Source organism: Symsagittifera roscoffensis, chromosome 7 (assembly GCF_963678635.1).
Source record: "Symsagittifera roscoffensis chromosome 7, txSymRosc1.1, whole genome shotgun sequence".
In the NCBI taxonomy this organism is placed as follows: domain Eukaryota; kingdom Metazoa; phylum Xenacoelomorpha; order Acoela; family Convolutidae; genus Symsagittifera; species Symsagittifera roscoffensis.
The window spans coordinates 31,025,015-31,097,103 of record NC_087068.1 but is presented as its reverse complement, the minus strand read 5'-3'; the positions used below and the strand labels follow the sequence as shown (position 1 = coordinate 31,097,103).

At 36.1% G+C, this 72,089-nt stretch overlaps 3 protein-coding genes across 4 annotated transcripts; 2 read left to right on the top strand and 1 right to left on the bottom strand.

Annotated features, from left to right (window-relative positions):
* The first annotated feature begins 30,679 nt into the window (after positions 1 to 30,679).
* On the top strand, positions 30,680 to 31,096 carry LOC134851989 (mediator of RNA polymerase II transcription subunit 10-like). The gene has a single exon (XM_063868265.1). The coding sequence runs from the start codon at positions 30,680 to 30,682 to the stop codon at positions 31,094 to 31,096; it is 417 nt and encodes a 138-aa protein (XP_063724335.1).
* Positions 31,097 to 31,498: 402 nt separating this feature from the next.
* On the bottom strand, positions 31,499 to 39,376 carry LOC134851672 (zinc finger homeobox protein 4-like). Of its 2 annotated transcripts, none has more exons than XM_063867854.1 (4): positions 38,568 to 39,376; positions 32,182 to 32,392; positions 31,898 to 32,054; positions 31,499 to 31,818 (listed from the first exon to the last, which is right to left on the bottom strand). In XM_063867854.1, exons 1-4 carry the CDS (start codon positions 38,962 to 38,964, stop codon positions 31,657 to 31,659), a joined length of 927 nt encoding a protein of 308 aa, XP_063723924.1. In that variant the 5' UTR covers positions 38,965 to 39,376; the 3' UTR covers positions 31,499 to 31,656. The 2 variants fall into 2 exon arrangements, with proteins under 2 accessions (XP_063723924.1, XP_063723926.1); XM_063867856.1 differs by having other exon boundaries at positions 32,182 to 32,386.
* Positions 39,377 to 46,809: 7,433 nt separating this feature from the next.
* Positions 46,810 to 48,296, top strand: LOC134851416 (dicarboxylate carrier SLC25A8-like). The gene has a single exon (XM_063867492.1). It carries the CDS (start codon positions 47,223 to 47,225, stop codon positions 48,141 to 48,143), a length of 921 nt encoding a protein of 306 aa, XP_063723562.1. The 5' UTR covers positions 46,810 to 47,222; the 3' UTR covers positions 48,144 to 48,296.
* Positions 48,297 to 72,089: the final 23,793 nt, after the last annotated feature.

Below are 72,089 nucleotides of genomic sequence, written 5' to 3'. Positions count from 1 at the left end.
TGTTCGTAACCACCAAATCTTGCAATTTCTAATTCCATGTGGTTCACCACAGCAAACTTTTGCAAAAAAAACCAAAGAATTGTTTTTCTTGTTGTGATGTTGTTAATGTGGCGTCTGTTTTAGCAAGTGCTGGTATTGATTCAGCCAAAATTGTTTTTAGTCGAACAGATTACCAGAACCTCTAAGGGTTCTTCCCAAGATGAGGGTTCTTCCCAGGGTTCTTCTCTGATATATATTTGACCTTCACAAAATATTTGGCGCTGATGTCTGCGGTCCCTTTATTTTTTTCTGTTTTCAAGTGATTAGGTCAAAACACGATTATTTCCTCGAAATATACTCCATATTTTTTTCTGATTAATTTAAACAGGCTTAATCTCTCTGGAGTTGACCTTATATGTCTTTGGACGAATTTAGTTTTAGAATACACTGTTTTGAAAAATTGTTCGGTCACGCTTTTGAAACAGGTCCAAGCTTCCACGACACTATACATTTGCAGATTTTTAATCAAGTTTATCTTGGTTAACTCATTTCTGATTCCGTCCTAGTCTTTTTTCCTGAAAGTCAAAAGCCATTCGGGTTCCGTCGAAGTCTTTGTCAATAGGATCTCCAATTCAATGAATGAGTGGCACTTTTCCCTACGGGAGAAGAAGTTTTTGTTGTTAGATCTGCAATCCCAACATTAGAAATAACGATATCGAGCAGAGAAGGCTAACGTTTCTGTCTTACACTTGTTGGCTATATAATGTGCTGCACTAGGAACATTTCCCAAACTGTTTCTAGAAAATTATATTTATTGCCTTCCTCCTCGCCTTTAGGGGTTCTTTTATCATCCCTTTTTTTAGAAGTTTGCATCCCGACAATTAAGGTAAAGTTCCGCGAGCTGGATCTACATAGTCCTTTAAGACGCATTCCATTTTTCGACTTTTGCGACTTTAAGACGCATTCCAGTTTCAGGAAGAAATTGAAGACTCATTTATATAATGAGTCGTTTCCTCCGACTTAAATTATACTGCATTTTTGTGCACTCTGTGTAAAAGGTGCTTATACACTTTTTTTTTAAAATTTATTTCAAATAGCAAAGCAACAACTGAAGCATGTAACCAAGATAGCACCGGGAGTGAAAGAGAGCACCATATGGGAAATCTATCAGATAAAAAAACCGGATGTTGGCAATGGCAAGATAAGAAATTCGCAGAAAGTGAGGTACAAGGTGACAGAGAATTAGAGGATCATAAAAACTTCATCGAAAGAAGCTTGAGGGCATAGAGTTCCGATGACACATGCTGCGTTAGACATCTGTATGCAAACTGATATTCTTTGTCTAAGGAAGGCAGAAGCACGGGCTTCGTTGGTGGAATCTTGAATCAGCTTGGCGAGCTTAGAAAGAAAACGTTTGGTTTCTGGTCCTGCGCCTCCTTTTATTTCGAATGCCACAGGCTGAAACAAGTAGCCTCTGTTAATGATTTCAGTGTTTTTCATTCTTTTCGTCTCTTCTGCTGTAGTAGCTGCTTTCAGGGGCTCGAATGAGTCAATTTTACTACTGCACAAAGCGTCCACGACCGTGGCATCCCATACCATTGGTTGGCCTCCGGACCAAGGTGTAGACGTGAGCCCAGAATTTACTGTTTTAAAAAATTGTTCGGTCACGCTTTTGAAACAGGTCCAAGCTTCCACGACAATATACATTAGCAGATTTTTAATCAAGTTTATCTTGGTTAACTCATTTCTGATTCCGTCCTAGTCTCTTTTTCTGAAACTCAAAAGCCATTCGGGTTCCGTCAAAGTTTTTGTCAATAGGATCTCCAATTCAATGAATGAGTGGCACTTTTCCCTACGGGAGTGAAAGCTTTAGCTGTTAGATCTGCAATCTCAACATTAGAAATAACGATATCGAGCAGAGAAGGCTAACGTTTCTGTCTTACGCTTGTTGGCTATATAATGTGCTGCACTAGGAACATTTCCCAAACTGTTTCAAGAAAATTATATTCATTGCCTTCCTCCTCGCCTTGAGGGGTTCTTTTATCGTCCCTTTTTATTTTTAGAATTTTGCATCCCCGACAATTAAGTTAGAGTTCCGCGAGCTGGATCTACATAGGTCCTTTAAGACGCATTCCATTTTTCGACTTTTGCAACTTTAAGACGCATTCCAGTTTCAGGAAGAAATTGAAGACTCATTTATATAATGAGTCGTTTCCTCCGACTTAAATTATACTGCATTTTTGTGCACTCTGTGTAAAAGGTGCTTAAACACTTTTTTTTAAAAGTTTATTTCAAAGAGCAAAACAACAACTGAAGCATGTAACCAAGATAGCACCGGGAGTGAAAGAGAGCACCATATGGGAAATCTATCAGATAAAAAGGCCGGATGTTGGCAATGGCAAGATAAGAATTTCACAGAAAGTGAGATACAAGGTGACAGAGAATTAGAGGATCATAACAACTTCATCGAAAGAAGCTTGAGGGCATAGAGTTCCGATGACACATGCTGCATTAGACATCTGTATGCAAACTGATTTTCTTTTTCTAAGGAAGGCAGAAGCATGGGCTTTGTTGGTGGAATCTTGAATCAGCTTGCCGAGCTTAGAAAGAAAACGTTTGGTTTCTGGTCCTGCGCCTCCTTTTATTTCGAATGCCACAGGCTGAAACAAGTAGCCTCTGTTAATGATTTCAGTGTTTTTCATTCTTTTCGTCTCTTCTGCTGTAGTAGCTGCTTTCAGGGGCTCGAATGAGTCAACTTTACTACTGCACAATGCGTCCACGACCGTGGCATCCCATACCATTGGTTGGCCTCTGGACCAAGGTGTAGACGTGAGCCCAGAATTTACTGTTTTAAAAAATTGTTCGGTCACGCTTTTGAAACAGGTCCAAGCTTCCACGACACTATACATTAGCAGATTTTTAATCAAGTTTATCTTGGTTAACTCATTTCTGATTCCGTCCTAGTCTCTTTTTCTGAAACTCAAAAGCCATTCGGGTTCCGTCGAAGTCTTTGTCAATAGGATCTCCAATTCAATGAATGAGTGGCACTTTTCCCTACGGGAGGTGAAGCTTTAGTTGTTAGATCTGCAATCCCAACATTAGAAATAACGATATCGAGCAGAGAAGGCTAACATTTCTGTCTTACAATTGTTGGCTATATAATAAGCTGCACTAGGAACATTTCCCAAACTGTTTCAAGAAAATTATATTCATTGCCTTCCTCCTCGCCTTGAGGGGTTCTTTTATCGTCCCTTTTTATTTTTAGAAGTTTGCATCCCCGACAATTAAGGTAGAGTTCCGCGAGCTGGATCTACATAGGTTCTTTAAGACGCATTCCATTTTTCGACTTTTGCAACTTTAAGACGCATTCCAGTTTCAGGAAGAACTTAAAAACTCAATTATTTAATGAATCGTTTCCTCCGACCTAAATTATACTGCATTTTTGTGCACTCTGTGTAAAAGGTGCTTAAACACTTTTTTTTAAAAGTTTATTTCAAAGAGCAAAACAACAACTGAAGCATGTAACCAAGATAGCACCGGGAGTGAAAGAGAGCACCATATGGGAAATCTATCAGATAAAAAGACCGGATGTTGGCAATGGCATGATAAGAATTCGCAGAAAGTGAGATACAAGGTGACAGAGAATTAGAGGATCATAAAAACTTCATCGAGAGATGCTTGAGGGCATAGAATTCCGATGACACATGATGCGTTAGACATCTGTATGCAAACTGATATTCTTTGTCTAAGGAAGGCAGAAGCACGGGCTTCGTTGGTGGAATCTTGAATCAGCTTGCCGAGCTTAGAAAGAAAACGTTTGGTGTCTGGTCCTGCGCCTCCTTTTATTTCAAATGCGACAGGCTGAAACAAGTAGCCTCTGTTGATGATTTCAGTGTATTTCATTCTTTCCGTCTCTTCTGCTGTAGTCGCTGCTTTCACGGGCTCGAATGAGTCAATTCTACTACTGCACAATGCGTCCACGACCGTGGCATCCCATACCATTGGTTGGCCTCTGGACCAATGTGTAGACGTGAGCCCATCCGGCCTTTTCCGATCTGCGCGGCAAACTCCAGGGGGTTCTTATACCGAGTGTATGTTGGCGCTGGCAAGACTCCTCTTCACTATGTCATTCAACAACGAGTGGCGATTACGACGGCCGGCGCTCATTTTGCAAGCCAAACCATGGTGGCCATCTTCAGAGACTTCTTTACCGCATCGGCATTGGTGGGGTTCGCACACTTTGCCGCCCAAACGCAGTGCCACACTGATGCGGAGTTGGATATCTGTGAGTTTCAAGCTCAAGTTGGATGATGGCAGAGCCTGCAGCCAGCTTCCCGCCATCTTTCCAGAGTAAGCTTCTTTTCTATTGTGGTCTGTCAATGAACAGTTTTCAAGCATCGAGGTTTTTAGGTTCTCGAATACTGGCCAAGTACAATTTTTTGGGTGCTTCTATTAGTTGGTGGAAGTGCTTGTGCAGTATCACCCCAAAATTCCAGAGCAGTTTCTTTGTCGCCTGTTGGTCCGGTACAAGTGGCGATTTGGTCTGACAAAGCAGCGCAAGAGCTCGCGGAGGATAGAAAACAGGAAGTCGCAAGCAATGACGCAGATGGCAGACCCAGGCCAACCATTTTAACAGGCAGACAGGCTTGGATGCGAGAAGAATCTGTAAGTTGAACATTGGTTATTTTTTCCAGTGTTGAGGTCAGAATGGAATCACAGTTGGAGAGTATGTCGGGGTGCATGAAGCACGGTGACGTGCGGAGCAGAAATGTCAGTTTCGGTATACTAAACGAGTTTTTCAAAATAAAAAGCGCCGAGTGTGCCTCGATTTCGACTAGGCGTTCGCTCAGTAGCTCAAAATCTTTAGAACGTTTAGTCAATTTGTCAAGGACAAAGTCAGCACCCATGCCTGCACCAAGGATGCATAAGTCGTCCAATGGAGTCTCTTGTATAGCAGGGCAGATCGTGTTGAATAGTTGCAGTATTTCGAGTTTGAGCTCTTCACTCGGTGAACCTAGGAAAGTTAGCTCACATTTCGAAGGCTTAACTTTCAGGCCAAGCATACGAGCGCGCTCTATCACCAGTTTCAAGTCCTCGAAAACTACCCGGAACTTATCAGCAAGATTCCCATCGTCCAGATACCAGAAATTAAGAGCAAAAGTCAGCGAATGAATCATGTCGTTAATCGTGTTACAGAACATGGGCGGCCCCTCCGGGTCTCCTTGTTGAGCTCCTTCATCTGAGTTCAGAATATGAGATCCAAAGAACAGATAAGAGGGTTGACTATAGGCTGAGAACGCAAAATTTTTCAGGCGAGGGTACTTTTTGCTAATGTTCTCCAGCGTGTGTTGCCTTGAGATTGAGTTGAAATCAATTTTGACTAGAACGTGTTCATCGCTGATGCCTGGAGAAGATAGGAATTTGCGGGTGGCATGGACTGCCGCCTCACATCCATTTTTGGTGCCGAAGCCCGGTTGAGTAGATCCATATGAACATTTTCTTTGTTCTAATAGTTCGTGATCTTTGCCGGCACATTTCGCTGCCAATCTGCAAAGTATGTTGCCGACTGCTATAGGCCGAACGCCGGAAGAAGGTTTTTTGAGTGCGAACAAGTTTGCCCCGAAAAAGAAAGGTCTGATATCAATCAGTACACCACCGCTCAAGATGATATTTGTGAGCCCGGTCAGGTCTGCAATCAGTTTGTTTGATGTTTCGTTTTACATTCCAATCATGTCTTTAATAATTTGAGGCCTCAATTTATCAGGACCAGCGGCTGAGCCGTTCGGGAAAAAATTTATACAAGAGTGAACCGTAGAACCCACAGTAGTGATACATTCTTGTTCTTTGTTTCTCTGCACAGCATAGGCGAACTTGTGTCGGGGGTGTTTTTCTTCCGTCTCATTTACAAATTCGGGTCTAATTTCAGGCATCGTGTCATTGCGCGAAGCTATCCGTATGGCACCTCGGATATTGCCATCACCAATTTTCTCTTGGACTCTTCTCCTGAGACTCTGTTTCCTTTTTCAGCTTCGCCTTTTTTTCGGCTGCTCCGGAATCTCAGCTGTGCCGGAAAAAGATCTTATAGCCGAGTTGACTGAACTGGCGAGGTTTGTTCGATGTTTTTTCCCTCCTCTGTCAGTTGCCTTGAGACAATGGGCGGGGATACTCATAAGCTTCAGCCAATTGGAAACTTCGTCAGGATGTTTGGAGATATCGATGATAATTTCGCTATAGAGACAGGCTAAGTTGACTCTTGCTCCTTTCGGGTCACGTTTGAGTATGGGGACTCTAGCGGAGCTAGGTGGAAGCCTCGGAATCGGGAGGAACGTTCTCTATTCTGAGATCTCCTATTAGTTGAGAAAGGCCACTAGACTGGTGCTCGAGCGCGCTACCAGTATGAGTCAAGTCCTGTGGAGGGATATCATCAGCCAAGACAACTGAATCCGGTAGGCAACGGTTGCAGATCAAGCCTGGCTTCCAGTGTTTAGAACTCGGTAGAGGAGTGTGCTTCAGGTGAACGAAGCCGCATATGCTACACCAGACTCCTCCGCCCCGTAGATGCTTTGAACACACGCAGCAGTGAGTCTGATCTACTTCATCTTCAGTGACCGTTGGTTGCTGTTGCTGCCTTTCGCGTAAGTGTCACATTCACATATATGAAACTATTTAATAAGTTTATCACAACAATTAGGCTAATAGAAATAATTATTATTAGACGCATTTTAGTTTTTGAATGTTTTCTTCTGATGAATGACGGCTTTTGTATGCAACTGCAAGACATAGAGTTTTACGTGCTAAATTGGTGTCACAGATTAAGCTTTCATCAAAAACTGGGTGTTTCTCGCTTAATCAATTGTTCTGTGAGGTTTAAATTGATTTTGATCAGTCTTTTTGTCCTTGAAATTTACTTGAAGTGACCATGCGATTAGGTCTCGCTTCTCTCGCCTTTCCTTCTTACCTTGACTAACTAATTATGGTGCACTTCAAGCTTTTTTAATAAGGTTTTACTAACTTTGAAAATACCTCGATTATAATCATATTCTTCTATGCAGCTCTATCATCTAAATCTGGGTGATTATTTTGATGAGTTGCGCCATTTACAAGGTTGTAGAATTTGTTCAAATTTGTCCAAGTGAAATCGTTCATTTGGTTCAGGTTAATCATCGTGGTATCCAAGTCTCTCGGGTCTCTGCAGTATAAGATTCGGTTTCTGGTCTCTTTCTTTCATCGCTTACAAGGTTTTTCACTCGATGGGAAAAATCAAGGAAGCACCAGAGACCGTTTGAATGGCAAATGTAATTATATGCTTATGCTGGCCTGTTCAGACAAGTTATGAAGCAATTATCCCTACAACTGTCAAACTTCATTGCCACGTCAGAATGGTTTCTGAACATTTCATTACATTTTGAAATGTAATGAAACGCTCCCGTTCGTTATCTGTAAAACTTATTGGGATGGAATTGCTAGTATTCTTAGTAAAATTTGAATGCTAATACACTTTTGTCGCCTTAATATTTTGTCACCTTAATGTCCTGTCGCCAGTGCAAGGGATTTTAGCAGACCGGTTTTTTAGCAGACCAATCTTTTTGGAGACTCAGAGCAAAAACAAAGTCAGAAAGCTAACTCAAACGCAGCCTTGGAGATTAGCGACCGCGTGCTCTGCTGCGCTTCAGTTCAACCCGAGTGTTATTGCGCGCGGAAATCTTTGCTTTGCCGCTAATTTAGACTGTTGTATTTTTGAGGTTGATAATTTTGTTGACAAATTGTGAGATAACTGACTTAATTGCGGAAGCTTGGCGCCAGACTGAGCGTTTTTTTTTTGGGTTTGTCAATCAATCATCCATCACTTTATTACGTTGGTTTGCTAAAAGACCAATCTTTATGCATAAAAAGTAAAAATTGAGTCTAGCACACTAGTGTAATAAGGAGATACATGATTAATTGGCAGACTCAAAATGACGCTCAGTCTGGCACCAAGCTTCCCCAATTAAGTCAGTTATCTCACAATTTGTCAACAAAAGTATCAACCTCAAAAACACAACAGTCCAAATTAGCGGCAAAATGAAGATTTACGCGCACAAAAACACTCGTGTTGAATTGAAGCGCAGCAAGCGGTCGCTATTCGCCAATGCCGCGTTTGATCTCAGCTATCACACTTCATAATTTTTCTAAATCTGGTAAAGAACCAGTCTGCTAAAATCCCTAGACCCACGTTTGTAAATAAAAAACCAAAAAATTTTGGACTAAAATGACGTTAGCGAGACATTTTCTCAGAAGTTTAATTTTCAGGAAACTGCTATTGATAGAGCGGTGACTTCCCATATGTCCTAATATTCATAGCACCCAAAATAAAAATCAGTCGCATAATCCCAAAATTTGACTTCTAGAATTCTGATTGGTTGAATTTGAGCCAACGAGTTCATGGATTGATTGTTTACTGTTTAAGCAGCATAAACTCAAGCTGCAGAATAGTGACCGCCGCAGCCGCGCCAACGTATTGCGAGCTTGCCACCAAAGGGTGGGACTCTATACGAAATTTACAGCCGGTTATCGCCGCAAAGCGGCGACTCGCGCGTAGCACCCCCACCGGCGACCTTAAACTGAGACTTGGCTAATCTAGTCTTTTGACCAATTGAAAAGCTTTAGGACTTGTACGACTGCTATTTTATTTTGGGACCTATTGGACTGATTATTCATTTCGGGACCTATGAATAGGCACCGATGAAGCGGTCATCGAATTTTGATAGAGTAACTTACCTTTTGACCTCGATAAAATTGATAGAGTAATGTTGATAGAGCAAAAACTACATAAATAAAATCAACGAGACACATGGTGTCGAAAATTTTATTTCAGGAACTAAATTGGATTTTTTTTCAAAATCCAGCCTTCCTCATTTTTATCATCGGTATTTTCTAAAAAAAAAAATTTTCAGAAAATCTCATGCAAGCGTTCGTATTGTTTTTCTTGTTGTGATGTTGTTAATGTGGCGCCTGTTTTAGCAAGTGCTGGTATTGATTCAGCCAAAATTGTTTTTAGTCGAACAGATTACCAGAACCTCTAAGGGTTCTTCCCAAGATGAGGGTTCTTCCCAGGGTTCTTCTCTGATATATATTTGACCTTCACAAAATATTTGGCGCTGATTTCTGCGGTCCCTTTATTTTTTTCCTGTTTTCAAGTGATTAGGTCAAAACACGATTATTTCTTCGAAAAATACTCCATATTTTTTTCTGATTAATTTAAACAGGCTTAATCTCTCTGGAGTTGACTTTGTCTTTGGACGAATTTAGTTTTAGAATACACTGTTTTGAAAAATTCGGTCACGCTTTTGAAACAGGTCCAAGCTTCCACGACACTATACATTAGCAGATTTTTAATCAAGTTTATCTTGGTTAACTCATTTCTGATTCCGTCCTAGTCTCTTTTTCTGAAACTCAAAAGCCATTCGGGTTCCGTCGAAGTCTTTGTCAATAGGATCTCCAATTCAATGAATGAGTGGCACTTTTCCCTACGGGAGGTGAAGCTTTAGTTGTTAGATCTGCAATCCCAACATTAGAAATAACGATATCGAGCAGAGAAGGCTAACGTTTCTGTCTTACACTTGTTGGCTATATAATGCACTAGGAACATTTCCCAAACTGTTTCAAGAAAATTATATTCATTGCCTTCCTCCTCGCCTTTAAGGGTTCTTTTATCATCCCTTTTTATTTTTAGAAGTTTGCATCCCCGACAATTAAGGTAAAGTTCCTCGACCTGGATCTACATAGGTCCTTTAAGACGCATTCCATTTTTCGACTTTAAGACCACTCCAAATCACTCCAAATCGAACAATATAGAAATATGATCGTCAAGATTACTGATCATACGCTGCTTTTGAATGATTCACGAGATATGATTCAAGAAATATGCAATAAATTGAGCTTTTGGGAGACAATTGGTTACTTGATCGTGTTCAAAATCGGATGTATAATTTTCAGATAAAGGGAAAATGATTTATGGCATTTGCTGACGATAAGGTTACAAACACTAAATTGATGATTAATCAACCTTACGACGAGTGTGTTGAAGTACCTGACGGCGAAGAAGTAGCATCCTTGTACACACCAACGCCCCGCAGGAACGATAAGAACAATCTATCACCGGGTTAGTCTGAAAAGAAATTTCTCTCTATGGTATTTCTAGAGTATGAAAATTTATAGCCTTCACTTGTGATACTTTTGAATAGGATTGGAATTGGGAACTTTGAATTCGCAGATTTCAGATTTTTCCCTCGTAAACAATTTTTCCTGCAAATCTGCAAGAATTTGGCCTTGGTTTAGTATAGAACGTCAACAAATTTAAAGTCCCTTTTCGCTTGGTCTAGATCTGAAGCACGCGCCTTTGGATAATAAGTTCTCGGTTTCATGTACCGATCGTACCGTGATTATCTCCGATGTGTCAAATTGTATTTTTTGTCGAACTCAGTTAACCGTTATTTTTTGTTACAATACTTTTCAAAGCATAGTTTTTTTTTATTAAAGCATCATTTTTTGATTAAAGCAATTTACTATAACTGAGGTTCGTTCCATTTTTTGTATGGTTACCAATTTTTTTTGCATCAGTTGAAGGGAGAAATACATGTTATGTTTGTGTGCCTCAGGAGGCACAGAGTTTAAAAACTTGCAATTTCAAAAAAATATATAGTTGAATTATTTTCTTTTCCGCGCTGATTTTGTTTCTTGACATGTTTTGCTCCAATTGAACAGCATTCGAGATACATCTGTGAAGTTTCTCTTTTTAATTATTTTCCCAATTTTGAATTTGAAATTTCTTCGACTATTCGTCGATTTCGTCTCGTTTTCTGTCTGCTAGCTTTTATTGCTATGCTTGTGTAGCATATTAAGACTTGCCCCGCTCCGCTCTGCGTTTACTGGGAATGTACAATTATTAAGAGTAATGAACGTACTGAGTACCCTTATATAGGTCTTGCTGATTTTTTTATTTTTGTTTTTTTTCAGGAAAAAGTCTTATAATTTGTTCACGCTCAATTTTAGTTTTTCGCGGTTTGATTTGTTTTTTTTTAAGTTCAGTGCATTTCTCTTGTTAAAAGAAAGACAAACTCCCCTATCGAACAGCAAAATTGTAAAGGTCACGAGAAACGTGATCAACTTCTAATTTCGACAATGGAAATTAATTATCAGATTTTCCAGCGAAACAAAAGTTTTACCTATTAATCCAGTTTTCTCAAATTGGGTTATTTTTAGCAAAAAGTGTAAATCATAAATTGTTCTACAAATTCAAAGAGCTTCAAGGCCATCTAATTTTTTCTTCGAAATTCAAAAGCTGAAATTTTTTGGAAAAACAAGTAGTTTTTTCCGTTTCTTTGCGTTCATTACTCTTTTCCAACTTTCAGTTGGCTATGTTTTGCTTTGAAAATGTTTGCTATCATTGTTTTTGACTCTAATTACTTTTGCAATTTTGAGTGTTTCAAAATCTGAAAAGATATTTCGGTAATATGCAATGAAACTAATGTAATGCACCGGTAATTTGTACATGAGTAATTATACCTCACCGTAGTGGTAACTGATGTCCTGTTTTGATATCAAGGTGTACCATACAACGTTTGGATCAAGAGTTCCTTTTTGTACGTTAATATATATTTATTTAAATCTAATTCAAGCAAGAATAATATGGTGAAAGACGAGCAGTTTAGTTCAATAATTTAAGAAATCAATGGTCGCTTGTTTTTAGTGTGTTGATTTTTCCGTTTACCGCCATACTGAATCATAACTTCTAAAGATTACTGTCCGCACTAATTTTTCGTTTATGCAAAAAGCCCATAGGAATCCAAGTGATGTCTGTCATATTTGTCTTTGCCGTCTTCAATATGTAAAACTGTTCTTTTTGGTGTTGTTTCCGCAGTCGGCACTCAATTACAAGGGTTACAATTCTATCGATACCTTCCAATTTTCAGATATCCCTTCCATGGTTATTTTGTTCAAGTTAATTAGTCATGATTCTGGATCTTAGTAAGAAACTGTAGTTCTTTTGGTGCTTACATAGCACAGTAACGTGTACCGTACCAAACCGCTCTAAATCTTTAAGTTTTAATCATGTTTCCGTACCTGTAATCATTTTTTCTATGTAGTTTTCATTTTGTTTTAAAAAGTAAAGCTTTGACCCAATAATAACCCTCACCATTTTATCCCATCAAATTTTGCTGTGATTGTTACATAACCTTGGTGTATGCAGTTCGATGCAGATCGCGTTGTTGTAAGCCTTCATACCCAACATTGATTATAAGCTTTAGTGATTCATACCGATTTATCTTGTTTAAGAGTTGCAGTTCATTACTTATTTATTTGTCTTCGTGCGTTACCTACGGTTAATAAGTTTTGTTTTTACCACAAGTATTAACCAATTCGATACTCTTGTTGTCCCGATTCTGTGTACACCAGCTTTTACTAAATTTCCGGATTCTAATAAAAAGAATGTCAGTGTTAAAACAATTTCGTCAATTCGACATCATTTGTAAAATTTGAAAAACAAAAACACAATCGTAAACGATGCCACATGTCGAAAAAATTTAACTAAATGTAAAATAGCACCAAAATGGAACGAAAAAATGAATTCAAGTTAACAATACTGTTAAAACATTGAGACTATAGTTTAAGGGAGAGCTGCCGGTATTCCTCTCTCTGATTCAGCGAGTGTCTCCTCTTCGCAATATACAGGACTTCGTGCGTCAATAGTTTAATGATTTCCAGACATCTATCAATAACCTTAGATACGACGGCGTTCTGTCCCTCACACTCGCGGATATGTGCTCCAATTGGCGCAGTTGCTCTTTAATGTTCCGTTTGCCGAGTTTGTAAATGTCGCGTTGTCTGACCGACGTAGCAAGCGTTGCAGCTTGAACATGTGAATTGGTAGACAACTCGACTACAATCTGGGAGAAACTGCCTTTAAGTGATAGTAAACAAGTTTTCAGCTTCCGGTTCGTAAAAACGATAGACAAACCATTAGCAATACATTGCAACTTTTTTGCGAAGGCATCTGATGTACGTCCTCTGTATTGCAACATCACAACCACCGGCTGATCTTCCTTGACTGGCTGGCTTGTTGCGTTTGAACATGTATCATCTTCTTCTGAACAGTTGAACGTATGATAGGGACTTAACAAGAAGGTGGATATTGATTGGCCTCCCACTGTTTAACTGCCTTCTCCAAACCGCTGTGAAACGCTTCCCAAGGTGATGTAGCATATTTAATTCGATGTATAGTACCATCTATTATGTTCCGTGTGAATCTTGTGGGCGCACACGCATGGAAACCAAAAATGAGCCTGGTGTCCGTTGGCTTCGAGTGCCAGGAAGTCGCCACTTTGCTGCCTGTGCGGGTGACGAGTATGTCCAGAAAGGGAAGAGAACATCACTTTATTCCGTCGTGAATTCTAAATTGGGAAGCAACACGATCGACGATGTGTTGCACTTCTGCAGCTTGAGCGGGCGCAAGATGTCGTCAACATATCTTCCAAACAACATAGCTTTGTCTAATTCACCGCGGGGCTGACTAATGATTATCCGACAACCACGGTACCCCTCAACACCTGGTTTGTACTTCTTGTTCTCCGCAACTGTCAGCGTTATGCATTTTCTGTGAAACCAAGCACTGCAACCGCCACATAAAAAAGTAGAAGCCGGGGCTGGAGTATTGTCTTTTTGGTGGTCAACTTCTTCGATAGCGGTCATGTTGTGTATGGCTCCACCAATAAGCTAATACAGAACCCATTGCCACGCCATCTTTCTGTATGTACCAGTCTCCTCCACTCATGAAACAAACTTTCTTCGCCGTCAGACGCATTAACTCAATGAATGTGTCTTTTTCAAGCTCAGGATGACAATCTTTTTCATACAGCTGATCAGCCGCTTTCTGAATTGATTCCTCAACCGGCACATTAGTGAACAGGGATTTCACATCCAAAAAAAAAATCATCACCTTGACTTCGTCAAGCTCAAGACTAGCAAGCCGTTCTTTCACCTATATTGTTGGCGTTTCAATGCTGGCGTCTGGATTAACTTCTAGGTACTTGGCTAACTTCTGCGTCAAATTCTGATAGGAGCTGCCGGGCAAAGAAAAGATTGGTCGCAGAGGTGTATCAGTTTTATGGACTTTTGCAAGCCCTTACAGACGAGCTGGTTGAGTCCCGGTGGACCGTACGGCCGTGTAAACTCGCTGATTCTCTCCTCATTGATAAGCTGAGACAGATCTTCGTTGAACTACTGTTCAACTCTCACCCACGTTCCTCTGCGTTTAAGCCGCCAGTTAGGTTTTGCAAATTGTCTTCCCCCTAAGATGTCCAGAAGTCGCTTGTTTTTTTTTTTCATTATGTTCAAGTAACCAAACAACTCCGCCTTCACTTCAATAAGCACATCTTCGTCGACATCAGAATTTTTGAGGCCCTACAGCTACCGATCCATGTCCGCCAAGATTTACATTTCCTTAAACTTGTCAACATCTGGGTGCTGAGGGCTGAAGGATAAATAGTCAATCACATACTCTGGTGGTTCAATGCTGCTAACTACACGAATAGAGTTGCCAACTGCTCTCAAAGGCCTCTTCTGCTTCAATGCCAGCTCTGACAGTTTCTTATTGTCTAGTACTAACAGTGGATCTGAGTTGGTTCATCTTTCCGCGACTGTGCCAAACAACAGTGGGTAAAAGGCCATCAGGACATGCTTCCCTCAGAAGATGATTTCCCGAGTCTATTTGTCTGACATAATTTCTGTATGTCTGCGTCATATTCTATCCGTAGTTCTCTTGCTGACGCCTTTCTGACGATGTCACAATAGGTGATATTTTTGAGTATAGTGCATGTATAAAATTTGAGAACTATGATGCATAATATAGTCATTTCATTTTCAATCAATTGAACATGGTATGCTATAAGATAGTTTTTGTAAAAACATAACTCTGCCAAATGAAATGCTTTTCAAAAATTCACTTTTTACACTTCTGCCTAAAAATTTGGCTTTGAAAATAGATAATAAAGAATGAGCGAAGTTAACAAAAAGCGATCCAGCTATTGAAATTAAACCTACCACCTAATGTAATATATCACCGTCTTTCTGTTCTGAATGCCCATGTGACATAGTTTTCAGGTGGTATGCCTGTGAGAAAATGCTTTGGTGTAAGACCGAAAGTATCCTTTGTGTCAGTGTTTTATGATATCAGTAGTGTTCAATAAGGGACCTGTTTGACATGCAATTGTCGTGAAGCTGCCTTGGTGTAATTGTTTAATCCGATAATGTTGAATTGGGGTCGTTTGCTAATGAAAACTGAACATTCTCATGCTCCCCAAAATTTTGCTGCTCCAGGTGGTATTCTTTTTAAGTATTTCTGACTGGCTGTACTGAAGAATGTGAGAGCCTCGTCACTGAAATCTTGTAAGTAGTCCACGCGAAATTGAGATGATTTTAATGTACACTGCTCTAATAACTAAGCAAGTGAAAACACAGCAATGCAATTGACGAAACTCATTGTTGCTTGTGATCTAAAGAAGTTCACACCTGTTTCCTGAAGAGCAACTAGTTTTGTCGAGAATCTGTATTTCGATATGTCTGCCATGAGTAGTTGTCTGATCAACTGTTGTTGACGCCTGTTGTTGTTGTTTTTTTTGTTAGGTTGCATGGTTTTGCTTGTGTTCCCGACATGCCCAGTAGATTTTACGAAGCTATATGAACTGACGCGTAATTATGTTTCTAGCATCTAGAATGGCTGGTGTAGCTGATATTGTAGTAAGAGGGGCCCTTTTTACTTGACTGTTGGATTGAATTACATTATCCGCATCCAGGAATGGTGAGAATGCTTTCAAGTATTTTTTTTGAATCTCGAGACTTTTCGCCAGTGTAATGAAAATCTTCGTTGAGACGCTGTTCCTGCTTCTTCTTCTGTGTGGGAGCCGAAGCGTGCTCAGAGGCAGCGCTTCGCCAGCTCGATCGGATCGTCGGTAAGGACTGAAAGCTCGGTGGTGGTGTCGCCAAATATGGATTGTCGGGTCCTGAGAGTTGCTGGACATTCGAGCAGCCAGTGTTCCAGGGTTTGGTTATCTTGGAAGCATTTTGGGCATCTTGGGTCTGTTGTTGGGTCCATGAGGTGGCGATACGCAGCCAGTTGCATGCTGTGCCCCGCTCACAGTCTCGCTAACATGACGGCGTCTCTTCTATTGGTCAGCGTTTTCTCGTCCTTGGCGGTAGAGTGGTTGGCGTACACAGCTGCTGTCCTGGCGTGGGAGGGCGATTTGTCTTTCAGGGTTCGTTTGATTACTGCTTTGGCGGCTTTCAGGCTTGTAGGTTGGGCGTCGTCTTCGAGTTCTGTGGCTTCGTTGGCAAATTTGTCGGCGAGTTCGTTCCCGGGAATGTCCATGTGGCCGGGAACCCATTGGATGTCGATGTGGCGGTCCATGGCATCCAGCCGACGGCACAAGGAGGCAACATCAGGGCTTTCATTGTCCAGAGCGGCGGTCAGAGACTGGGAGTCGATGCAAATCAGTACCTTGTCGTGCTCTTCAACGGTGTTCTTTTCCAGCCACTTGATTGCGCTATCCATAGCCTCTTTCTCTTCTTCATAGGAATATGTGATGATCCTTCCTTTGGTTTTTATCTTGTCGATCGTGACTGGATTTTCCGGGTCGCCTTGGGTCACAACCATCGCAGACCCGCCAAAGTGGGTACCTTCAGAGGCTGATCCATCTGTGTAGATCACCCACTTGGCCTCACTCTTGCGGATGACTCGGATGGCGTCGGTCCTGGCATTGTCAGTTCTGTTGCCACCAACCAGTGTTGAGCTCACAGTCCATTTCCTGGGGTTGGCGGTCCACAGGTACTCAGTAGGGCCAGCAAGCGGTTCTCGGGGGGTTAGTCCTTCTGGTTTCGGAGGACATCTGAACGCTTTCTCCCTGAAGGTGGCTATCAGCTGCCGGGAGATTGTCTCATAGCTGGGCCGGCCCGCTTCGATGCGGAGGGCTTCCACAGGAGAGGAGGCGGTCTGGTCGGTGATGCGACGAAGAGCTTGGTTCTGCGCTCTTTCCAAGCGGTCCATTTGCGTCCTGACAATCCACGGCTGCCAGGCAGAGGCGGCGTAGTCCAGGATGCTGCGCTGCGTTGAAGTAGAAGATTTTCGCTTGTTTCGTTAATGCTGCATTCGCTGCCTTATGTTTTGATGGCCGAAGAACAAATTTTTTTAGGCTAGAGCTCGTACACGCAGTCACTGGCTGAATCTGTAGTTATTAAATAATTCCTGTTTGATAAAAACACTTTTTCTGAAAATATATGGGATCGGTTTTTTTTTAAATTTTATTTTGAGACGCTTTAAAAATAAAATTTCACTTCCAAAAATTTATTTCTCAAAAACTACTCAACCGGTTTTCGGTGGTACCAACTTTCGCAGGAGAGCTACGCCGAATTTTTTAGAGGGTACGCCCAGAAAAACTATGGCGGCTACGTATCAGAGAGGGTAATTTTGAGATGGTATTTTTTAGCGGCTACGGATTGAGAGGGTATTTTTAGAGGTTACGCATCAGCGGCTACGACCAGAAAAAGTTATGGCCCTCAGAAAAGTCAAGTTTCGGATTTTTTGATGTTTTTTTAAAACTTTTCTGAAAAACTACTCTCTCAATCCTGAGATTTCGGTTTCAATGGGCAGAACGGGCTGTGAAAAGCTCCCCATGCATGAGCGGTTACGCCCAATTTTTTCTAAAACAAAAAGTTATGATATTCCGAAAAGTAAAATTTTCGATTTTTGATCGTTTTTTGAAACTTTATGCCTTTTTTCGAAAACTACCCTCCGAAATCTGAGATTTTGATTTCAATGGGTAGAACGGGTTGTGAGAAGCTCACCATGCATGAGTGGTTAGGCACAATTTTTTCTAAAACAAAACGTTATGATCTTCGGCAAAGTTAAAAATTTTCGATTTTTTGACCGTTTTTTGAAACTTCTTTTTTCCAAAAATACCCTCTCAAATCTTAGATAATGGGTTCAATCAAATTAGAGGGCTGAGCGAAGCTCCCCTGTGTAAGCGCTCATGCCCTTTTTTTTCTTACAAATTTTATGCACATCAGAAAAGTCAATGTTTTGATTTCTTGTCCGTTTTTTTTTGAAACGTTTTGACTCTTCTCGAAAACAATTCAATCTTCCAACAAGGGTTTAATCGAAGAAACAGGTTGTGGAAAGGTTTCCTGCATAAAATGCTACGTCTTAAGATTTGTACAAAAATATGTCGCTGGGAAATTTCTAAGATCACAAAATTTTTCTCATATTTTAATAGAGCAACAATTAAGGTTTTGGATGTAGCCCAATTTTTAAATTTTTGAAATTACTTATTGCATCACTACAACAAAGTCAAAAATTATCAAACAGGTACCTTAAGCTTTAGCTGGGCCTCTAGTTGTAACTGTAGTTTTGCTGTTTTTTTTAAGTTGATTGCTGTTTATATTTGGAGAGCAGATTTTTTTTTAGCAATTAGAAACCATTGATCTTTCTCTATGAGATATTCCGAGCCTGTGATCCACATGCCCATGAAGTTGAAACAAGCTTTTTTCCTGCGTACCAGTCATAGTTATAATGAATTGAGCGTAATCGTTCAATGTTTTGGGTCGGCCTGGGATAAGTCTTGGAAACCGGATGAAAAATTTGATGAAACTACAAATTCGGGTGGATGTGCAAAATGTCGTCATAGTTCTCTAACTGCATCCTAAAAATGATGTTCGTTCCAAGCTAAGCCATCAATGGTCGCTTAAACTTTTGTGCGCATTGCTGATTGAAATTCCTGCGACTACAAAGTTGAATCGAATATAGCAATCTGCCTAAGTCGTTTGGATCTTCATCGAACTCATTCAAGTTGATATTCGGTAGAAAAGCGATGTAAAGAAAATATCCGAAGTTGAGGCTTGCATGGAACACTGCTGATATGTTAGCAAGACTGCTGCCTTTTCCAAAAATTCTTTTTTCCAAAAAATACCCTCTCAAATCTTAGATTATGGGTTCAATCAAATTATAGGGCTGAGCGAAGCTCCCCTGTGTAAGCGCTCATGCCCAATTTTTCTTACAAATTTTATGCACTTTAGAAAAGTCAATGTTTTGATTTCTTGTCCGTTTTTTCGAAACTTTTTGACTCTTCTCGAAAACAATTCAATCTTCCAACAAGGGTTTAATCGAGGAAACAGGTTGTCGAACGGTTTCCTGCATAAAATGCTACGTCTTAAGATTTGTACAAAAATATGTCGCTGGGAAATTTCTAGGATCACAAAATTTTTCTCATATTTTAATAGAGCAACAATTAAGGTTTTGGATGTAGCCCAATTTTTAAATTTTTGAAATTACTTATTGCATCCCGCATCACTACAACAAAGTCAAAAATTATCAAACAGGTACCTTAAGCTTTAGCTGGGCCTCTAGTTGTAACTGTAGTTTTGCTGTTTTTTTAAGTTGATTGCTGTTTATATTTGGAGAGCAGATTTTTTTTAGCAATTAGAAACCATTGATCTTTCTCTATGAGATATTCCGAGCCTGTGATCCACATGCCCATGAAGTTGAAACAAGCTTTTTTCCTGCGTACCAGTCATAGTTATAATGAATTGAGCGTAATCGTTCAATGTTTTGGGTCGGCCTGGGATAAGTCTTGGAAACCGGATGAAAAATTTGATGAAACTCTACAAATTCGGGTGGATGTGCAAAATGTCGTCATAGTTCTCTAACTGCATCCTAAAAATGATGTTCGTTCCAAGCTAAGCCATCAATGGTCGCTTAAACTTTTGTGCGCATTGCTGATTGAAATTCCTGCGACTACAAAGTTGAATCGAATATAGCAATCTGCCTAAGTCGTTTGGATCTTCATCGAACTCATTCAAGTTGATATTCGGTAGAAAAGCGATGTAAAGAAAATATCCGAAGTTGAGGCTTGCATGGAACACTGCTGATATGTTAGCAAGACTGCTGCCTTTTCCAAAAATTCCTTTTTTTCCAAAAAATACCCTCTGAAATCTTAGATTATGGGTTCAATCAAATTATAGGGCTGAGCGAAGCTCCCCTGTGTAAGCGCTCATGCCCAATTTTTCTTACAAATTTTATGCACTTTAGAAAAGTCAATGTTTTGATTTCTTGTCCGTTTTTTCGAAACTTTTTGACTCTTCTCGAAAACAATTCAATCTTCCAACAAGGGTTTAATCGAGGAAACAGGTTGTCGAACGGTTTCCTGCATAAAATGCTACGTCTTAAGATTTGTACAAAAATATGTCGCTGGGAAATTTCTAGGATCACAAATTTTTTCTCATATTTTAATAGAGCAACAATTAAGGTTTTGGATGTAGCCCAATTTTTAAATTTTTGAAATTACTTATTGCATCCCGCATCACTACAACAAAATCAAAAATTATCAAACAGGTACCTTAAGCTTTAGCTGGGCCTCTAGTTATAACTGTAGTTTTGCTGTTTTGTTGAAGTTGATTGCTGTTTATATTTGGAGAGCAAATTTTTTTAGCAATTAGAAACCATTGATCTTTCTCTATGAGATATTCCGAGCCTGTGATCCACATGCCTATGAAGTTGAAACAAGCTTTTTTCCTGCGTACCAGTCATAGTTATAATGAATTGAGCGTAATCGTTCAATGTTTTGGGTCGGCCTGGGATAAGTTTTGGAGACCGGATGAAAAATTTGACGAAACTTTACAAATTCGGGTGGATGTGCAAAATGTCGTCATAGTTCTCTAACTGCATCCTAAAAAATGATGTTCGTTGCTAGCTAAGCCATCAATGGTCGCTTAAACTTTTGTGCGCATTGCTGATTGAAATTCCTGCGACTACAAAGTTGAATCGAATATAGCAATCTGCCTAAGTCGTTTGGATCTTCATCGAACTCATTCAAGTTGATATTCGGTAGAAAAGCGATGTAAAGAAAATATCCGAAGATGAGGCTTGCATGGAACACTGCTGATATGTTAGCAAGACTGCTGCCTTTTCCAAAAATTCTTTTTTCCAAAAAATACCCTCTCAAATCTTAGATTATGGGTTCAATCAAATTATAGGGCTGAGCGAAGCTCCCCTGTGTAAGCGCTCATGCCCAATTTTTCTTACAAATTTTATGCACTTTAGAAAAGTCAATGTTTTGATTTCTTGTCCGTTTTTTCCAAACTTTTTGACTCTTCTCGAAAACAATTCAATCTTCCAACAAGGGTTTAATCGAGGAAACAGGTTGTCGAACGGTTTCCTGCATAAAATGCTACGTCTTAAGATTTGTACAAAAATATGTCGCTGGGAAATTTCTAGGATCACAAAATTTTTCTCATATTTTAATAGAGCAACAATTAAGGTTTTGGATGTAGCCCAATTTTTAAATTTTTGAAATTACTTATTGCATCCCGCATCACTACAACAAAGTCAAAAATTATCAAACAGGTACCTTAAGCTTTAGCTGGGCCTCTAGTTGTAACTGTAGTTTTGCTGTTTTTTTAAGTTGATTGCTGTTTATATTTGGAGAGCAGATTTTTTTTAGCAATTAGAAACCATTGATCTTTCTCTATGAGATATTCCGAGCCTGTGATCCACATGCCCATGAAGTTGAAACAAGCTTTTTTCCTGCGTACCAGTCATAGTTATAATGAATTGAGCGTAATCGTTCAATGTTTTGGGTCGGCCTGGGATAAGTCTTGGAAACCGGATGAAAAATTTGATGAAACTCTACAAATTCGGGTGGATGTGCAAAATGTCGTCATAGTTCTCTAACTGCATCCTAAAAATGATGTTCGTTCCAAGCTAAGCCATCAATGGTCGCTTAAACTTTTGTGCGCATTGCTGATTGAAATTCCTGCGACTACAAAGTTGAATCGAATATAGCAATCTGCCTAAGTCGTTTGGATCTTCATCGAACTCATTCAAGTTGATATTCGGTAGAAAAGCGATGTAAAGAAAATATCCGAAGTTGAGGCTTGCATGGAACACTGCTGATATGTTAGCAAGACTGCTGCCTTTTCCAAAAATTCCTTTTTTTCCAAAAAATACCCTCTGAAATCTTAGATTATGGGTTCAATCAAATTATAGGGCTGAGCGAAGCTCCCCTGTGTAAGCGCTCATGCCCAATTTTTCTTACAAATTTTATGCACTTTAGAAAAGTCAATGTTTTGATTTCTTGTCCGTTTTTTCGAAACTTTTTGACTCTTCTCGAAAACAATTCAATCTTCCAACAAGGGTTTAATCGAGGAAACAGGTTGTCGAACGGTTTCCTGCATAAAATGCTACGTCTTAAGATTTGTACAAAAATATGTCGCTGGGAAATTTCTAGGATCACAAATTTTTTCTCATATTTTAATAGAGCAACAATTAAGGTTTTGGATGTAGCCCAATTTTTAAATTTTTGAAATTACTTATTGCATCCCGCATCACTACAACAAAATCAAAAATTATCAAACAGGTACCTTAAGCTTTAGCTGGGCCTCTAGTTATAACTGTAGTTTTGCTGTTTTGTTGAAGTTGATTGCTGTTTATATTTGGAGAGCAAATTTTTTTAGCAATTAGAAACCATTGATCTTTCTCTATGAGATATTCCGAGCCTGTGATCCACATGCCTATGAAGTTGAAACAAGCTTTTTTCCTGCGTACCAGTCATAGTTATAATGAATTGAGCGTAATCGTTCAATGTTTTGGGTCGGCCTGGGATAAGTTTTGGAGACCGGATGAAAAATTTGACGAAACTTTACAAATTCGGGTGGATGTGCAAAATGTCGTCATAGTTCTCTAACTGCATCCTAAAAAATGATGTTCGTTGCTAGCTAAGCCATCAATGGTCGCTTAAACTTTTGTGCGCATTGCTGATTGAAATTCCTGCGACTACAAAGTTGAATCGAATATAGCAATCTGCCTAAGTCGTTTGGATCTTCATCGAACTCATTCAAGTTGATATTCGGTAGAAAAGCGATGTAAAGAAAATATCCGAAGTTGAGGCTTGCATGGAACACTGCTGATATGTTAGCAAGACTGCTGCCTTTTCCAAAAATTCTTTTTTCCAAAAAATACCCTCTCAAATCTTAGATTATGGGTTCAATCAAATTATAGGGCTGAGCGAAGCTCCCCTGTGTAAGCGCTCATGCCCAATTTTTCTTACAAATTTTATGCACTTTAGAAAAGTCAATGTTTTGATTTCTTGTCCGTTTTTTCGAAACTTTTTGACTCTTCTCGAAAACAATTCAATCTTCCAACAAGGGTTTAATCGAGGAAACAGGTTGTCGAACGGTTTCCTGCATAAAATGCTACGTCTTAAGATTTGTACAAAAATATGTCGCTGGGAAATTTCTAGGATCACAAAATTTTTCTCATATTTTAATAGAGCAACAATTAAGGTTTTGGATGTAGCCCAATTTTTAAATTTTTGAAATTACTTATTGCATCCCGCATCACTACAACAAAGTCAAAAATTATCAAACAGGTACCTTAAGCTTTAGCTGGGCCTCTAGTTATAACTGTAGTTTTGCTGTTTTGTTGAAGTTGATTGCTGTTTTTATTTGGAGAGCAATTTTTTTTTAGCAATTAGAAACCATTGATCTTTCTCTATGAGATATTCCGAGCCTGTGATCCACATGCCTATGAAGTTGAAACAAGCTTTTTTCCTGCGTACCAGTCATAGTTATAATGAATTGAGCGTAATCGTTCAATGTTTTGGGTCGGCCTGGGATAAGTTTTGGAGACCGGATGAAAAATTTGACGAAACTTTACAAATTCGGGTGGATGTGCAAAATGTCGTCATAGTTCTCTAACTGCATCCTAAAAAATGATGTTCGTTGCTAGCTAAGCCATCAATGGTCGCTTAAACTTCTGTGCGCATTGCTGATTGAAATTCCTGCGACTACAAAGTTGAATAGAATATAGCAATCTGCCTAAGTCGTTTGGATCTTCATCGAACTCATTCAAGTTGATGTTCGGTAGAAAAGCGATGTAAAGAAAATATCCGAAGTTAAGGCTTGTATGGAACACTGCTGATATGTTAGCAAAACTGCTGCCAGGTTGACTCATGCCATTCGACCTCGTGTCTTCCGTGAAGCGATAATTCGTAGCAGGCGACACTTCGTAACAAGCGACAATTCGTAACAAGCGACAATTCGTAACAGTAGATTAAGCGGGGAACACTGATTCGTGCGCAATATTCCTCGCGTGACGGATGTAACCGCAGCGGAGCAAGCGTATTCGCCATATTTCGTCCACAGTGTGTTGCACGGTGTATTCTCTTCTGTATTTTAGGGCGAGGTAGCTAGCTAGCTGTCATTTTTAATGTTAGTTGAAGGTTGTTTGTCTCAAGAAAAAAGACACCAACCGTTGCAAATGTGTTTTTAGAGTTGATTTTTAGGTTATTCGTTCTGTGCGATTTTTCAGTTATTCGTTTTATCCGGCTGTATTGTTTTTCTTGGCGTATTTCACAAATATTTGTGTCTGTTAAAATTTTGTCTTTTTTCGACAGTTTTTGTATTTTTTCAGCGAAAATTGAAGATGTTACTGAATGCTTAAAAAAACTTCCATTTGTTTCCTTTTGCGTATCAGCTTCGCTACACCTGAGTTTCCAAATTTAAATTTTGTTCGCTTTCTTTTTTTTGCGGACGTATAATTGAATTCTTACGAACGTTTCCAAAAGAGTTTTGTCTTGAATATACTTGTTCGTCAATACACGAGATAAGTGCTTAAATTGGCCAAAAATTTAATCCCATTAATATTTAATAAACCAATTAGACAATGGACGTTTTCATGATGTAATTTTGAACAATTTTAGCAAATAGCATCCGTATAAAGTAATGTTTACTCGTTGCTTCATTTTCGTTAATGAGAAGACATGATTTAACTGATTTTCAGTTAAATCAACAATACCCGAGAAAGAGCCAGCATTGGAAATGGATCGGGAAGATGACTTGAGCGACGAAGACAGCAGCGAAATGATGAAACCAGCTGCTTTGAAACCCAATTCAGCTTCGGACAGTCGATCTAACAAACCAGTTCTGGGCAAGCGACCCCAAAACGACATCTCAGCGAACGAAGATGAAGACGAGGATGAAAGCAGCGATGATGATGACGACGATGATGCACCGGAAGGCGCTTATGACCCAGCCGAATATGAGCATCTGAAAGTGGATAATGAAGTAAAAGAAATATTTCGATACATTACAAAGTACACTCCTCAGAGCTTGGACCTGGAGTACAGGTTGAAACCGTTTATTCCTGATTTCATACCAGCTGTGGGAGATATTGATGCGTTCCTGAAAGTTCCGAGACCAGATGGACTGAGTGATAATTTGGGTCTGACTGTCTTGGACGAACCAATTGCGAACCAAAGTGACCCTTCGGTTTTACATCACAGACTGCAGGCATTCTCTAAACTGAAAAAGCAGCGTGAAAGCATAGTACAGAAGATACCAAATTTGCTTAAAGATCCGAAAGGAGTTAAAGATTTGGAGAGTTGGTTGAACCAGATGTCAGATTTGACAACGTCTCTCCCAAGTCAAACTGTGCACTACACTAAAGCGATGCCAGACATTGATATACTCATGCGAGAATGGCCAGAGGAGTTTGAAGCCGGTCTGTCCGAGATCGGAACTGACGATGATTTGTTCAGCGCGGATCTGGATTGTGATTTGGAGACATACATTGACATGATGTGTACAGTGCTCGATATTCCGATTCAAGAGAAGAATGGAAAACCGAACAGATTGCAATCTCTTCACGTGTTGTTCAACTTGTTTCTTGAAATCAAGAATTCCTCATTTTTTGAAGGAAATTAATCCAACTCCGTATAGGTTGATTGCTAAAAAAGAAGACAAAAATAGGATGTGTGATTTATGTGATGTAATTTAAACTGTGTATAATTGTAAATAAACCTCATTTTTGTGTAAACTAAATTGCATTGCAGTATTATCCCAACATCATATTATTTGAGATCATTTTTGTGAAAAAGTGTATAATGTATATAGTTAAACCATTTTGATTGATAATAGTTTTGAGATAACAGATGACTTTGTTTCTATTGCTGAAAGCTTTGAATCAGTGTTTTTTTGGTTCCAGTATTTTTTTTGTTCTCATTGATTTTATATTGCTATTTTAATAAGCCAAATCTTAGCTTTTAGTGCATTTTATCTAATAAGAGTCGATGAACATAGTCCAGACTCTTAAATAGGTCGTGATGATTTTTTTCGTTTTTTTTTTCAGGAAGGCAAACTCCACTATCAAACAGCTATAGTGTTAAAGTCACGAAAAATATGATCGACTTCTAGTTTCGCAAATGGAATTTAATTATCAGATTTAGCGAAAAAGCTGAAATCGTTTATTCGATACAGTGAAGAAAGTGCAATCTGCAAAATCATTCACTGCAGCAAAATCATTCACTGCATAGCTAGAACAGGCTGTTCAGCCTAACAAGTAGCTACCCCCGAGATAACTTACAATTAAGCAACGACAAAGATCAGTTCATGCTAATTAGAAAAAATTGTCGATCAGCTGTACATTATCAATAATGTAGTTCTCCTTGGAAATTTTTTAAAAAGTTTGACAGTTTCTCATCAGAGTAAGTTTCAATGTTATCTGTTAGCCTATTTGACATCAAAAAAAATTTTTATAAGAGAGTGAATTTTCCATCATTTTTGTTTTGCAGCGGTAAAAGAGAATCATTCCATTTGAGGTAGAACGTGTACTTCTTCGATAACTAAATTTATTAATATTCAGATAGTCTAATGGAGAACGTTTTAGGCATTGGAAAATTGTCTCTTTGAACAATTGATTTAAATAGATTTCATGAACTGTTTCTAAACCAAGTTTATTTAATTTCGAAGTAATATGTTCAAATTTTCGTTTAAAGAAAATTGTTCGCAGTATCCTTTTCTGAAATAAATAAACTTTTCCAGATTTGTTTTGCCAGTACTACCACATACCAGAAGATCATATGATTTTATTGGTATAGCCAAGAAAACAGAGATGACCGGTGCACACCATTGTTGTTCATAGCCCATCATGACCGCAAGAAGATTTTGGTTTAAGAGCAGTGATAATTTTGTTGATTTCGTGTCCATCAGTTTAAAAAATTACAAAACTAAAAGGATTTTTTTTCCAAATGCCTTGAGGCTGATCCAGCTGAGGGTATAGATTCGCTAAGATGTATTCCAATACTCACAAAAAAACCATTCTGGGTATTTGGTTCAACCTCCGATTGGGCTACTTTTTCATTTCCACAAAAGTTGTTAAAAACTTGAGACATTTGTTTTGATGACGAATCTTCGATTTTTTTATCGTGATATTTTCGTTGAGCACGTCTTATGGCCAGTTTCACCGTTTTTTTAAATATTCTAAAACTCAATATTTTCTTGAGCTGGATTTTTTTTAAAACCATTTTTGCATGTAATGAGTCTCTTTTCTTGCACATTTCAATAATATCTGGGGTTATCCATGTTTTTTGATAACGCTTTGACAATTTTCGGAGGGGAGAGAACCGATCAAATACTTCCAAACATGTTTTTTTCAAATTATTTAGCATTTAATCAATATCTTTCCCCGCAATTCTTTAAATTTTGGTCAATAACCAACAAAAACTTCAAAACATTTTCTTCTTTTTGCAAAAATTTGAAATTTCGTCATTGAATATTCATAGACTGGATGTCTTCTAAAAAATTTGCTATAGGTGCAACTAAAGCATAATGATCGCTCCGTGATGTTTTCAGAGTAGTGACATTTAGGTGAACCTCACTAATGAAATGATCAATACAAGTAGAACTTGCATGAGTTTGTCTTGTTGCTTCACTATTTGATATTGAGTTACCAAAAGAGCTCAGTAGCAATTGATATTCATCAATATTATGACAATTACGCGCGTACCTAAAGTGTCAATATTCATATCACCAACAATCATTGAATGATCAATGTTTTTCGAACTCAAATCCAAAAGTAAATTTTCAAATTGCGATAAAAATTGTCTGAAATTCATTGATGGTTGTCGGTACAGTAAACAAATGTTTAAAGTCAGCTTTTTGCCAAAATTCAAAGTTAACAAAATCTTCACAATGTCATTCGACAGAATTTAATGAGAATAATTGATTTTATTTTTAATAAAAAGTGCCAGACCCCCTCCCCTGCTATTTTGTCTATTTACAAAAATTCCTTTTTGATACCCATCTAAATGATACAAATTCAATGGGTCATTGTCGCTTAGCCAGGTTTCACAAATGGCAATGACCAATGGTTGTCGGTTTAGTGAAGCAACAAGTACTCTCAGTTGGTCATGATGGCTACGCAATGATTGTACATTTAGAAAAAACAAATCCCCGTCGTTACCCATTAGAAAATAAACACAAAAATTGTTATTTCCTTTTTTGAAAATAATCTCTTTCTACGAATCATTTTGTTCCTTTTCGTTGCTGCTCATAGTAGTATCATCAATCATATCGTAGCCAAAAGCAGAAAACTTTTTTGTGTGTGGAGAGTTTCTTTCGATCAATTTTTCACTAAGGCAACCTAACTTGTCTATTTTCTCCTCATGTATACCATTGCTTTGATTGTATTGACTGCTAGGAGAATTTAAGGCCACATTTCGTTTTCTTTTTCCAGGTGCTCCAATAGATGAAGAATAATTTTAGTTGATTTGGGAATAATGAGGCACACGAAAGTCTCTTTCGCCACTAGTGGGGACATTGTGACTTGCACTGTGCGAGCTAATATCATTAGCCATAAATACATCGACTTCTTTTCGCTTTTCAACTGGTTTCCATTTCCATGTATCACTATTTGGTATCTTGATTAGTACTTGGTGTTATGCGTTGACGTCAGGAGATTTGTTTCTCGTCTACAGTCTTTTTCAGCTAACCTTTCATTAACATGACTTTTACCCCCCGTCCACTCGTCCCATAAATCAAATCTTTTGTTGCAAACGGCATCGCTTTGATGGTTATACAAAAACTTTGCAATAATTTGTCGATTTTTACCTTTCTTTCCGGGCAGATATTTGCACGCTGCGATATCCTGGGGCTCAATGAAAATTTCAACTGACCTTAAGATCCTCACGATTTATTGTACTGGATACTCACCTCCGTCAGATATTCAATGAAAATTTAAACACATGTAAGATGAATACCTCTCCAATTTGGTAACTCGTTTTTCCAGTTAGTAGTTGTCGTTTAATAGCCTGTCATTTTCGTCCCGTAACCCGATAATCTCATTTTGTTGGGTATCAACTTGTATAATTAATTGTTCTAATAGAGATCGAATAGAATTTCCATCATTTAAATTGGTTGAAGAAAGCTTTTGCAGAAAGGCCATTTTGAAGGCGAAAGATTTAGAAAGTTTGTTCAGCGAAGGTAAAAAGAACAACGCGACCGTTTCTCAGCTAAACATTCTGCCTCCTAAAAAGCTAACCTATTGATCCAGTTTTCTCAATTTGGGTAAATTTTTTATCTAAAAATCATTTTCAAAAAATGTTTACTTGCGTTCATTGACTCTTTTCCAACTGGCTGTTGGCTATGTTTGCTTGTTACAAATTGAAGAAATCTAAGCTTTTTTGAAAGATAGGGAATTTTAAAGATGCGATTGACGATATACAGTGAATATTGTGGACAATATGACTGAAATGAGGATACAGCAATTTTGAATAAAAGAAAAAGTGCATAAAACAACTGTGATGATGATGATGTTTCATTTCTAGAGCCGCAATTACCTTAATAGTCCGAGTTTTTCTTTGATTGTTAATAAGGCTGTTATTTATGAAGCTTGAATTAGCACCTCCATCGTCTATGTTAGCCGTATGTTAATATAAGTGTTCATTAACTAATTGAAAACGCTCAGTTATGTCTGTTTCTTTTTGTGAATTTTAGTAAAAAGTCTGAAAATTTTTTGCGCCGTAGCGGTTTGATTTTTGATTCCGTTTTAAGTTCCCTCCGACTTATTGGAACATTTTTGTTCACATTGTTGGATTATTACAAAAATTCTTACGTGTTAGTGTACTTGTGTAATGTGATTTAGTGATCATTACTCCTCAGTCTTACTTTTTACCTTATTCAAATTTTTCTTTAATATACACCCGTGATAATTAAACTGGCAATCTTATAAATATATCTAAAAAATAGTCTCATAATGCTGCTTTCAGACTAATCTCATTTCAAAGTTATTTAAATGTTGTCCAGATATTATATCGTTTTAAGCAAGTGCACAGATCTGATCGAGTGATCTGAATATTTTGTGCGCCTTGGACAGGAACCAGTTATTTTTTGCTTTGAACTAGTATCACATCAAAGTTAGTTTTGTTATGAACTAGTATCACATGTATTTCAATTTTTTTTGCAAATTTTTGTGTGAGCGACGATTGCCTCATCGAGCAATATGACTTGCCAGGATGGGTGCTCTAGCCTTGTATCTGAATATCAAAAACTGTTCTCCGCAGCTCATTAAAAATTGCTTTTTTCCATTTAGGACAAAAAAGGCGCTTGATGCGACTAAAGTCGCCTCAGTTTTATTGAAATTTATTTCACTGTGAATGTAATTTTCGAGCTTTGATATTGTAAATTTTGGCGTTTCTATCGTTGAAGAATCTGATTCATGATGTCTCAAGTACCTATTGAGCTATCTCTCTCCCCCATGCGAGAATGGGGGGAGATTGCTCGCTCAATCGATCCCGAAAAAAACCGTTCATTTTCAGAGTTTGATTTGACGTTTGGTTTTGCTATGGATTTGAACGGCGGTGATCGGTTTGCGAAACTGGAAGAGAATTTGGAAGAACTGATCGAAAACATCCGTCAAACATCAATAATAGTCTCCGATTTCCAACCTCAAGGTCAGAACAATTTAAACCAGAAAATACACAGCATAGTTCATAACCTGCAAGAGATCGACAGATGTAAAAACCAGTTCTCAGACGTGACTGTTCCTGTTAGTGTGTTGCAATATATTGATCAGGGAACTAACCCGCAACTATACAGCAAAGACTTGATGGAAAGAGCTTTAGAGAAAAATGAGCAAGTGAAAGGCAAGATTGAAGTGTATAAGAAGTTTCACCAATGTCTGACAGATGAAATGGCCAAAACTTTTCCAGATGTGTTCGAGTTCTACATGAAAACTAGAAATCCTCAAAACTTCACTTGAAAACAAATTTTTCCTCTGTCAATGAACGAAGTTGATATCTGCTTAGCTCGCGTGGATTTTTGTTCTGTTTGAACTTAAATTTGACTTTTCGGAAATGACTTTGATTTTTGTAAGCTCAATTCAATTCAGCTCATTTGCCATATGGAGAGCATATTACCCTCTCTAAAAGCAAAAGCCGTGAATATCTTCAGTTTCTTGAAGTTCATGAATAAAGGCTTAAACGTCTAAGTTATTCATTGAAGATAATTTTCCAAAAAGGTCAGGTCAGCTTGAGTTCAATGACATTTTTCTATTTGTATGTTGGCTATGTTTCTTAAGTAGATGTTGTTACAATAAATCATCAATTAAAGCTTTAGAAATGATGTTTATTATCAGAAGTTTATTTTTTTATCAGAAGGCAAAAGTTTACACATACATTTAACAATTTCCTGCTACCCATAGTGTTTTCTTAGGAAGCATGCATAATTTAAAGCATTCTTCCATCGGTAAACTAGCACTAATCCAAGTTAAGCATTGTGGAAGATATTCGAAAAGATCCGAAATTGCAGAACGTTTTTTCTTCAATTTTCTAGTTCAGGTGAGGAGTTGATCTTTGGGTGCTTGCAGTTGTTGTTGTTATGGCATTGTTTGGAGTGATTGACGAACAGATGGTTTGTCACGAATACTCTTTTGCACCTGGGACACGTGTTGCGGCGAAGTCTGCGCGTATTTTGGAACCAAACCTGAACCAAAAAATCGAAAAACTTAGATATTGTGAATGATCGAAATGATAAACGTGTAGGTATGTGTCTTTGAACTAACCTTAAGGACTTTGGTTGGCAGTCCGGTGCTGTTGGCCAGTTCCTCGAATTGTCTCTTGGAGGGACTGGGGGTGTTCTCGTAGATTGACTTCAGCAACACCACCTCAGACTTGGTCAACTTGGTGCGGGTGCGGTGGCGTATCTTGTGCACTTCACACCTTCAAATATGAAAGAGTAACGATTTGTTTTGAAGGTAACTTTTAATAAATTGCCATATTATATTTTTAAATAGTGTTTTCCTCAGAAAGACGTTCCTCAGAGGCAAATGCATACATTCGTACATACTTGGTAGGACTATCTTTATCGGGCAAACAAGTGGGTGAAATTGCAATGAATGCTCCGATGTAGCACTCGTCCGGGATTGAGTTTATTTCATTCTGCGAAGATAGCTCTCCGTTATCTTCGGGGAGCAGGCCTCTATCGTCCTTGAACGGAGAAATTGCCGAGTAGTTGAAGACACATTGCGGGTTGTTTATTGCACGGGATTCATCTAAACCTGAGTATCACTGAAAACTTCATTGTCTGAGGGAGGGTTTTGTTCGGACCAATAGGTATAAGGGTATGTTTCATTTTTTTCACGCAATTTTTCCGCCTCAAACAATTATCAGAACGAGTTAAGTGATATTCTAAATTGAAGCTTTTTTAGTAGTTGATCTAGATCGAAAATAGTTTCTAAATTATTAGTCGAGAAAAACAGGTTTATAAATTGAATTTCGGTCCAATTTGAACGAGAACAGAGATCGAGTAACTTTTGCTTTTATAAAAATCTGCCAATTAAGTTATGAAAATTTTAATTTAACGAAAGGAAAACTAGTTCTTACCCTTGCGATAAGCAAGGGTGTTAAAAGCGGGTACCAGACTTTTTTCCGGAAATAACTTATAGCACAGGATGACTTCGATCGAATTCGTGGACATTGCAAAATCTGTATTTTCGTCAAATAATGGAAATTTTGAGCATGTTAGCATTTTGAATGCCCGTTCTATTCAGTGTTGGGTTTATTACACCCTCGCCCGAGTTTCTAACGTTATTTACGTTATTAACGTTTTTAACAGTTAATAACTGTGATTTACTCAAAAAACAGAATTCATTCGCGAAAAATTCAATTGTCTTGAGATTTCAGCGAACGCAAACAGAATGCAAGTTTTGTGACCTTCTCAGAACCAAGACGATTACGTAAGTCCGAGTGTACAAAACCCATTGTTGAGAAAACCCGTTCCAAACCAGCCGTGCTTGGGATCAATTTAAGCATTGTGATCATCAGTTCAGCGAGTCCTTGGCTAATTTCTTGCTCGTCTCTGCTCAACTTGATGAAGTTTTCAACTTTGCATCCAGATGCAGGAGCCCAGTTTTCCATGTAGACAGTTTTACCCTACGCTACGAAATCAACATAGACTGGCAACAAAGAGGTATACTTTTCTTCCACCAGTTTTTTGGCGTCTTTGAGCTCTTTTGGAGTTAATCTTCTCCCAGCATACTGAGGATGTAGAATATCTTTCCACGGCTTCAGCGGCGCAAATGTTGTCAGATTGCAAGCGATTCAAAGCATAACTCTTTAAAGCTTGTAGATTCCACAATGTTGAATGCGATATTGTTCTCGAAAAAGAACCGCCCAACTAAAATATCAAACTTGTCTTTATCGTCTTTGGACGTCGAAACGGTAAAATCGGTGATTCGGGGCTGCTTTGCGGGCGGTGGTCGATTCTCAGAATCCGCGTGTTTGGCATGATGCTTCTTCATCCTCTCAGGATTTGCGGCCGCTTCATGCCCACAGACCCTGCATTTGGACTTGTTGCTCGGAAGTCGTTCAAAATGCTCCCAAATAGCGTCCACGGGCCTTCCACCAGCGTTCGATCCAGGCATTTCAAACTGAAGTAAATCACACTTAATAACACGGCTGTGTAAATAACGTTAATAACATGTGTTAATAACAGTGTAAATAACACTGATGTCAATAACACCCCAACACTGGTTCTATTCAAAAATTTTTTATGTTGATTGCAAATTCACCAGTTATTTTTTTTCAGTTTTTTTCTCTTTAATCGACTTAAAATGGTTCGGCTTATACTATTTGGGCTTAGCGGCCTCCTTTTCAAAATTTGATGTGGTTTTGAAAACTGTTTTTTGAGTATTAATTTTTTTCTTTATGAAAACTGTTTTTTTTTTCGGCTCAACGGGTGTCTGCTCAAAAATTGTCGACTTGGTTACCGCTTTTTAAATTTTGTTTCTATGCTTATTTAACATTCAGTTCCTTTTCTTGTTTTCCTTGAATGGAACTGTATTTAACCAAACTCAAGACAAAGATATGAAAACTTATTGCAATGTCAGTTTCAAAAAAGTTTTGCTGCTGCCTTCGTCTTTTTTTCTGTCGGTTATTTGTCATGCGATATTTGGATTTTATTGCAAGTGGTGAGATGCGTTGCTTCGCCTCTATGTAGAAGTTTCATCTAGCGCTTCCATGGTTTACGTAGCAAAGAGTATTCTGGTCATAAAGTAGAGAACTACTGTATTAACCAATCAGAATGGAGAACGGGAAGCTATCTTAGAAAATAAATATTTATTAATTATTTATTTCCCAAGTTTGTTTTCTGTTCTTGATTCTGATTAGTTAATATAGTATTTGTCTGCTTTTTGACCGGTATGAAATAAAATTTGTCTGCATTTTAACCGCACTCCGCATCCATGGCACTTGAGTTCAACAGCAAAAAGTTTTTTTTGCTTACCTTTTGAAAGACAACTGTAGTCAATTAAGGTGTATTAACTTCTAAGCTTTCTTTCAGGTCCTCTCACCACGCCGCGCTTAAAAAACGACCTTAGTTTGATAAAAGGAAAAAAAGAGTTTCTCTAATAGTTGTGGTTTACTCTAATAGTTGTGGTAGCAACCTGTGTTTTTATTAGCAGTCGTGAGTTGAACGATATTAAAAAGTTCTGTGTAAAAGAAACCCAGGTTTGAATTTTTGCCGTTTCAGTCTAAATTTGTGCAAATAAAGCGAACCAGTGTGTTTATTATAAGAAAAAATAAAAGGAAACATTTTTTTAGTTCATTTTACTCCAGTAAAACTGGTGTTCGAAGCTTCATTTATATTTTCATTAGCAAAAAAGGTGTATAAACAATTCAAAAAATAATCAGCAAAAAATGGATAAAATTTTTGAAATTTTTGTTCCGACCATTGAAAATGGGTAGGAGCTTTGTATTCGGGTGTATTTCATTTCGTTTTCCACGCAAAACCAGCTACCTTAAATAATCATCGGATTTGGTTGAGTGATATATCTTGTTAACGCCCTTTCAGTCGTGATTCGAACGACATTAATAAATTAATCAAATGAAGTTAGTTTTGGAGTTATTAGCTTCATATAAGGAATCAAAACTTCAGAAATTTCGGGAAATTTTTTTTTGAAAATTAAAAAAAAATGTTTATTTTTTATTTTTTTGTTTCTCTTTTGATTCAACCCCAAAAATTTTTTTCCAATTTGCATATTTTACAATGACTGACGAAAATGCCTAAGTTCTATTTTGTCGCTCAGATTCCTTTATCACAGCACGCCGAAAAAACGACACCAATTTGAAAAAATAGTTTGTAGTAAATTTTTTAGACTGGTCGTTACATTCTGCGCTATTTGCACAGTAACCGACTATCCTTGTTTTATTTTGGTTTTCGATTTTAGAAGACAATTTTGGTCCGTTATCCCAAAAACCGCCCAAATTTGAAAAAAGAAAATTTAGTTCTATAAAAAATATAATCGAAACTTTTGCGCTACTCTTAATTTGATGCGATTTTTGAAAACGAAACAAACAGCATCCCAAATTAAGAATCAGTTTGGCAACAATCTAAATTAGTGGAGAACCCTGTTTCACGCGCGCCCCAAACTTTTCGCCAAATTAAAGCGGCCAGCTGGTCAAACATGTGCTTTTTTGTCAATGCCATGCTTCATGCACACCGCGCGACCTTATCCATTACATCTACCAGTTTTCGGTTAGTAATGGATGCAAAAAAAGACAAGCCAACATTCATTTCATAGGCGTATTCAGTCAATGTTTTCTCATATAATTTATTTCTTCTACTTCAGTACTTCATTTGACGTCTTAAAATTACAAATGTTGCGGTAAAAAATCTAACTGTTTTAGATTTCAGAATCTGCAGATTTTGCTTGGCTTGTCTTTTTTTGCATGCTTTTTTGACAAATATCGAGCATGTTTTTGATTGATATGATGAGGTTTTTGAGACTGAAGTTTTATGTAGAGTATTTTCTCGCAGTCAGATAAATAGACGTATTGAGATTTTTTGTGCAAGAAAACGTTAAGACGTGGCTTTACCTCGAAGTTTTTTTTAGTTTTTGATCGATTTATTTCAAAATAGCCACTTGTTTAAACATACTTGCATCTACAAAATGAAACTATCATATTAAGTTAAAAATCAACAACTAGACCGGCATGTTAATCGGCAAATACAATGTGTATAAAAATGAATAAGATAATACTAATATTAGATACAAAAAATAATCTCGAAAAGAACTAATGGAATAATGGATCTACCAATAGAAATTTTTCATGTATTTTTATCAAAAGTAACTAAGTTCAAATTCAATTTTTTGTTTAGATTTAACTTTTCTTAGCTTTACGTTTCAATTGTTCCATTTATTACAACTATTGTTTGCTATATATTCCTTTCCCCAATTTGTTTTCAGGAACCTACTTTGTTTTATTTGTTTTGTGCGTTCGTGTTGTTTCACAGGTACTCTTTCACAGGCGTTCTAGCTTAACAATTTTTTTTGTCTGACTTTGTTTTCGCCACATCGAACATTATAGTCAAGCAGTATTGGCTAATGAATAATACGGCTGATAAACCCTTACACTTGAGAAGTAGATCTCGTGCATCATTTTTTTCTGCGGAGTAGAATGAATTACTTGCAACAACCATTTTGCGTAAACAGCTGAAAAAGTAAGATTTTTTTCCACTAGCGCGCCAAGAAAACTGGCATGTTTCTTTGCGTAAACTGTGTCTTCTCTATAAACAATTTCTTTCTAAACTATTCTCTTCAAAGTCAGTGTTGTATTTATCAGCATTAGGAACAAGATTATTTTCGTTCACATTTTCGTTCACTTTTTCTAGTGCTTCTAGATTTGACAGTCTTAGGTGTAATTTGGAAGTCACTCTAAATGGATAACTGTATCAGCAGCAAATTGCACTGAATTCTTGTTTCTGTTTTTTTGGTTGGTAAAAGCATTTACATGAAGAGTGAAAACCAATGGTCCCAAAACAGTATCTCGTACACCACGACTGAAGTGTTTTCCAGTCAGAATATTGAGTTTGAAGACTTACACATTGCTGTCTGTCTGTAGAAAAAATCCCTCGGGAGATTTGATGCAGTATTGGGTAAACCATATTTTAGAATTTTTTTCTAATAAAACTAAATGAAATGGAATGAACGCATCAGCAAGATCTAGAGTAAGTGCACTTGTTTTCTTTTTTCTTATCCATGTTCTCACAATTATTTTCGGTAAAAAGGATAACTGCATCAGTCGCGGATTTGTTTTCCGAAAATTTGAATTGGTGGACTTAGATAATGAATTATTTTTTCAGATATTCAATACTTTGTTTATAAAGTAAGCTCTCGAGATTTTTCAAAAGCGCGTTTGGCACACAACCGTCGATGGAATCTGTGGTTATGTTTTTTTTAAAATTAGGTGTTGAATATGCTTCTTTGAGGAATGATGGAAAGTGGTTTTGCATTATACGTTCATTTATTGCGATTTGGAGGTGTTTTCCGATAGCAAGTTTCTCTTAATGGAAGCAACAAACTTGGTTTCCACTGGCCATGGTGATTTATTTAACTGTAGTTATCTATTTTTTTGTAACTTTTTTCTTGTGCCGCACCAAAGTCAAACCCTGAAGTGTTGCCTTTTTCTATAGGTTTTTGGGGTATATGTTCACCATTAAGAATACCTAATTTTTGAAAAAGTTGATTCAAGTTATTTGCTGTTTCAATAACATCATTTGTGTTGCCATTTTCCAAACCTTTTTCGGGAATAATTACTAAAACTTTTCTAAAATTTTCTATGTGATAACTTTGTGATGCGGTTGCGAATTTTCGGTTGACCAAATTTCTCACTTTTTTGTATTTTCTGAGCGCACTCAAAGCCAGTGATTTTTCATTTATGGAATTACCTATGTTTGTTTATCAAAGTCATCAAGGCTTTATCAATCCATGGTTTTGTTATTGGTTTCCATTTTCTGATTTATAGTTTTTGCGCGATATGGAGCATACCCACTTATTATTTTTCCCACAATAATCCCAAAAGTGGCAATTGTTTGTGATCCGGAGGATTTTTCATACTTTTTTGACCAATCATAAAATGCAAGGTCTACGTTGAGTTTCCACGATTAAAATTTTGGAAATCTTTTGTCTCAATTCGAATGATTTCATTTTTTGGCTTGCAAGAATTTAATGTTTCGTATGAAAGCAAATATTGGTCTGTGTTGAAAGGCATTTGGTACGAATTTACGTAATTTTTTGGTCGTTCGAAACAAAGCAATGGTCGATAAGTGAAATATTATTATCCGTTACGATGGTGTTGAATTACTCGAATACTGAATTTAATAATTTAGTAGTGAGAGAAACTTAGAAAATAGTCGAGTTCTGTCTGTTAGCATTTCTTATCATATTATCTTACCGGCTGGCGAAAAAGTCGGATGGCCGCAACCATCGCTATTTTGGCTGGTTTTGTCATGCAGTTGGGTAAATGAACCGAGGCTTGACTGCAATGGCAGTTCGCTTGCAGCTTCTGTACCAGAATTTCTATCTGAATTTGGAGGTCTGGGAAATCGGATATTGTGACGGAGCAAAACAGACTGTTGTGCAATGATCACGTTTTGCATGTAAATTTGCTCGCATAGCTTCTGAATAAGAGTCCTCATATTCGTAGGCATATTTTCAGGTCCGAGAGAAATTGGAACACAACGTAACAAGTCAGTCGTGTGTTGTTGGTGAAAAGAAGAAACGTTAATATCGGTCTCATTGTTGTCGGTTCTTGGTAACATTTGATCATGGTTTGTAGTTGCAGAATCCATTTTGCAAGTTCGTGAATGAAATTCAAACAGTTTGGTAATACTAGGACTAAATTTTCTGTCAAGTTGTGGTGTCTTAATAGCATCAATTCAAGACTCGTTCACATAATACCGATAAAATTAACAAACATTAAGAGAGGAAAATACAAAAAGCGCCAAGTTTGTTTAATTTCTCATCTAATATCAGTAGAACAAAACCAAGAGATGTTTTTGTTTTTCTAATTTTAAATTTCATACAAACATTACATCGTATTGTGCAATTAGTGTCGAAAAATATCGGAATTTACACATCAATCTGGCTTGTAAACTATGTCAAGTTTGCGAAATGAAAGACTTTAAGTTTTGAAATCTGAGCTAAATTAAATAAAAACTTTCGCCACACGTTTATTGGTTTTCCTTTGGTAGGTGAAACTGGCTAATTGGATTTCATTTGCAACTTCTGCTCTGCTAAGTACCTACAATATACCAACCCTTTCATACTGTTGTGTTTCAAGCGTACATAGTACGTAGGTAGCTGGGAGTTCTCAGCTTCGGGCATTTATTCGGAGCAGGTTTAAGTGGAAAAGTTTATTGCCTTACCGCTGTTTTAATGAGGTGCGTATGTTTTATTTTCCTAATTGGAAATAAGCAGCCTGTCAAGTTATTCCTGTACTTATTAGTAGAAAGTACCACTTACTGTGAAATCAAGCTCAGGAAATAAGAGGTTTGTGTTTTTATGGAATGAGACTGTCCATTTAGTATGTCTCATTTTTTACAACCTCGAGCCCAAGAAGTTTGTTAGAAACAAGTTAGAATCACTTGATACACCTTGACATGTGGTAAAATTGCATTCTCGTAGCTGTACTTTGAATACACCAAGGAAAGCAGGTTGCTGTGCACAAAGCAGAGATTGTTCCGACCACTCTGTTTTCAGAAAATAAATTTTTAGCTTTATCAAAAAATATTGTTCTATTTTTTTTCTGAATACTAGTAATTTTTTTTTTCAGTATAGGGTAATTGATTTAGATTAAAAACATTTTCTACTAAAATAATGTTTTAATTGTTGCGTGAGGTCAGCCTCCAAAAAAATTCTAATTTATTTTGAACAACGGGAAAAATCAGAGTAGTTTTTCTCGAAACTGAATTATTTTGATTTCTTACATAATCTGAGTCACGATAAACGGATTCGATATGATATCACTCGTGACCACCTTGAGTTTAAAGAGTCTTAATTTGCAGCTAAGAATTAAAAACGGACCATAAGTCATAGTTTGAGAGTGTTTTAAGCAACAAGACTGATCGTATCAGGGCAAAGTTCAGAACGTGTCGTCTGTCCTTCGACGAAAGTTAAAGCTTTCTGAAAAATTCTTTAAAAACGAAAAAGTTTCTATTTTTTTATCCCTCACACGCAATTTATGTATTAAGTGAATTACTTTGAGCCTGTTAAAAGAAGAAATTTCTGGCTTCCTGCAATTGGCAATGATTTGTTTTGCCGCTAAAGCTTAAAAAGGACGAAAAATGTTGTGCATGTTTTATTTGTATATTTATAATAGTAGTCAAAATAGATCCACATTCAAACTTTTCCAACTTTGAGGGAAAATGTCACAAGTGAAATATCTTTTTAATTTTGAGCTCTGGGCATTACAGCTTTCAGACTTTATACAAAAATTTTGTCAAAAAAGGCTAGATAAAAAAATTGAAATTTGTATGGAGAAAAAATCACCCCAAACACAAATATTCCGTCGCTTTTTTTCGAGAGTCCCACCTTTGGTACTTCTTAAGAAATTCATTTGTGGCCGACCAACACTAAAACTTTTCTAAAGGCGCCTTCGGCGTCAATACATACTTAACTTTTAGGGGGACCGCGCGCCAAAAAAACGCCTTTTTTGGCAAAATTTTCCAAAAAGTGACCAACACGGCTTTTTTGACCTGTTTTTTCAAAATTTTGCCTGCGAATTTGGCCGAAACAGCGTCTTTTTAGTGCTTTAGGAGAGCTCAGAAAATCAATTTGGTCAACCTAAATTGATTTTCTGAGCTCTCCTAAAGCACTAAAAAGACGCTGTTTCGGCCAAATTCGCAGGCAAAATTTTGAAAAAACAGGTCAAAAAAGCCGTGTTGGTCACTTTTTGGAAAATTTTGCCAAAAAATGCGTTTTTTTGGCGCGCGGTCCCCCTAAAAGTTAAGTATGTATTGACGCCGAAGGCGCCTTTAGAAAAGTTTTAGTGTCGGTCGGCCACATCTTTCTCCTAAATAGTTTCAGAGTTCGTGGAGTTATGATCCGAGTTTCTTGTAGCGTATCTAGTACCTCAATGCCGCGACGAGATTCTAGTTTAAAGCTTTTGAAAGAGTATTGCCGAGTGGGTTACTGATTCGCCCCCTTCTGTCGCTGGTAGCATGTTGTAGTTCTCAGAGTTATTTGGTGTATTATTTATCTCTTCAGCTTCTATTTCATTTGGCTCAGTTCAACTCTGGTATTAATGCTTGGTTATTTCGACTCATTCTGTTGCTTTATCAGTTATTAGGGCGTAATCTCTCGCGCTCCAACCGTCAACACATCTCGATGTGAAGATGATAGTTGTTTTCGCCCGCGAAAGATTGGCTAAATAAGTAGTTTGGGCTAAATTTAATTCGGCCTATTTAAAATTGGATGAACCATTCATTCGCATTACACCTCAACTCTTAAAGCAATATCCAAGTTTTTACATTGGATCTTAAAAGCATATATTTCCAAAACTTATCAGATTTTCGCTGCTAAAAATAAGGAAATATCAGGTTTCTATGTGAACATTTTTTGGATTACCAATTTTGACCCACTTATAAACTAAAGACTTTTGCACTAAAGATGTTGCACTAAGCATTATGTTTTTAAGTTGGTTTGTATGTTTGCCAACCATGTTTGTAAGCATTCATTACGAGACCTAAAAAACGGGAAGCGTCGTTCTTTTTTTCGCAAACCCGTCATACATAATTTTCCTATTGATCTGACAGTGGTTACGGACTCACTCTCTTGTTTAAAAGTTACGATAATGAGTTACACAAGCAAAGTGTTAAAGAAATTTCTTAAGTTTAAGCTCTTTAGTTTTTTTTTGTACCGAATCATACTGAAAAAGCTCTGAGATATCGCAGATGGGACTTCTACATGAATTAAGGTTGAAAAGTAGCAATCACTGGACTGGGGTACTACAGTTATAACTATAACTATTACTATAACTGTTGGTGGGATTTCAACTCGGGCATGTCTTCTATAACGTCTGAGCAGTGAACAAAAATGCCACCATGATAACAGTACGATGACATAAATGCCGCGTATTAACACAATTTACTATTACATACATGCCACTGAATGCTGAGTGACTTTGATAAAGTTCTGCATATGCTTGAATTGCCTCTTAATATTTAAAAAGTTTTAGCAAAAAAAAGATTGAACCGACAACTGGAAAACTTCAGAATCAAAGACTACTTTAAAAAATAATAGAAAAAGTTGAAAGAATAAATTTCAATAAAAGGTTAATCTTGAGACTTTATTTGCATGTTGAAACTATACTTTAAGAATCAGAAAACAATGAAGTACCAGAGAACTATGCTTAGGAGCAAAAACAACGGAATCGGTCTCCGGCTGCTTGCGGATTCCGTGTTTTTTCATCGCAATGTACAACATTCGGTCACGGAATCCGCTGTTTTGGTCACACTTTTGATCACGAACTCCGCAGCCCATAATTTAGCCCTTGGTCACATAATACGCAGCCAAAATTAAAATAAAAATGCTGTGGAATGGGCGACTTCAGCTTTTCAGGTCTAAAATCACCGAACCCGCATTTGCAAAAAGTACACAGCTATGCTTCGTAATGTATCTTGTAGAATTTTGCACTGACGTATTGCTTTTGTATCTAGCGGAGGTGTGCAACCTAGTATAGCTGCTAGTTGAATTTCGAATAAAATTGTGTTTATGCGTAGTGACTAGTGATTTTGGATAGGATACTGGCTAGTGATTTTAATTAGACTTGTTAGTAAGGTAACGACTGTATAGGTTCCAACCAAAAACGATTATACGCTTGCCTGGTGACCATATCCCGATCCCACCAGCAAACGGAGGGCTAAAATTATTCAATTTTAACGGCATTACATATATTTTGTGCGAAATTGGAGCTTTTGAGTAAAACGCGAACTCCACTACTGTTTTTCAAACTGTTTTCAACTGTAGTTACTGAATTGCAGAACTTATCCCTGACTGTCTTTTTAAAAAAGAGACTAAAAGTGGCGGAGTCCTCATTGCATGCAGAAAAATCCAATCAAAAAAATTAAACACTATGTGACGTAAAGCTGGGGGGTTGTATTTCAATGCTGGTAAGTACTTTCAAAATCTATATGCATTGAATCGAGTCTCAATAGCTCCATTTTTTACCCAGGTCCACCTAAACTTTTTGTTACACAACATCTTTTGCTGATCTCCAGGAAGCTGAGGAGGCTGCTGTAAAGGGGCTGCCATTGCTCATTTGCCTTTGAGAAGTTCTATCATCGAAGCAGACCAACATGACTGAATGTAGAAATTACTGAATATACTTCCCCCCTCTTCCTACCTGAACACAGAGCCCATTTCAAAGTACCTTTTAATGCTAGCGTCAACTTAATGTATTATTAAATTTGAATTATTTACTTAGAAAATGTAGATATACAATATTTACCTCACAAGAATCGCGCACGATCCCTGATAACCTTTTTTTCTAACCTGATTCGCAAAAATTAGTGCAACTTTTGGGGCACCTTTGCAGCCTCTGAATAGCATGTGCTTTGAAATTCGAATGGTATTAAGTTAACCCAGTTGATGCATTTTTAGTTCATCAATGAACCGAAAAAAAAGCTTATTTGTTTCAAACAACAACAAAAATAAAAACTGTTATGAGACTTTCTAACTCAATATATTTTTGAAATGCATAATTTATACATAAAGTGGTTTTATGCTTTGCGATTTGTTACATGCAAAGTTTATGTGGACCCGGACCGGAGTTCCATGGATAATAATCGATTATAATGGAAAATTGTTATCTAAAATGTTGTCATTATAATCCATTATTGTAGCAAATTTAGACCACGAAATCGATTATATTGTGTTATTATAATCGATTATTTTCCCAATTAAACAATCGATTGAAATCCATTATAATGGATTATAATCCATTTGAAATCCATTATAATGAATTATTTTCTTCACATTTTTCTGCAAAATCATTTGAAAAATTTGCAACATTTCTGCGTTACTCACGGCCTACTCGCAATCTTAAACTACACAAGTTAACCCCCTTCCCTCGCTTTGCCCACATCCGCATTTGCCCCCTTCCCCACTTCCTATGTTTATCCCTACGCTCACCCCCATATTTTTACCCCCAAAGCCAACCCTCTCCCCACCAGTTACAGTTTACTCCCCCCCCCCCCCGAGTTTGCTTACATTTTCTCCATTTTAACCCCCTCACCCAAGTTTTCTGCTCCAACCTCCCCCCCCCATTTTTTAGCAAGGGGGGGGCTGTTAAACTTTGGGAGGGGTGATAAACTGTGAGGTGGCGGGGGTAAACTGGGAAAGGGGGTTGTTAAAAGTGTTGACGAAGCTTACGTAGTATAGAAAAAGTAGAGAAAACATAAACAAATAAAATCTTTTGTGAAAAGTAAAAAATTATGAAACGTAATGCATAGCAACTGTACGAAACAAGAAATGAATTAACTTTGAAAAAAAAATTGCAAAATTCATAATTTCGTTTCAAAAATACATTATAATCGATTATAATCTATTATAATGTTATATAATGATTTTAAAAATACTATGATTATAATCCATTTTTAATGGATTATAAACTATTATAATCGATTATAATGAATTATATTGATTTAAAAAATACAAGATTATAATCCATTTTTGTTAGATTATTAGCGATTGTTTTTCTAATTTTATAGATACTGACTAAAAAATGGCAATATAATCGATTATTATCCATGGAACTCCAGTGCGGCGATGCCTTCAGTTTCCGATAATCCAAATTATTACTTGCAAAATTGAGTGTATTTGTACTTGGTACCACTTTTGCTGAATGCATTGACAAGTTATTAACATATATAGCTGCTTTATTTGTGACTCGTGTTTGTCGGTGGTTATGCGTACTGAATGGTTAGTACGTGAGACTCAAAATCTTTTGATTGCAGTAGGTCGCAGATCGAATCCTAGACCAGTCGAATTTTTTGCTAATTCGATACTTATTTTTGTTTTTTATTTTTGCACGTTCTAGAGCTACTTTTTGTCGTGTTTTCGCTAGTGTGCGCGAAACGAAGCTTCGCCGCCTCTTTGTAAATCTGACGCAAACATCATCTCCTGAAACTTTACTCGCATAGCAAATCGTAGCTTTTTTCAGGAACACGGACCTCCGTTAAATACTGCAACCCTCTTCCTCAAAATTATTGAATCACTGCTAGACGACATTATATATTTATCCCATAAAAGGTGAGGTTTCCTCCTGGCTAATTCGCGTTTCAATCAAGAGATTGAATCGAGTCTCTGCGCATACCCTGTTTTCTTCCAACATCGTGGTTCCCGAGTATTTTTGCGTGTGCTGGTTCTCCAGTCAGCACGCGACCACATCATTTGAACCTATTTCGTTTTCCGGAGTCAACTACTTGTTGCTGAAAAATATGCTGGCCTCCTTATAACCAATTCGAATCGGGAGTAGCAAACTTTGCGGAGCACTCGGATCGGGTGTTCTGTGTTATGTGCATGCACTTTTACATCTTTGCTTTGACTCCTAGCCTTGCATTAACTAGCCTTGCGCATCATGTCCATAACTGCACTATCTGCCCCCAAAACCAAATTTACAGACTGTTTCAAATTAAATCGTTTTCCCCTACGCTTTAAAAAAATTTGAAAATTTTAAAAATTAAAAAATTGAGTATTTACTGGTATAAAATTGTAGAATTAGAAAAACCTTTGAGTAAAAATTATTGTAAAATTAGAAAGTTAAAAATATCTTTGAGTAAATATTTTTGTTAAGTTAAAAAATTACAAATAGCTTGTAGAACAACTAATTTTGTCTATATTCTTGAGGGGAGGGGCTGAGTTTGAGAAAAACTTCGAAAGTTTTGTTGACTTTTTTTGAGAACCTTTTGGGACCTTTTGGGTGAGCAGGGGGTAGAATCCTTGAAAAAGAAACATTGCCCCCCCCCTCCGCCCGGCCCTAAAACCGCTACTGGTAAATTCGATATGAAAAAAATTAAAGCAGCGCACCAACGTCTTCAAAAATTTAAACTGTGGCCGGAAATTATACCCATGATCTACAGCCAAAATCAACAAGCAAAAAGAAACAAATTTACAGACAAAATAAAATTAATACAAGGATAGCCGGCTACTGTGCATGTAGCACAGAATTTTCCGACCATAGAGTCTTATGAAAGTAGAAAATTTTTTTTTCAAATGAGTGTCGTTATTTCTGCGTGCTGTGATAAAAAAGATCTGAAAGAAAAAATAGAACTTAGGCATCTTCGAAAGTCATAGTAAAATATGCCAAAAGGAAAACAGTTTTTGAAGAAAAATGACAAGAAAAACAAGAAAATTTTCAAAACAAAAAAGTTTTCAAAATACAGATTACAAATTTTCAATGCTCGGAACAACATTCAGTTATTGTCATTTGATAAAAATTGGTTGCTGAGCGTTTAAAAATTGTGCTGATATCTCGAAACGACTAAAATAAGCATTAAAGTCCGTAATCACAATTTATAAAAAATACATATATGATGTCATCGATATTTAAAGATAGCTCGTGATTTTGTACAATTTGTGGTATTTTCAAATTCTAAAATATCAACCATTCTATTTACTTGCTTAAGTAGCTCAAAAATGACCTCTCAGCTCAGAAAAAAATACATACCTTGTTTCATTGATGACAAGGATGTATGAAAATACTAACTTTATGTCTGTTTTTGTTGAAGATTATCAACTTATATCGTGAACAGAGTAACACATGGCTCAACTTATTAATGCACATAAATATAAAAATAGATCTGGCGCACATTTTGTAATGACTTTTTGGTTTAAAAACTCAAATTAGAAAATTACAACACAGCTAAAGCAATATACGGTCAACCGAATTTAATCGAGGTGACTCTAATTTCAGACTTAAATTGAACTGTGAGCTAAGCTTTGGCACCGATTCCTTGTAAGGCACAACGCAACATCTCGAAACTTGTTAACTTATTCTTTTGTTAAACTGTTAATTTATTAAGATATTTTCCTACATATATTTCTCAAGATGACGTCGCACCACAAAGACGACTCAAAGCTTGTTCAAATTGCGAGAGTTTCTAGCGGCGGAGTAGCGGGAATAATTGCAGAACTGGTAACCCTTCCGGTTGACACATTGAAAGTACGCGCCATGGTAGCCGGAGAGCCCAAATCTCACATGAACCCCCTGCAAAGAGCCATGTCACGTGTCAAGGCAACCTACAATTATGGGGGTGCGCGGGCATTTTACGGCGGAAGGGCAGGCTCATTGGCCGCTGTGCAACGTCAGATGGTGATGAACTCAGTCAAAATTGGGTTCTACGAGCAAGTCAGAGACAAATACTGCGAGCTTTTCAACGTCTCAAATAATCCCTCAAAAATGCCAATGTCTATCAAGTTCTTGTCGGGCTGCACAACAGGTGTCTTGGCTGTTTGTGTAGGACAGCCTACAGATGTCGTCAAAGTCCGCTGCCAAGCCAATCCTTCTCGTTACAAAACGTCATTTCAAGCTTATACAGAAATATTGAAATATGAAGGGGTTAAGCAGGGCTTGTGGCGAGGAACGGTTCCGAGCGCCAAACGAAGTATGGCCGTCACGGGGGCTGAAGTCGGGACCTTTGATGTCACGAAAACTTATCTCAAAGACCATAAGGTTTTCGAGGAAGGATTTTTTCTCTATTTTTCTTCGGCCCTTTTCACCGGGTTTGTTGCTACGATCGTAGCGACGCCTTCGGATGTGATCAAAACTGTATATTCGAACAAAACAAAGCATTGCGAATATAGCAACGTTTTCAGCTGCACCCGTGACGTTTGGGTCAAAGATGGGTTCAAGGGTTTTTACAAAGGTGTGGTTTTCAATGGATGTCGACTCGTATTGTGGAACGTTTGCATGTTTGTCAGTCATGAATATCTGATCAAACTTATTGACGAAACAAAGAAAAGAAAATGAATGACAAGACGAAACAAAAGAATACAACCGAGACGATTCATTCATCTTTTTAGATTTTAATTTCTTATGTTTATGATACATTCAAACTGACTTACTTACAGATTCTAACTTAATCAGAGTTTATTTTTGCAATTGAAACCGAACGTAGAATTTAATTAGCGAGATTATTATCACGTTTTTATTTCAGAGTGAAGCTCTAACGATCAGTTTCCCAAATTGACTGGTCAGGTGCAATTAAGTGTTAATCAAAAAATCTCGATGTCAACTGATAATTTAGACCCTTAGGCAAGAAATTTGGGGCGCTAACTTTTCTTTGGGAACTAACCCAACCAACCACGATCAAAAAGCAATTGAACCGCTTTGTTTTGAAATTGTGTGGTTTGCTTTACACAAATTAGGTCAAATTTAGGATAAAAATTGATAATAAATTGATAACACATTGATAACTAGACAGTCCGTATCAACGGGAAGCCCTCAAAAATCCGACTGCCTCTTAAGGTCTATGGAATAGTGTTTGCTTCAAAACGAAAAGATAAAACTTTCAAAAAAAATATTGTAAAAAAATTGAGATTTTTTTGAAAATCATCCCACACGATACCTGAAAAACCAAGTGAAACGTTTTCCTTGTAGCAAATTATAACCACGCTATTTAGAATGCCCTAATTAAGTTTGGCGCGATTTCTAAGACGGGTAAAAACCCTGGCTTCTTGTTAATAGCCCGAAATATATCGACAGTTATTTGCCTCAAATCGGTCGAACAGGCAATCTTTAAACCCTATAACTTTACAAAAAAACAACGAGAGGGGACAAAACTTTCCATGACAACAAATACCTTTCGACCAAAAATTCCGTCAAAAAATGCTAGTTAAATTGTCAAACTATGTCTGGAGAAAAAAAAACTACCCCGAGGAATAATTTCCCGTCACTTTATCAAAAGTCGGAACAACAAGTCTGCTCGTATATCAAGACAAAGACCTGATTGTTTCGACTGGCTCTTGAAATATGTTTTTGCTAAATCGAATATTGAGAAAATACAAACTGGGGAGAATATCAAACATCAAGTGGGAAAACTTGGGTCGTACAGAATCAATACGACCAATCAGATTACCTAAAATCAAATTGAAACAATTTTGTTAGGCTGGATAAGTCGCCACGCATAAATAATTCGCGTTACGTTTTCAGCATTACAATTAAAATCTTCAAAATGTGCAAAATTTAGTAAAAAAACGAACCCAAATTGGTAATTTTCAATCTCTCAGAATAATGATTGGCGTTTGAATACATTCGAACTCAGGGAGTTGATATCAACAATGGGGTATAAAAAATTTACTTTGATCTGCGATAATTGACTGAATACAAAAAAGCCATACCAAGTATAAATTTTCTGTTTTATTTGAAAGTCAAGTAAGAAAACTGTTGACCTTTTAGGTCTGAAGTCAATTTGCTTTTTTAGTCAAAACACCGTATATATCGAAAAAATCAATAATTTGAGAAGATTTTTTGCTTGTTTTCAGATGGACCAAACTTTGAAGAAATCGTGTCTGATAAATTTTTTTTGCAATGATTTTTTTCAGCCAATTGCAAAAAGAAACTTATTAAAGTATTCAATTTTATCTTGGCTCAGATAAGCAGACTTTTAGCTTTTACTCAATTTTTCTCTTAAAGTATTGACATTGCTCTTGTGTTGGAATTTGCATCACTTTGAAGTTTAGTTTGTTAATTTTTTTTCTATGAAAGTGTTTCTGTTTCTTGATGATCAGTTTTTGTAACATATTTCTAGTTTTTACAGTTTTCGCTTTATGATTGTGACTTCCTGACTTAATATAAATAGGAAACAATTTCGTTTTTGCCAGACATGTTTATTGTCATTACCAATACAGATTTATTTTTGATTGTTTCTAGTTTTATTGGAACGAAGTGTTTTGTTTTGTGTACTTCTTTGATTAAAACTCATTCCAATATGTAATTTTATTTTCTTCGTTTTGTTTTGTAAATCATGCAGTTTTAAAAATATCAATTTTTTTGGGATATTTCCTGTCATCTAACGTGTTCTAAACTTTGCATGTTTCTGTTCAGGAATTTGTTATCAGAAGACTCACTTTTTCTTTCTCTCAGGTACGTAATTTTTGTTGATTGGTCTGTAATTAATGTAGCCGACACCTTAAAATCTGTAGCGCAATTTGAGTACCCATCTTTTATGCAACTTTTTGAACTATTGTTTGACGAGTTGATATTGAATTGTTTTGACAATTCAGATTAAATGCATTAAGACTGTTCTTGCATGTACTTTTGATTTGCGATTTTAAATGATGAATATTGAAGTCTTTATCAAGAACATGTGATAATCTTCTGGCCCTTTATTTTTTCCAGGTTTCAAAAGAACCACTGTTAACAATCAACTGTGGTTTTTTTCATTTATTTTTGATAGTCAAAATATGATACTGGTGTGAGGTAAAAGTACTAATGTTCTGAAATATTTTGACATTGTGAACAAAAAAGCAAACTCCACCCCGTCTCTTATCCTTTCCTAAATTGTTTTTTTTTAAATTAGTTTGGTAGGTTAAAGCATTCAATGTTCGAATCCTTTTTCAATCATGTATTCGTTGGTGCACTAATAATCGGTTCACAATCTAGTCTAATCAGATAAAGCTGAAGATTTTCGATGGTTTTTTTCGGCGAGATAATGTTTTGTAAAACAAAAAAAGTTCCAGTGACTTTTAGTAAGAGCACCCGCATCTGACCGTATACGATGTATTGCTGAAGCCTAACAAAAATAGGAATTGAAGCAATACAAATCATTTGAGGCTTACTAACGCCTACTCTGTGAAACAAATTCAAACAATTCTTGTTTTCTTAAGTATCACTTACCTTTCAAGCAAAAATGGAATAGAGGAGAACAGGGTTATAACTTCCTCTTCTAATTTTTGTTAGAAAAAATCTAGCGAAAACATCACTCTTAGTGCTGAAAAATCAACAAAAAAAAACAAAAAGCTACAATACTTCAAAAATATTCAAACTATTTTTTTTAAATTTAAAATTCACACCAGAAAAAAAACTGTTTTCCAACAGTTTTTCAACTACTTTCCAACTATTTTGCAACTTTTTACGGGTTTTCAATTTTTCTTCTCTGCCTAAATAAGCACAGTCGTTTAAATAACAAAAAAAGTGCATGCAATCAAAATAAAATCAAGTTTTATTGCACGTAATTTTGTTTTCGGTGTTTATGGATCTAAACCTTTCATCAGTTCAGTCTTTTCTCCTTTTTCTTCAGTGAATAGTTTGCTGTATTTGCTTCAGGTGAAATGTACGCTTTTTTTCAAATTGATTTATCCCCACCCCCATGTGCTTTTACTTAATGTTTGTATCTCAATTTATTGGCTTGCGTACGTTCGATAACCTAAACAATACTGTTCGTTGCAACAAATCCAGTATTTTTGTTGCGTTTTGCCGACCTTTTTTTTTAGGTCTACCGAATCGATTTCTGAGCTCTCCTAAATCACTATAAAGACCCTAATTTGACCAAACTTTCTGTTTATTTTTTTTGAAGAAAGGTCAAAAAAGGCGTTTTTAGGCATTTTTTGAAAAGCTTTTAGGCATTTTTTTTTGGAAAATTTGCGCCGCGCAAAAGAACCTTTAGAACAATTTTAAGATCAGTCAGCTAAAAATAGATATCTCAAACTAGTAAAAAAAGGTGGGAACCTTTGTGTCTGCAGGAAATCGAATCCCCCGCCTCCCTCCCCTAAATCTGCTACTGCTGATAAGCATTGGGGTTTGATTACAAATGTTTTTTTTTGTCAACCTATGGGATCTAGTGTTTGTTTTGTCAGAAAAAGAAATAAAAGTAACATTTGAACTGTTTACCTGGCTTTGAAGAATATCATCCCGCATCCAATTTTAAGCTGAAGTAATCGGTTTTTCATGCTGATTTCTACACAATTATATTTGACTGTAATTACCAGAATTAGGTGTTTAAAGGATTTGTACTCGATTGTAATCGTGATCTTGTTCAAGAAAATATAATCTTTTATACTCCTTTACAGCTTATTATAGATCATACAAACTTAAATAACCGATTAAAATTCGTCCAAAATTATGTATATTTTTTTATATCTTGAGGGTTATTGTTTTCCTGTCACTAACAAAGTACCAAAAAGAATTGGTTCATATCGACGCAAAGTTTTTCAACGAAACAAAAGATTGTTGCGGTAAGTCAAAATCAACTCTTTTAAAAGAGTCATCAATTTTGAAAAAAGTGCTCGTATTTTGGTGTTCAAAAAAAACTATAAATGAGCATTATGAAACAAACTTAACCGAGAATTGAAAAAGAGATAAAAATATTAAATTAAATTGAATTGAACACTGCTAAAACGATTTTCTCATTTTTCACATAAACCGATGTCCGCTAAAAGCAATAATTATAAGCAGTTTAGGTGACAGGTCAACGAAAAAAAGGGCAAAAAAAGGGATTATAATCGTAGGGATTAAATTAAAAGTTTGGACAAAAATTTTTGATTATAATCATGGATAATCAATTATAAGCATATCAAAAATAGATAGATTAATAACCGATTATAAGTGGTTAGTTAAATTTTAACAAAATTTATTATAACTTGTTTTCAAAAAAGAGAAATTAAAAGCGATTATTAATTTAATATATATAACTTTTTTCAATATTTGTAAGACTGATACAAATGATATAATATAATTGACTATTAACGATTGAAACTGGATGCGGAATGTCTAGAGGAATGAAAATTTTTGAAGAAACCAACATTGGTAATTAGGTAGTTTCTACGACATTTAAAACCAATAAAGTGATTTTGATCAAATATAGACCTGTACAATTTTTATACCTAAAATCAAAATTCCGAAATACTTTTCCGAAAAGTACTTTATCAAGTACGGTTTCAAAACCGGTTGATTTTTAACCGGCTTTAATCGTTTATTTCCATTTCTGCGTTCATACCCTCAGAAAATTTTTAGATGTCCTATGTTTTTTGAGTTGAATGTCCTTTTTTAGATGTTCTATGTTTTTGAGTTATACTTTAGATGTCCTACTCAGTTTCAAGGGTCTCAATTATTATGGAGGCTAGGAGTTTCTTGAATTGAACTCAACAAGCGCGTAGTTAAATTTCAAATTCTATGGCAAACATCTTACTCGCATTGACCCGATGCTGCACCACCCGGTCGAAAAATTAGTCGGTTTAATTGTTATTTTTTCATCCAACATTTTGTCAGAGTTTTGGCGCGAGAATTGATAATGTCAGTTTTTGACCTAGGAAAGGAAGATAGAAGTGTTGAAACCATAATCAGATATACTATACTAAGACTAGCTCAATTCAGTAACTCTTAACGTAATTCGCTCTGGTGTATCGTGCGAATAATTTCAGTCGAGTTCTTGAACTGGGCTGCTTGTAGATTATGAGAGTGGTTATATACAATGCATTACTCGAATGTACTAGTATTGGTAGTGAAGGCGAAAGAAAGGATGAGCCCCTTCAGTGCATTTGGACGATTTCGTTGCAGCAGACGAACAAGGATCACTTCCACGAAAAGGATTCGACCCCACAACATTTTTGAACCATCTGGAAAAAAAGTATATTTTTATCTTGCATTCAAAATTAGATTGACATTTTACCTGTGATAGTTTTTCGTAAAGTTAGGGTTCAAAATTTGCAAAAGTGGCCAATTTGGTATAACTAACGCGCGATTTATTGTATTATTATAACACGCAACAGCGGCAGATTAAAACAGTTCATACTCAAGTGGTGCAAGTCATTTGGTAGATTTATTAGGATACAAGACGCTTACTTCTACCTCATGGGCTTCAACTTATTGAGTTAGAACCGAAGTGTAACTCATAGAGTAATTTCGGATAGGGTACACCGTCTGCTCGTCACGCTATCTTATTTTCGGCCGGATAGATTCGTGCAACTTCTTAGTCTAATACCGATCCTAATCTTACTCTTATACTATCTAGTCTCAGGTTGTTTAACTAGTCTCTGCTAGGCTCAATAGATCTAGGGTATACTGGTTTATTGCGGCTGCTGAAGTGCTCAGGAGAGTCCAACTAATTTCTAAGTTAAATTCAAATCTCTCTGGTGCTGAAATTACAAGTAACTTCAGCACTTACAAATAAGTGGGTTGTTAGTTAGATGGATCATGATTGGTTAATATTAAATACTTTACATTGGTAAAACATTTAATTTATCCAATCATAAAATATAGTTTAGATCAGGTTCCACCCATCCGGGTTTTACAGTGTTTTTTAGAACAGTTCTTCTGTAGTTCAAGGATGGATGATGGACGTTGGTATTTGGCGAACATCACAATTTTCTTTCGCTTCTCCTTGTGACAACGACTGAGTCTTTGCAACAAAACCAATTCTGATTTCAGAATGGTTGGCTATGTCAGGTTTTTCTGTTCTTCAGGGAGAACTTCCTTTGTATCTGATCTAGCTTGGGAATGGCGTGGAGATTGTGCGTGGAGGGGATGCCTGATTACTCGGATCTGTACGTATACTTGAACATCGAGGTGGTCATTGGTCTAGTTCAATGAAGTCCTTTTCTGCGAAGTCAAGTCGTACTCTAAATCCTTTGAGTTGTGATTGTGAGTGGCATATCGATTGTAGTTGGTCATTCTCTCTCGAGTGTAGTGAGGTCGTCTTGTCTTTTGATGTTCGTCCTTGGTGTTGTATTCTGATCTATATATTGCATCATGTGATTTTACATTTTATAAAACTTTTATTAGTTTAATATTTTTTAATCATGATTTTAGTTAGTTGTTTTCACAAAAGCTTTTTGTTTTAGTTCGGTTATTTTGAAGAGTTACTCACCCTTGAGTAGCTCTTATTAAAAATAAAGGTGTGGTCACAAAGCGTGGATGTAGCGCGGTGGGTTAGGCCGGCTATAGAGCATGCTCAGGACGTCCTTTCCTGGTGGGTTAGGCCAGGTGTGGGAGTATGATTTCATGCGGTTTTTGTGAGGGGTCCTGTTATGTGACAACGTTTTATGTTGGGTTTGTTGTGGTTTTACTTATGTTTCTTTGGTTGTGTCCTTTTTTCAAAAATCAAATTGTTTGTGGTATGGGTTTGTCTTTCGACTTTTTTGTGTTTTATTATTTCTTTCTAAGACTTTATAATAGTCTTCAAAAGAATAAATTATCCAGTTTTAAACTGGGTTAATCCGGTTTGGGTACCGTTGGTTTCCTTTTCTTAGTCATGCTGTTATTCTATGATTTGTGGTATTTAGTAAGCTGCGTTGGTTAGTTTTGTTTAGTATATGATTTCTCTCCAACCGGGTTAAAGGAAAGTTTGAAACTTGTTATCGTGTGTTAGAGTTATTGAGTGTGAAAACTTGAAACTGAAATTCATTATTTTAAACAATTCTTCGTGGGCGAGCTGTGCGAGTATGGATAGAATTTCTGTGCGAGTGAATGAAAATATCAAAAGGTTAGTACTGCAATTGCATTTTATTAATTTACTGCATAGAATTTGGAAATTTACTGCTAGTAATGGGGGAATTTTAAGATACAAATTTTCATCATATGTAGATTTACTGCTTTTGGGGGAAAATTTTATAAATTAATTTACTGCATTGGTATTGAATTTATAAATTTATATGTGTAAGAGATTAATAGAATTTTGGAAATTTGTTTGATGAAATTTGCGATTTTTTATTTGTCTTTTGTGGTTTTTGTAGGTGATCGTCGGATGAAGGCTAAAAATCTAAAGAAAACATGAATAAAGAATGGTGAGTGTTTATTTTTTAATTAGTTAGTAATATTCATTTAATTCATACTTACCTGTTAGTCGTCGGGGAAAAAACCGTGGGGGAAGATGTCGTGAATTAGTTCTGAAGTTGTGAGTAGTTTAGCTAATATGCGGATGATATTTTTAGTTTGAAGTAGTGGCCAAAGCAATTGAAGTGCCTTAATGGTGGTTAATTCTTCAGTGCCTACTGCAAACTCATAAGGTGTGTTTTGGATTAAGTTATATAATTTGTGGTTAAATGTAGTGTTATGGATGAATTCTAAAATGGGGATTTCTATAGGCTGTACAAACTCGTGCGGGATAAGGAAGGGTCGGGATTCTTCGGCGTTGAAGGTCTTGGTGATGGGACAGAAGATGTACATTTGGGTTATGGGGTCATAATTACGAAGAATACCATGAAGGTTAGTGTCTTTAATACAATATGTGAAATTTAGGAAATATGGTGAAGTGTATTTTGAATTGATGAATTGGAAACGATGGTGTGGTTGTCTAGAGGGTGTGTGGAGGTCAAAGTGATTTTGGATGAAACGATAGTAACTGTATGTATGTGTTTGTTTAGTTCGCAACATAATATCGTGTGAGCAGTGTAAATCTCTTTCGTGTGGTGCAAGGAAATGAAAGGTTAGTGAGAAGATTTGGAAGCGTTCTTTAAAACTTTCGTATGCTTGTGTGCTTGTTAGTGCTTCTGAAATAATGTGATCAAACTTTCGGTCAAAGATGTTTAGTGTAAATACATATGGTGTCTTGATGAAAAATTTCTCGGTGATTTGTGGATTAGCGAAGCGATCTTCATCTAAGAATTGATCTTGGTTAGCTCTTATGATGTTGTGATCGTAGTATTCTAGTGTATATTCATTAGCTCTAGGTGCAGTGTGTATTTTTAGTGATTTTTTATATCCTACGTAAGTAAATTGTCTAGCGGTGAGTGGTGTAGTTAGTCGATATAGCATGTCTTTGTTTCGGTCTGTATCGATGGAAGTGTTGGTTAAAGGTAAGCAAAGAGGGTTAGTGAAATGATAGTATGAGGTCCAAGAGAGAGTGGGCATTAAAACGTATTCGTCTACAAAGTTGCGTGTTTCGTTAGCGTCATGAGGGGTGTTTAAGGTGTATTGTGGAAATGAGGGTAAAGTGATAGCTAAAAATTCTCTTGTGTTAGTATGCTGGGGGTGATTGATGTATTCACGGGCTGTTCCTGGTTTTGCTGGGAAAGGATAGTTGGGGAATTTTCGTTTAAAAGTGCGGTAAGCTCTATTAGTATTGAGTGAGGATTCAGTTGATGTGGATGATGGTGCTAATGATTCAGTATAATTTGAAGAGGGTGTAGGAGGATTGGTTGAATTTGTAGTGGAGAAGATTTGGTTTATGGTCGGGGTGTTAAGGTGGTAGGGTTGTTGTTGGAGGGTAATAAAATTGTCTAGCTCTGGTGAGATTCGGGGGGTATCTGGAGATGATTGGTCAGAGTGGTATGAGGAGTAGGTTGGGGTAACTTGGGAAGCATAAGAGGGTGTAGGAGTGATGGGGTCAGGGTTATTTGACAATATGGGTTGAAAGGGAGGTTGAGAAAAATGAGAAGGGTTATGGAAATTATTGGATGGAGATGGTTCTGAGTCGGCAAATTCATCGGGGGTTTCAATATTCGGGTTATTTAGCTGTGAGATGGAGTATAAAACTGAAATTTGTGAGTTAGTGTCGGAATTCATGCCTGATGTTACATTGCTAGATGGAAAATCGGGTGGCGGAAAAGCAAAAAGTGGGATTATTGGGATTGAAGAGGTAAGGTTGGTTGGATGGGAATTTGATCGATGGAGTGATCCAAGTTGGCGGCTCATCGTGGGCTAAAAAAATTATTATTTTGAGATTGAAAAGCGGTGGTATGGGGTTGTTCAATAATTTGTTCATAAGTGTTATCATCGTGTGATTGATGTGTCATTATATGCTGTACGGGACTTTGTGATGTGATGAGTCTAAAATTTGGATTATGTGTGATTGCTAAATTTCGAAAATTTCGTGGGACTAGGGATAGTGGATGGTTATTTGGCAGGGGTGGCAATTGTGGTGCCGTTGGCTGTGTGTCTACATTGTTATGTTCTTCGTCGTATGTATTTTGTCGTGTTGTTATTTTTGTGTTATATTCTTTTATTTGTGCGTCTAAAAGAATTTTGTTTATAGATGTGGAAAAGATTCCAAAAAATCCTGCAAAGAGTATGCGTGCTACACTTGCTTGTCTGTTTACTTGTGTGTGTATAGCACATGTATTGTAGATTCCTTTTAAGAGTGAGAAAAGAAATCCAATAAAGTTAAACATTGCGTATAAAATAGTCAATTTTTCTAAGATGTAGTAGGGCCATCCTAGAAAATCTAGGATCTCATTTTTGAGTGTAACAAAGCTAAAAATGTTGATTGGTGATATATCTTGGGGACGGTATTTTTCGCCGTTTAGATATATATAATCTTTAATGTCTTTAAAATATCCGCTATAGTCTTGCGTGTAGATATCGGCAAATCCTGCGGTTTCTGCAAGTTTGCGTAAGTTTTGGTCAATTGATTGTCTTTGTATAGTGTCCATTTGTGTTAGTAACTCTTGGAATTGTTGTGTTCTAATGTGATGTTGAATATCTGATTTTGAATAGATTCCTATTGATTGTAAGTCTATATTTGGGTTTCGAGCGATAGCGCGAATGCTTTCTGGTGAAAATTTTTTGAGTGATTGCATTAATGTGGGGTATGGAGTGAGAAGATAATATTTATTTTCATCAGGGTTTAGTTGTACTACATTGTGGCTATTTTCTGATCCACATGGGACTGCGGTATCCCAGAAATAGGTTCTTCGTGAAAGTGTATCCACGAAATGTACTTTATTCTTATAAAAGATAGGGATTCTTTTATAACATCGTTTATCTTCAAAAACGTATAGTGGTGATACTTTTTTAGTACAAGTATAAAACCATAAGATGTTTCCTTCATAGTCTAAAAAATTTGATCTATTTCCTGATAATAAATATCCTGCGTAGGGTATTTTTAATACTGCTAGTGCAAGTGATTGTAATATTTGTGTTCGTTCTAATTCGCATAGTTGATGTAGTGTTTCTAATTCGGAGAGTGACATTTCTTGAAAAATGCGGCTAATTGTATAGTCTAGTTTCATATCCAAATGAATATCATAGTGGATATTACCAAAATATGTGGTATTCATTAGTGATAATTCTTGTAAGCGTGTGCTTCTGGTGTCATAAGGTTTTAGATGTCCACCAGGTTGTCCGTTGCTTTTTTCAAAATTAACTGGTATATAGGATGTTCCTTCGTTTAGAGGATGACCTGTGGCATATGGGTCGATTTTTACTTTTCCAGTGGTCATGTCGAATCCTTTTTCATATTCAACTAAAATTTCAGAGTATTGTGTTCTGTGAAGTGGGTTTCTGTATTTACATGCAAGTTCTGTTTCTTGATATATTTGAAAACGTGTCAATTTATTTTCTATGTTATCTATGTTTCTAAAATCGGAACTTAGTTTTCGTGATGGATGGACTTGTTCGTAAGGAATTGATTGTATGAAATATTTTTCGTGAAATTTTATCATACGAGCGTGTATTTTTGCTACTTGAAATGTTGTACATGTGTCTTCGGGGAACCAAACAATTGTTGCTTGTGTTCTTGTTGTAGGGTCGCAATATCCTTGATCGTTTTTACAAGGTAGTCGGATTCCTTGATAGATCATTGTATTATCAGATAAATCTCGTGTGAGTTGTATTTTTTCGAGTTGTATTTTCCAATCGAAAAACATTATTTCTTGATATCCTTTATTTTTTGTGTCTGCTTTGCAGTTTGATGGGTTATTTATACCAATGTGTGGTATCCAATGTTTATCATGTAGGTCATATGTTAATCGTCCGTGTGCGCCGTTATACGGGTATTTTTCGTCTAGTTTTATATGTCCTTGGTGTCTTTCAAGTTGTGATTGATGTACAGAGTCTGAAAAAACTTGAAAATTAACTAATTTTCTTTGGGAATTTTTATTTTGTGTGATGTTTAGTCTAAGTAATTCATTTTTACAATCGTCGGGATTGAGATGTAAAAGACGTTCTATATTACTTTGATAGAATGATTCATGGTCAAGTCGGTTTTTGTTTCCGTTCGAGACTTGTGAACAATGTACTTTCTTTTCGGAAAATGTTGCTGTGAATTTATAACCTGTAACTGTTGTAGCTCGGGCTTTTGAATAGAGTGTTGCTATTATATCTGTGGTTTCTATAGCTTGTGGTTCTGTTTCACATTGTGATACTTGATTGATTGCATATTTGTGTAGTGTTTTTTGTTCATTTTCTTCGCAATCGTAATGTGTTACTAATAAATCTTGTGGTCCTGTACGAGGTGAAGGGTTTATGTTTTGAATTGAAGTTACTAGAAAAAGGAGTTGGAGAAAATTTAATAATTTTAGAATATACATGTGTATGATAATCCTGAGTATGGATTATAAAATGTAATGTAACCAATTGTGTTTTTGGTGTATCTGTCGTATTTATATATTACTTCGGTAGTTATAAACGGTGGTGGTAGTGATTGAGCTGTGATGTTAGGTGGATTTAATGGGTAGGGATGTTGTGTAATATTGTTTAATTTAACTGTGATTTCAAACTTTAATTGTAAACTGTTTTGTTGGAGTATTTGAATATTGTGATCACGGATATCGTTGTGAATATCTTGGCGATATTGTAATCTATTAAGTGCCCAGTTATGAAGGCGGTTACTTTCGTGATGCTGTCCAAATAATGGTGGGGGTGCTGTGAATGTATTCCAATCTAATCTTAAAGGAATATTTATTGAAGATTGTTCTCGATATCTGGCGTCGAGATTATTTGGAAAATTTAAGTTAAAGGGTAGTGGTGAAAATTGACTTGTTGATGGTGTTGATGGTAGTGATAATGTTTCTGGTAGTGATGAGGATGTTGTTGTATCCGTAGAAATATCTATGGGGTCATTAGCTAAATTTGGTTCACCTTGTGTAAATGAATGTGTAGTCCAATATGGTAGTCGTGATGTTAGGTTTGGGGGGTTAAAAGGGTTTTCTCGTATTTGTTCAGATGTTGGTGTTGAACCTAAGTAGTCTGAAGGTAGACTTGAAGTGCTTCGTTGTGAAAGAAGTGTAGGGGTTTCTGGTGTGATACCAGTGGTGTTTTCTGGAGTGGTTTGTGTTGGGGATTGAGGTATATCAAAATGAACTCGGGGAGTTTGAAAATTTCTATTTCGTCGAGGATGTATAATTTGTCTATTTATTTCTGTTGTGTTTTGGTTTTGACTAAGGTTTCGTATTCTACTTAGTTCTTGTGGTAGTGTTGGGTAAAGATTATATGTTGGTTCACTTAGAGGTGCTTGTCGTTGAACTGGTTCTAGTGGTTCAGATAAACGAGCGTGCCGTTCTTCAAAGGTGTATGGATTGTCTTGAAAAGAAATTCGTGTAGATGTTTGAGGATTTTGAGTAGTTGAAGGTGGTGTTGGATTATCTTGGGATGATGTCGGTGAAGACTGATTTTGTGACTGTTGGGTAGCAATTTTTGATGGATTTTTGAATTGTTACTTTAGTGAGAAGGTTTATGTTTATTATAATATTCTTCTAAAAAAAGAATTAGAAAAATTGTTGCTAGGGCAAATGTGATGATTGCTTTCTTTATACATTTACATATGGTCAAAATGAGGGATGATAAAAATGTTATAAAGATTACAAACAATAGAAAAATATCAGTTCTACTGAAAATTGTTCGTATCATTTAGACAAGTTGTTAAAATCGTACCTGTGGATATATTCAAGGGTTTTGGAAAGTTGGAGGTATAGTTCAATTATTGTGTAGAAAATTAAGAAAATATTACAAAAAATTATTATGATTATTAGAAAAGATTCGATGATATCAAAAAGAAAGATTATAAAAGCTTGGAGTATTGAAAAAAAATGTTTAAAATTGATAAGTATTTGAACGACTGTTTGAGAGAAAAGCATTTAAGAAATGATCTCTTGGTCGAATATTTTTTGCTGTTTGAGGCGATTTTCTAGTGTGGTCGAATTATTTATTAGTTTTTTGACAAGTGGGTTGAGTTTCGTAAAAATTTGTTGGGGCAATTTTCATGGTGACTGGGAGGTCGTCTTTTTCTTTATTTTTGTTTGTCAAATGATCCGGGGTATGGTGAGATTTTTATACTTTAGGCTAATTAAAATTTTCATTTTGTGACTTTAGGCTAAGTTATCAAATTTGTTTTGGGGGTATTCGTGGTCTGAGTTGGGGAAATATTGTTGATCTTTGGGTTATTAGATAAGGGAGGGGTACGGTATTATGGTGATATTTATTTTAGCTGTCAAGTTGGAGTGGTTTGCTTATTTTTAACCTGGAGGTTGTAAAGTTATAGTTAGAGATGTGCCTGGAGTTCTAGATTATTCGTCTAATTGATTTTAGTTTGAGTTAGAGAAAGTGGCGGATTGGATGAATCCTATTGGTCTATTTTGAACTAGAATTATTGCGTACTTGTGAGCATGTTATTTTGAAAAAATGAAATGAAAAATGTTACGGAGGTTTCAAGATTGTGAAGTGTAAAATTTTTAAAATTACTTTTTAAATTCTACTTTCTTTAATATTTTAGATTGGGGGATGAACATTTTGTAGTTTTTACGTGGTTGATTTCGGAGTCTTGTTGTTTTTCTATGTTCTGATTTGTCTATTTCTTCTTGGGGTATTATTTGTTCTGTCATTTTTCTATTTTTTCTTTGTTTTGGAGATTCTTTTTGGTTTTGCGTTTTGTTTTTGGTGGCGGTTGGTTTTGTGTTTTGATTTTCGGTGGGGTTATCATTTTGTTCTGTGTTTTTCAGATGTGGTTCATTTTGAACGATTTTTAATCCTGTGAAAGAATATAATTGAGTTAATTCACGGAGTGCGTATTCTTTTGGGTAATAAGGTAATAGGTTGTTTCGATGTTGAACGATTTCTTTTTTGTTTGAGTCGATAATTTTATATGTGACATCAGTGGGTTTTGCAATTATTTGGTATGGTCCTTTTCGAAGGGGTTGTAATTTTTTAGAAATTCCTTTTTGAGTATTAAAATTAGGTATTAAAACAAATGTTCCAATTTTTAAATCGGAAGCTGGTGTAAATCGTGAATTGATTTGTTCATTTATATTTTGTCTTTGTAATAATTTTTTTGTTATTTTTTGGTAAATTTCATTGTGTTTCTTATCTCTATTTAAAATCCATTCGGTGTGTGTACCGGAGGCTAATTTAAGAATTTGTGGGTGATGAAAATGATCTTCATCGTGCGTATGTAATGGTAGGTTATAACAAATTGAGTCTTTATTTGGTTGACAATAACCTTGTGCGTTTTTATGAGAATTTGCTGTAAACATTATTGGTTTCCGTGGCTTTTGGTTAAAAACCATTTCGTATGGTGACATTCCTAAAGTTGTCGTGATTTGTGAATTATATGCTAAGGGAAATAATTTTACATCTGCTGACCATTCGGTATATTTTGTATCATTTCCGTTGATGATACATCTAAGATATTCTTGTAGTGAACGGTTCATACCTTCGACTAAGCCGTTTGTCCAAGGTGCATGAGATGTACGTGGTTTGTGTTTAATGTTGTATAAATGACATAGTGTTATTATTTCATTATTTATGAATTCTGTACCATTGTCTGTGACTAAAATTTCTGGTAGTCCGAATTTTGCTATCCAGTGTTCATAGAGTGTTGTATATGCGTAATAAGCATTACAATGTGGTACTGGGTTAAGTGCTACATAGTGTGTGAATGCGTCAACAATTACCATAATGTAGGAGTTTCCTTCTGATGAGGGTGAAATTGGTCCTTTAGTATCAAATGAGATACGGTGATTAAAGTACAGACTTTGTCCTTTAAAATCTTGTTTTTGTGCTATTTGTTTTTGATTTGGGTAAGGTTTATTCAGTTGACATACTATACAATCATTGCATAGTACTTTTATCCAAATTGGTGCATTTGGGAAGTAAAAATTTTGTATAAAATTTGAATATGTTTTTTCTGATCCAGAGTGTCCTTTAATATTTTGTGTATGTGAAATATTAAAAGCTATAAGAATCATACTTATAGGGAGACAGGGAACTGTAGATTCATTTAGGTTATACTCTAAAAGGTCTGTTTTTTCGTTAATTGTTGTGTTGTTAAATTTGCGAAAGTATCGGAGGAGTGTTTTATTTCCTAGAATGGTTGAATCTGCTTTGATAGGTTTAGTTTTATATTTATGCCATGATTTCAGTTGTCGAATTACTGGGTCAAGGTTTTGATATTGTTTCAGTGTTGAAATTGTAATTGTTTCTGTTGGGGGGAGAAAAATGTTTTCGATTTCTAATTTAGATAAGGGTATTGTATCAAGTGGGTCGTGAAGGTCAAAAACTTGATTTATTGTGTATTTTGAATCACTTGTTTGGGGTCCTGATAAATTTATTTTATCAGTTAAATCTTCTTTTTCAATTAAGGGAAAATAATCTTTTTTAGGCAGGTGTTGTTTTGTTCGTTTTTGTTGGGTGTTATTTTTTATCCATTGAGAATATGGGATTGGTTTGAAAGTTGATGTTCCAAGTAAATCAACTTCGTAATGATTATTTTGACAATCTAGATAAAGTGGGAAATGTTGTAAATTATTCATTTGTGATTGTTCAATATCAGTTTTTACTGCATATTTGCATTCTAATCGGGGTGATGTTTCGTTTTCTGCAAGGTAGAATTTTATATTTTTGGGTATTTCAACTGTGGTTTTTCGTGTAAGTAATTCAGGTGGTGTATTTCGACTTAAGGTGTCTGGTAATGCAAGATTTTTTCCTGCAGTCCAAACTATATGTAAGTTTGGAAATTTCATTAGAATTAGTTGAAATCTGTAAACTCGGTGGTTTGGGTTAGATTTCTGTGTGAAGAGAAAAATGATTGGTTTGTGATCTGTGAATAAAACTGTGGGATGTTTTGATCCAAGTATCAGGAATTCATATTCTGTAAGTGTATAGATTATGGCTGTACATTCTCTCATTAGAGTTGAGAGTCTTAGCTCTGCTTGAGTGAATAATCGAGAGTTTGCTGATATAAGGTTCATTTTATTTGTACCATTATGTGATTGTAATAGTGCTGCGCCGATGCCAAAGTTCGAAGCATCGCACATTGCATAAAATGGTTGATCAGGGTCTGGAATTGTGTTTGAAATTTGTTCGGTTAAAAGTTTCTTTATTTCTTCGAATCGTGTTTGATGTTCTGTATTCCATTCAAAATTATTTTGTTGTCTAAGGATGTTGTAAAATGGTCGTAGATATAATTGCATTTTATAAACATATTTACTTAAAAAGTTTAACATTCCAAGGAATTCTTGGATTTTCTTTTTATTTGTTGGTGGTTGAAGTTTTTGAATAGCGTCAATGCGTGATTTCAGTGGAGTGATTGTTTTTCTTTCTATGTTATGTCCTAAGAATTTAACTTTTGTCAAAAAGAAGTGTGATTTATCGGGGGCGGCCTTCAGATTTTCGTTCTGAAGTATTTGGTGATATGTTTCTAAAACTTTGAACATTTCGTCTTTTGTTTGTGATTGCATAAAAACATCGTCTAGATAGGTGATTGCGTTTTTCTTGAGTATCAGTGGTCTAAAAATTTTGCTCATAAAAGCTGAAAATGCTGCTGGTCCTATGGATATTCCATAGAATAAGCGGTTAAATTCATATTGTTGGTTTCCAATAACAAATTGTGTTAAACGTCGTGATTGTTCATCTAGTGGCATTTGATTGTATGCACTATTCATATCGGCGGTTGTGAAGTATTTGCCGTTTATTTTTGTTAAAATAACTTGTATTGGTTCAATGGGCCAATTACATTTTGATTCATCTATGAGTGAATTGAGGTATCTAGCATCGAGAACGATTTTTAATGATTCTCCTTTAGCTAGAATGATAACGGGGTTGATGAATGTGTTGCCTTTTGGTTGTTCTTCTTTGTTTACTGGTGATATAATATTGTATTGTTCTAAAATATCGAGTAATCTGTTTACTTTATCATGTAAGTGAATTGGTACTTTACTTGCTCTTTGTTTTTTGAAAACTGCGTCAGGTTTTAATGGGAGATGTAGTGATGAACTTATTTTACCAACATCGAATTTTGATGTTGCATAGACTGATGAATATTTAATTAGCTGTTTGGCTAATTTTTCGAATTCGTCTTGTGTTATTTGTGAATGTTGGAAGTTAAACATTGTTAAGAATTTTTGTTGGTGCTCTGTGTAATTACTTATGTTGAATGTAGGTTTGAAATATGGAGTTTTTGTGAAATAATCCGTATTTCTGTTTTCGTTACTTATTATATTATTTATAGATAATTCTTCATTAAGAATTGTAGATTGGCATATATCTAGTAATTGGAGTATATTATTTACGCGATAGGCTTTTTCGTGTATTGGTGATATTGTAGCGTTGGTTTCACAATATCCTAAAAGTCCTAAAGGTAATGTTACTTGGTAAGGTGTGTTGTTATAAACATGTAAAGAAATTATATCTGAATTCGAATTTTTCAAATATTTTATTGAAGAGATTGTGATTTTGAAAAATTTATGAATAGGTTTGAATTCAAAATCTGACATATAAAATTTTTGTTTGTTTTGTTCTTTATCATATTGGTGAACTTGTTTGATTGAAAAATTATAGATGTTTCCCGATAGTGGTTTCAGGTGTTTTCTTTGTTGGTTATGTATTGGATAGAATTTCGAAAAGAATGGTGGTTGTTTATTTAATCTTTGAAAAAATGTTAAGGATGTTTCTTTTGTTTTTGTATATTTATCTTTGATTAATATTTTACTATTTAGTATGTTAATTGTTGGTATATACTTTGAAATAAATGGTATTCCAATGATATTATATTTAATATCAGTGATATGGAATATTTGTTTGAATGGTTTATTTAAAATTTTGCTTTGCTCTATTGTTCTGGTAGGGAGGAGAAATAATTGGATTTTTCCGTAGTTTATCAATGTTGATCCTTGTGCTGTTGCTAGCTTGCTGGAGGTTTCCAGAGGTGTTAGCTTTGGATGTAAGGATTTTATTTCATTCCATGTGGGAATGTTTATTATGTTTGATTCTGCTCCTGAATCAATTAAAAAATCTATTTCAAGGTCTGGTGGTTGAAATTCTTTATTTCTTGGGCTTTCTAAGAGAAATGGTATTGTCCAAATTTTTTCTTTGGGTTGTTCTTTTTGTATATTTTGGTAGATGTGGTTTGTATTCAAGCATTTTGTTTTGGCATTTTGATCTGGTTGTGCTGTAGTATTTTTTGCATTTGTTTCTTGCGTTGTTGGTGTGGAATTTATGGGTGTAGTGTAATGATTTTGAAGAAATTCTGATTGATTTTCATATATATGTGATGGAAAGGGTTGTTCGTATATAACAGATTCATAGTCATTTTCGACTTTTATCATATTGATAGCAAGAGTGTTTTCAGTATCACTTTCTGAATCTGATGATGTACAATTTATTTGATTGAGTTGTAACGTATCGGTTACTGTGTCATCAATACCTGGGGGGTCTGATGTTGTTTCTGGATTAGATTGTACTTGATTGATTTGTCTTTGATGTTTAGGTGTACTGCTTCTATGACGATTATTAGATGTATTATAGTGATTATTATTTCGGTGTGGTGATTTGGAATAATTTCTGTAACGATTATTATAACTTGGGTGTCGATTTTGTGAATTATTTCGCGATCTGTTTTGATAATTGCTGTTTGGTCTGTTATAGTTCGATCTATTATATGAGTTATTTCTTGATCGATTGTTTGGGTAATTCTGGTTTCGGTTGTTTGAATAACTTCTATTTCTATTATAGGAGTAGTTTCTATTCCTATTGTATGATGAATTTCGTGATTGGTTGTTTGGATAGTAGTTATTTCTTGGTTGAGAATTAGATCTAGAAACAAATCGTTGTGTATTCGAATTTGATCTGGAGTAGTTATTTCTACTATTTGGTCTATTGTAGTGATTTTGTGATGAATTATACGTGTTTCTTCGTTCTGGTGATCTTCCTCTATAACTTGAGTTATATGGGGATTGATTTCTTGTATAACTTGTATTGTTCGGAAGTGGCTTTCCTGAACTGTTGTTGCTGTATACATTTTTGTTTGGTAGATTTTGATCTTTTTTCATGTATTGATAGAATGATTTATTTGGTTCTTTGTATTTTTGAGGTTTATTTTGACTATCTTGCTGTTTTTGTCTACATTCGGAAATACTATGTCCGTATCGTCGGCAATAATTACACCATTTTTTGAAAGATGGTTTGCCTTTAAAGTTCGGGTTCTTTTCGTAAATATTGAGTATTTCAGTGATTTTTTCAACGAGGTCTGTTTCTGATTCCTGTATATTATTAATATTAGTGGAAGTCGTTTCAATTTTGTTAACGTATTGTAATTTCAGATTTTCCGTTTCTTCTAGTTTCATCGTGATTTCTGCTTGTTCTAGTTTGTCTACTAGTTTTCTAAAATCTAAATCGGGTTCTCGAATTGAAGAAGGATGGGATGCTCTCTTTTTTATTGCTATTTTCCTTAATTGTGGTGTTAAGGTCATCATTAAGATTTCTGTCATCTTTGTGTTTTTATAGTCATGTGTATTTAGTGAGTATGCTTTTCGAACTAGTGTTTCGATTCGTACTGCTATTTGCTTGATGGTTTCGTTTGGTAATCTGCGAATTTCATTACATAAAACTCTTTGTTGTTGTTTGTTTCTTTCGGAGTCAAACATTTTTGAAAATTCTTGTGTAAATCTTTTCCAGTTTGATTTTATTTCTAGAGGTAGTACTGAAAACCATTTTTGGGCTGCGCCATCTAAGGTTGTTTGTATTAACGCTGTGCGTCGATGTATCCAATTTTGATGTAGTGGCGTATTTATTGGTTCAGGTCCGATATTTAAAATCAGGTTTGCTGTTACTGCATTTAAATAATCTTCTACAGAGTATTCAGGGTCTGTTCCTGTGAAAACCATTAAAGGTTTGTTTGATGTTATTGATGATCCACCCATAAGGTATGGATTCATTGTCATTTGTAATGATTCTGCTGCATTTGGCATTTGAGAAAAATTTGAAAGTTGGTTTCTTGTTATTTCATGTTGTTGAAGATAATATGGTAGTGGTATTTCATTTTGCATTTGTGATGGTTGATACGAGTGTGCAATCATTGGATTTTGTTGTTGAATTGGTTGAAAGGATTGTGTATTAATTGGATTTTGTTGTTGAATTGCTTGTTGATGTTGTGCATTTTTTGGTTGTGGAGAAAAATTCCTATGATTTATACGTGTTTTCTGTATTCCTTGTCTACGATATTCTTGAGTATTTTGTGCAAATATATCTGGTTGTAGGAAATCTTCATCTGAGGATAAATAATCCATTTGATAAGATGTTTGTTTTTTATTTTTATTTTGTTGAAAAAATGGGTAATTTTCACTGCGATCCTGTGGAGGATTTGGTTGAAAATTATTTGAATTATATTGGGCTGTTGGGTTATCCCAGTTTCGAGGTTTTGTATATTGATTAAAATTCCTTTGTGGTTGATAATTTGTTTTTGACGGATGTGTATAATTATAATTATGGTCTGCAAAGTTGTTTCTAGTGAATGTTTTGCGTGTTTTTGATGGTATTGTCACGGGTTTGTATGTTTGATAATCCATATGTGAATATTTAGGGGCAACCGAAGGTTTTACGGTTGATTGTAAAGTTACCTGTGTTTGTGAAGGATTTGTATTTCTTGGTGTTGTTAAATTTGGGCGTATTGGTGAAATACTTTGTTGTGTAGTTGTTGTGTGTACAATTTCTTCATTTATGAAGTGTGATGGTGTCTGGATATCTTGTTGAGTAAGATTCCTAGTTCCATTGAGGTTTTCATTGTGTATGACTGTAGAGTTTAAACTATTATTTTGTGTATCGGGTAAAAATGTATTATAGTTTAATGGTGTTGCATCAATTGTTAATGGTATTACTCTTACATAGTCTCTTATGTAAGATATTGTACCTATTGCTTGACTTGAGATTGATTGTGGGAAGCTTATAAATGCGGGATGAGACCATTCGGGGTCCCAAACATAATCTGATTGTTCTGTGATAGCGGTTTCATCGTTCGGATTTTGGGGTCTAAAATTTTTTCTTGCTTGTGCAATTAAATCAATATTGTGTGTGAAATAATCTATTATGAACCATGCTAAAATTTTTTGTAAATCGTGTCTGGTATGTTGTGAAACGTCGTCTTTCGTGAAATTTTCTTTAATGACGTTCAAATAACTAGAGAGTAGTGTGATTTCATGTCGTACTCTTAAATGTTTAGATGTGTCTGTCGGTGAGACATTTGTTAATGGTAGTTCATTTTCTAATATTGAAATATAACTATATATTATTGCGAAAACTTCATTGGTGAAAATGGAGTTTGCTCTTTGTGAGTTATGGTATTGGATGCTTTTTATATATTCTGAAAAGACTTTTGAAAATTCTAAATCGAGATCGTCTGTTTGAATAGTATATGTTCTATTATTATGGTTTGGGGAAGTGAATTCTATAGAGTAGATTCCATACTGTTGTGTTATGTTGCATATATCTTTTAGATAGTGATCTATGATTTGTCTTTTGATTTTTACATCGGGGAACTCTGTTTTACATGGACTAATTCCGGGTTCAAATAAATTTATGAGTAAATTTTGACAAAATAAGTGTTGTCCTCTATCAGTATCTGCGTCTACTATAAAGGGAAAGATTTCATCATCATCTGGAGTTTCTTCACCTGGAGTGTGTGTTGAGCTCATTTTTTCGTTCGATGACTGTTAATATGTAATTATTAATGTGTCGAATTGGTTGATTCCAATTGTATAGATGTACTGGTTTGTGTTTGTACTGCTTTTTTATTCTTCTTTTTCCTCTTTGTGATGAATTTGAGGTTGTTTCTGAGTCAGAAAAATATAATTGATCGTGAAGTGGGTAATTTTTATCTACTGATTCTTTTAGTTTGTAAAGTTCGTCTAAACTGTTGGTTTCTGATTCTGAAAATGCGTTTCGATTCTTTGAAAATCTTTTTCGTGTTATTTGTCTTTGTTTAGTTATTATTTTTCTCTTTAGTGTTTGTCGTTTTGTGCGAATGTATCCAACTGTTTGTGTATGAGGTGTGATTACAAGGTCGTATTTTTTGTTATCTATTTCACAATTGTGTAAAATGATTGTTTGTTTATTTCCTAGGTTTTTAAATGACATAAGGTTTAGGATGACGGATGCAAAAGGTTGTTAAATGATTTCTATTTTCTTAAACTGTTAGTTCTTACGATTTTTTGGTTAGCTTAACCTGGGTCTTTTTGTTCAGGGTTGGAGAGAAAGGTATATCGATTCCGAAGAATGATTTTACTTTCTCGTGACTAGTATAAGCTAAGGTGTTAACTTACTTAATCTTACTTAAGGGAGTGTTTGTGTTCAAGGGTTGGAGAATAGTAAATCGATCCACAAGGTTCAGGTATAATTAGAACGCGAGTAGTTCGTTAGGTACTATTTTAAACTTACTAAGTCTAAGATTTATCCTGGGTCTGGTAAGAGGGGGGGTCAAGTGAAGGATGAATAACCGAAGTTCTTCACTGCTTATCCTAATTTGAATGATTAGTTTTGTTTAAAAATTTCTATTAGTCTTGGGTCTTTAGAAAGGGTTGGGTAGTGAATCGACGTTTGAGGTCGTTAGACACTAATTAAGTGGGTGGGGGAGAACAAAGTTGTTCTGTTTGATCCAAGGATAAGCCTTGATGATCAAGTTTGAAATTTTATTAAGTAGGAAATGATTTAAGATCCAAGGATAAGCCTTGATGATCTGGTTTTTAAAATTAAGTGACTTTAAGTTTTAATAATGTTTTAATTTGTGTAAAGTAAAGATTTAGTGTTTTGATGATATTAGTGATTTGATGATTGCTGTTATGTTTTAGGTGATGAAGCTGGAACAACAGGATGATTTATGATTACTAACCATTTATTGTCATGCTACTAATTTTTATTTTTATTTTCCAATAAATATTTTTCAAACATGTTTTGTATAATACTGCAGAATTTTAAGAAAACGATCTTAGATCTTTTTATCAATCGTTATTGTATAATATTAATTTTGTTTAGCGCCTGAAATGATTTTGAAGATTAGCT

What these genes read in the sequence shown, in the direction of transcription:
- LOC134851989 (XM_063868265.1), top strand. Translation starts at nt 30,680, where the DNA reads ATGGATTTGAACGGCGGTGATCGGTTTGCGAAACTGGAAGAGAATTTG.
- LOC134851672 (XM_063867854.1), bottom strand. Translation starts at nt 38,964, where the DNA reads ATGGATTCTGCAACTACAAACCATGATCAAATGTTACCAAGAACCGAC. An exon ending in TCCGACTTTTTCGCCAGCCG is followed by an intron (nt 32,393 to 38,567) that starts GTAAGATAATAT and finishes AGTGATACTCAG; the next exon opens with GTTTAGATGAATCCCGTGCA. An exon ending in TGCCAACCAAAGTCCTTAAG is followed by an intron (nt 31,819 to 31,897) that starts GTTAGTTCAAAG and finishes TTTTTGGTTCAG; the next exon opens with GTTTGGTTCCAAAATACGCG.
- LOC134851416 (XM_063867492.1), top strand. Translation starts at nt 47,223, where the DNA reads ATGACGTCGCACCACAAAGACGACTCAAAGCTTGTTCAAATTGCGAGA.